The sequence below is a fragment of the Lampris incognitus genome, chromosome 9, assembly GCF_029633865.1.
Source record: "Lampris incognitus isolate fLamInc1 chromosome 9, fLamInc1.hap2, whole genome shotgun sequence".
Classification (NCBI taxonomy): domain Eukaryota; kingdom Metazoa; phylum Chordata; class Actinopteri; order Lampriformes; family Lampridae; genus Lampris; species Lampris incognitus.
The window spans coordinates 57,366,454-57,437,723 of NC_079219.1; the positions used below are offsets into that span (position 1 = coordinate 57,366,454).

General features: G+C 46.2%; 2 protein-coding genes and 2 long non-coding RNA genes across 7 annotated transcripts; 2 read left to right on the plus strand and 2 right to left on the minus strand.

Moving 5' to 3' along the window:
* Positions 1-3,124: 3,124 nt before the first annotated feature.
* On the minus strand, positions 3,125-11,340 carry LOC130118111 (neuronal acetylcholine receptor subunit alpha-7-like). The gene is made up of 10 exons (XM_056286460.1): positions 11,289-11,340; positions 9,533-9,672; positions 8,822-8,866; positions 8,539-8,648; positions 6,939-7,018; positions 6,513-6,680; positions 4,936-5,130; positions 4,356-4,442; positions 4,146-4,255; positions 3,125-4,032 (listed from the first exon to the last, which is right to left on the minus strand). Exons 1-10 carry the CDS (start codon positions 11,338-11,340, stop codon positions 3,172-3,174), a joined length of 1,848 nt encoding a protein of 615 aa, XP_056142435.1. The 3' UTR covers positions 3,125-3,171.
* Positions 11,341-21,136: 9,796 nt separating this feature from the next.
* LOC130118177 (uncharacterized) lies at positions 21,137-25,488 on the plus strand. 2 transcript variants are annotated; one of them, XR_008810740.1, is made up of 3 exons: positions 21,137-21,234; positions 23,204-23,416; positions 25,241-25,488. It is a non-coding gene; the product is annotated as an uncharacterized LOC130118177 (long non-coding RNA). The 2 variants fall into 2 exon arrangements; XR_008810739.1 differs by lacking the exon at positions 21,137-21,234 and adding an exon at positions 22,742-23,013.
* A 1,669-nt stretch (positions 25,489-27,157) lies between these two features.
* LOC130118179 (uncharacterized) lies at positions 27,158-31,361 on the minus strand. Its single transcript, XR_008810743.1, has 3 exons — positions 31,263-31,361; positions 27,450-27,883; positions 27,158-27,339 (listed from the first exon to the last, which is right to left on the minus strand). It is a non-coding gene; the product is annotated as an uncharacterized LOC130118179 (long non-coding RNA).
* On the plus strand, positions 30,347-57,912 carry adar (adenosine deaminase RNA specific). 3 transcript variants are annotated; one of them, XM_056286413.1, is made up of 17 exons: positions 30,347-30,442; positions 40,064-40,210; positions 41,351-41,850; positions 42,100-42,371; positions 43,501-43,696; positions 44,123-44,325; positions 47,183-47,318; positions 47,560-47,798; positions 47,935-48,091; positions 48,831-48,999; positions 49,386-49,479; positions 49,611-49,727; positions 49,918-50,045; positions 51,229-51,411; positions 51,561-51,673; positions 56,867-56,994; positions 57,542-57,912. In XM_056286413.1, the coding sequence occupies exons 2-17, from the start codon at positions 40,201-40,203 to the stop codon at positions 57,870-57,872; spliced, it is 2,976 nt and encodes a 991-aa protein (XP_056142388.1). In that variant the 5' UTR covers positions 30,347-30,442; positions 40,064-40,200; the 3' UTR covers positions 57,873-57,912. The 3 variants fall into 3 exon arrangements, with proteins under 3 accessions (XP_056142388.1, XP_056142386.1, XP_056142387.1); XM_056286411.1 differs by having other exon boundaries at positions 40,064-41,850; XM_056286412.1 differs by lacking the exon at positions 30,347-30,442 and adding an exon at positions 31,751-32,187 and having other exon boundaries at positions 40,064-41,850.
* Positions 57,913-71,270: the final 13,358 nt, after the last annotated feature.

Genomic DNA, 71,270 nt, shown 5'->3' on the forward strand with positions numbered 1-71,270 from the left:
GGGAGAAAAGGGGGGGGAAATCCCCCTCCCAGAAAAAAAAACACAATCTGAACCTCATTCGCTAGCAGCATGCGTAGGGCTGCAAGCACACAGCACTCAGAATTATTAATGAGCAACTGGACTCTAGAGTTTCAGCTTTGGAATCTGTGCTCTTGCAGAAATTGTTTTGTTCAACGACTGTTTCAAATTAGAAATGTACCCATAACCAGGAGCCGTTGTGAAGGCAGTTTGTGTGCTATTTAATCATATATGTTTGCTTGCTTTTTAATCTTTGACCATGTATGACCTGTACCAGTGTTTCTCAACCCAGTCCTCAAGGAACCCCTATCCTGCATATTTTCTTTGCAACCCTGAATAGGTACCTGTTTGTAGTTATTCAACCAATCCGCAATGAATTTTGTCAGACGTTGCACACCTTGCATAATGAAGTGCTGCGAGATGATTGGTCGAGTAAGTACAAGCGGGGCTACCTATGCAGGGTTACAATGAAAATCTGCAGGATAGGGGGGTCCTCGAGGACTGGGCTGAGAAAGACTGACCTGTACCGTGTTTAGCTTGAGTCTCTATTGCTTGGATAGATGCTTAAAAGTTAATATGTAAAAGGACAAAGGTAGTGTTATAAAGTGTCTTCTCCGCGTGAACAAATAAAGGCCTGTTGTTAACTGTTAGCTGATAGGCGAATGTGTGAGAAACTCAGCGGGCGTCGCAAAGTTTGTACAAAGTAATTGGAGAAACGGCCTTGGTGGGATGTGAGCTGGAAAACCAGATAAGGAGGAGAAGAACAGAAAATTGCCCTTATTATAGAGACTGCACTGTACTGATCGGCATGCACTCTGGTATCTGCGCTTTGTGTGCAGAGCTTGCAAGCATTTAATAAAGCGTGATAGTACTGCGTGATAGTACTGCGTGATAGTACTGCATGATAGTACTGCATGATAGTACCGCAAAGAACTATCTCTGAATCCTCTGTGTTTAGACGAATAAGTAATCTGGTGTGGTATTGCCACAACACCCACCCTCTTTGTGAAACTACACGCTTTGTCAAAAATGATTGACCGGCAAAGCGGTCTGTTCTGTTGCCTGCCAACACAGGGATCGCCGGTTCGAATCCCAGTGTTACCTCCGGCTTGGTCGGGCGTCCCCACAGACACAATTGGCCGTGCGGGTGGGAAACCGGATGTGGGTATGTGTCCTGGTCGCTGCACTAACGCCTCCCTCTGGTTGGTCGGGGCGCCTGTTCGGGGGGGGGGAGGGGGAACTGGGGGGGAATAGCGGGATCCTCCCACGCGCTACGTCCCCCTGGTGAAACTCCTCACTGTCTGGTGAAAGGAGGCAGCTGGCGACTCCACATGTATCAGAGGAGGCATGTGGTGGTCTGCAGAGGGGATGGAGCAGCGACCGGGACGGCTCGGGAAATAGGGTAATTGGCCGTGTACAATTGGGGAGGAAAAGGGGTGGGGGGGGGAATAGATAAATAAACAAAATTAATAACTTACAATATGACACGATACGATGAAACTTGTGATGCAAGAGATGAGCATGGGGCCTTACCCTGATTGTTTTTCTTGGGTATTAGTACATTCGTGCTTCATAACCTGTAGCACTAATGCAGTAGCATAAAGGTAACTCGAATGCAAAACGGTCCCAACAGCTTTCTAAGACCCCGGCGTCGTCTCCCCGTTCCCTGTATGGAATGAAGGAGGGCCAGGCTGTGTCGCACTCCCAAGCTGAAATCACAGATGAGACTGTCAGGCAGAAAACACTGATGAGACTCGGGGATGTGAACACCGCGGGAAGCCGAGGCGTACGCGGAAGTCCAGCCCAGAGCAAATGTAAGACAAATTTTAATTTCGATTTAAATTTATTCACATTGTGGAATTCAAGTAACTCTTCCTTGTCTACAAACAAGAGAAGATCCGAGAAACTGTAGCCTGCGGTAGGCGGGGCTGACAGACCCCGGAGGGCCTCCACCGACAGCCAGCCGAAGGCAGGCTTTAATAACTACACGCTGTAACAGCTCGGATATCTTCTTGCCCCGAAATGAGAAATAAAATGTGTTTCAGATTAAAATCTCCACCCACGGCCATTTTAAGTACACAGCGTCGGTGTCAAATTCGTTGCCCGTGGTGCGTCCTCACAGGTTACAGGCGTTTAGCAAACCAATCGTTAAAGGAGTGACAGCCAGATGTAACATCTGTTGGAGGCTGGTCACTTCTCAGCTTCTCACATTAAGCAAAATGACACCGGAACAAAAACAAAGCTTTTTTTTGTAGATTTCCCCCCCCCCCCTTTTTCTCCCCCAGTTGTATCCAGCCAATTACCCCACTCCTCCGAGCCGTCCCGGTCGCCTCTCCACTCCCTCTGCCGATCCGGGGAGGACTTCATGCCTCCCCCCATACATGTGGAGTCGCCAGCCGCTTCGTTTCACCTGACAGTGAGGAGTTTCACCAGGGGGACGTAGCGCGTGGGAGGATCACGCTATTCCCCCCCCCCAACCAACCGACCAGAGGAGGCGCTAGTGCAGCGGCCAAGATGCATACCCACATCCGGCTTCCCACCCGCACAAACGGCCAATTGTGTCAGTAGGGACGCCCGACCAAGCCGGAGGTAACACGGGGATTCGAACCCACACTCCCCGTGTTGGTAGGCAACGGAATAGACCGCCACGCCACCCGGACACCCGAGAAAGCATTTTATTCTAAGCTTGGTAGGTTTCGGAAATACGAAAACCTTGAAACAGTCACTCGTTGTTTTGGTAATTACGAGCTGTGGGAGACAAAAGCCAATCGTGATAAATCACCCACAGAGAGCACAGCAAGGAAACCGCAGAACAAAATCTACATGACTCAATAGTCCCGAAATTTTCAAGGATGTTTCATTATTGTGAATGTAAGCTTCTTTTGCACCCCGTGGAGATTTGGAATAGAACATTTCCCTCTTATCTGTCTCACATCCTCGGTTCACACAAATGTCTCGCAGGGCTGCAGTCCATCTTAAACTCGGGGAGCAGTGGATATGCAACCGTTATGTATCCGGTAACACTAAACAGCAACTGTGCTTCAGGCCAATCCTGCAGAGGGATGATTCTCAGCACCTCTTATCTCTCACGCCCATCTCTCTAGCCTCATCGATCTACGTCTCTCTATTCTCTCCCACACGTCTCCTCCCCCTTTAGAGGAAGTCCTTTGACAGGGCTATTCCAAAGTTCGGTGCAGCCATGAGGATGGCGATGGTACAGATGATGTTGAAAACACTGAAGCCGACCAGACACAGACGGTCGATGACGGCGGCGGCAAACTGCCATTGCTCAGCCGTGCTCAGCTGCCGGTCCTGCTCGCGAACCCGCTCCACCAAGAACCGCACCTCTGCCAGGAGGGCCTGCAGCTGGGTGTCCACGGCCCCGGACTGGATCACAATGCCGTGGGCATTTATTTCACCCACCCTCCCCACTCCGGCCCCGATCTCCAGGCTCCCGAGAGCGGCTGAGGCTGGGGCATCAAGGTCCAGGGATGCAGGACCTTGGTAGTGGGGGCTCCCAATCCTTGTGGGTAGTAAGTGGTGATGGGTCGGTGTGTCTTCACCTCCTCCTCCTCCTCCTATGCCTCCTCCCTCTTCTCCCGATCCTCCGCCAGCGCCCCTCCCACGACAAGAGACTCTGTTCCTTTGAGCTGCCTCTGCTTCCGCGGGGGTGTGAACGCTCCGGAAGCCCATGTAAGGTAGGTGGCCATTTGGCTGCAGATGTGAGTTGGGGCCGGGGTTGAGGAAAATGGGGTTGGGCTGGGAGTTGACCAGGTTAGAAGGGGGGTGCGGCAGTGAGTGGCTCAGTTGGGTGAGGCTCGCCTGCAGGGAGGCGAGGCTGTGTGGGAGGATGGAGGGGGCCGGAGTCGGGGTGGCGGCGGTGGTTGTGGTAGGGGAGGACAGCGTCTTGCTCTGAGGGTCTGTCTGACTGCGGGGGCAGATAGGGTGCACGGCCTCTCCGGGACGCTTCATCCTCAGGAACCAGGGAACCCACTGGAGCAGAACCAACTGCACCTGACAACATTCAAACAGAGGCGTAAACACCAGAAACTAAAAGAAAAGATGCATCTACACACACACACAAGGACAAGGTAAGGGCAGAAGGACCTAAAAAGGGTCTGACTCACCCACTGTGGCATGTGTCCACTGCTGGGGTCATGGTGATGAAACTGAAGGACAATGACTGTGGCAACCACTGACATGCCCACAATCACCATGGTGCTGGCAAAGTACTGACCTGAGGAGGACGGCGGACAGAAGAGAGCCGCATGAAATGAGGACTTTCAGCCACACAGACACAGAAAGACAGAGAGAGAGAGACCGAGAGACTGACCTACCTATGAGTGGCACAGAATCTGAAGTGGCTGGCATGATCTCTGCTACCATCAGCATGAAGACGGTCAGAGAAAGCAGCACCGTTATACCTGTGGGGGCGCAGAAAGACAGAGAAACTTTAGAGGAAGGAAAAAAACCGAGTCCAACTATTGTGAAGTCGTATTTGGTATGCTGCACCCGACCTCTCTGCACAATCATATCTCCGTCTCACCGACACACCCAGAAATGCGTATTCTGGTTTACCCTTCCCTTATTTTCTCCTTTCCCGCTCCATCCTCCTCTCCTTCCCTCCACCACAGCCCCCCCCCCCCACCAAGCACTCTATTCTACTGTCTGAAATCTAAGCTTTCTTGTAATTCTACGGTCAGAGGAAACAAGGAAAGGAAACAAAGGAGGCAGTAAGGAAACAAAGGAGGCGGTATGAATCGTTTCTCCAATAACCTCACTCTGCTCAGCGGTCCTGAATTCTTCATAAAGGATTTTTTTTCCTACTCTTTCAGCTTATATCGGATGCTCCAAGAGGGAAAAGGCAACGTCCATCTTTCCTCCTCTCGGTCTTCCCTCCCTCCCTTATATCCTCACCCAAGCTGATCTTCTCCCCCGAGCTGGCGGGGAGCAGGAAGACCAGGAGGGTCATGGAGGAGAGGAGGACACAAGGGATGAGGAGGTTGAGGGCATAGAACAGCGTCCTCCTTCTCAGAGTAACCACGAAGGTAACGTCAGGGTAGGGCTCAGCGCAGCAGTCGTAGAAAACCTCATTACGTCCTCCGGGCACCTCTGAGGAGAGAGAAGGAGGAGAGACGATGGAGAGAAGAAAACGCCACCAGGAGCAACTTTAAAAGTCAAAAAGAGGAAGGAAAACTCGTGAGAAACTCCCAAGAAAAACAAAGAGAGCGCCAAGCATAACTGATGGAGTGCATTTAATTCCAACCATCCATCCATTTTCCAAGCCGCTTATCCCGATTAGGGTCTTGGGGATGCTGGAGCCTATCCCAGCAGTCATTGGGCAGCAGGTGGGGAGACACCCTGGACAGGCCGCCAGGCCATCACACAGGGCCGACACATTCATACCAAGGGGCAATTTAGTACGGCCGATTCACCTGACCTACATGTCTTTGGACTGTGGGGGGAAACCGGAGCACCCGGAGGAAACCCACGCAGACACGGGGAGAACATGCAAACTCCACACAGAGGACGACCCGGGACGACCCCCAAGATTGGACTACTCCGGGGCTCGAACCCAGGACCTTCTTGCTGTGAGGTAACCGCGCTAACCGCTGCGCCACCGTGCCACCCGCATTTAATTCCAACCATTGGCAAATCCTCGTGGATGGTCGTTCTAGTGTCAAGCGAGCTGGAGACAGGGGAATTGAAAGGGGACAGCTGGAGATGGAGGGAAAGGGCTAAGGCAGGACTGTGTGGATGAAAGTGGAGTGACAGAAAGAAGATCAAATGTGTAGTGAATTCGGGGGGCAGCTGGGAACCGCCACAGCTGGGCCGCGAACCCAGATCTCCCACACCACGGGCGACTACGTTAACCAGTTGACTAAATGGTCCAACCAGTTGACTAAATGGTCCAACCCGTTAGCCAAGGGCTAGCGAGTCTATTTATCCGGGCACGGCACACTACCCCCCCCCCCTCCTTCTGGAAGCGCGTCCCCATGCTTCAGCATACCAGCTCCCTCACGCCTCTGGGCACACGCGCCTCCAATGGCCTCACGGTCTCACCATCCCACTTCTGACACCAGTGTAGCGAATTCAGGGGGGGCAGCCAAAAACCGCCACAGCTGGGACGCGAACCCGTGTCACCTGCACCACGGGTGACTACGTTAACCGGTCGACTAAAGGGTCCGGCCCGTTAGCCGAGGGCTAACGAGTCTATTTTTCCCTGCACGTTGCAAATGGATTGCAGAAGAGCAGGGAATAATTGTATACTTATTGAACGAAAAAGTCCTGTTCTGTCACCTCTGGGGACGGGGAGCAAGGATGTGTGATTGTAATCCCATACAGAAGCTGTAATCCAATAAAACACCCGTAATGTGTATCCCAAGCCCATAACAGGAACTGCATTTTTGTAATCGGATTGTATGAGGCAATGATCACATGCAACTTAGCAACTAACAGTGTTAGACGTCCGTAGCCTGGGCCAACCATCTTACCCAGCAGGTCCCACTCCCCATTGGGCATGTATCCGGACACATCGGCCTCCTTCATCTGGATATCAAGCAGCCAGCCATCAAACGTCCAGGAGCCAAACTTCAGCTCACAGCGCTGAATGTCAAAAGGAAACCATCGCACGTCCACATTGCAGGTGCTGATGAATATCCCTTTGAAGGTCGGAGCAAGACGAAGAGACGGTTTTAAAAGGAAAAATACACGGCAGAGCCAAGGGAACGTGGCCCACGACAGGAATGTCTCAAAAGTTCAACTTTAAACCAAATGGCTTTTGAGGACGAGCCATCTGGAGGCAAGTTCTGATGAGAAGATGCTATTTGTTCTGCAGCAGCCTTTGAAGTAACGTGCATACAGTATGACACATGCTTAGGTGGGCTTTGAATAAAATATACGTGATTGCTGGGTCTTACCTGGAGGCAGGTACTCACAAAAGCCACTGGAGTTGACGAGCACGTTGGTTTTAAAGGTGGCGTCGAACTTGTCATGAGCACTGGAGGGTAATGACAGGGGGGTGGATTAGGGTTCTGCATCAACTCTTGTGCGTTTGTTCAAGTCGTGTATTGTGTATCAGAATATAATGATACAGTGAGATTCTTGTGCTCTGGCTGTCTTGCCTTAACACAAGGACACAAGGACACACCATTCCACCCCTGCTGCTGGTCCGGGGAGGGCTGCAGACGAACACATGCCTCCTCCAATATATATGTGGAGTCGCCAGCTGCTTCTTTTCACCTGACAGTGAGGAGTTTCACCAGGGGGACGTAGCGCGGGGGAGGATCATGCTATCCCCCCCCCAACAGGCGCCCCGACCTACCAGAGGAGGCACTAGTGCATACACACCCACACCCGGCTTCCTACCTGCAGACACGGCCAATTGTGTCTGTCGAGACGCCCGACCAAGCCGGAGGTAACATGGGGATTTGAACCGGTGAGCCCTGTGTTGGTAGGCAACGGAATAGACCGCCACGCTACCTGGATGCCTTCCAGTAATGTTTTTTAGATGGAAAGCGCCAGAACAAGACATCAGCGGGGTGGCTGGTGTCCTTAATGACGCTTTGAGCTGTACTTTTGCAGTGAGTGGTGCAAATATTATGAAGTAGTAGTTCCATGCCAATGATTTTTATTGCTGCCTTAACGGTCCTTTGCAGCAGTCTGCAGTCCTGAGCAGTCAGGTTGCCAAACCATACTGTGATGCAGCCCGTCAGCACACTCTACATGGTACTGAGATAACAGTTCATAAGTAATATGTCAGGAGTTCATAAGCGTTTTGGTGCTCATGCCAAAACTCTTGAGACGCCTCAGAAAATACAGTCTCTGCTGTGCCTTCTTGAGGATGGAATTGGTGTTGAGAGACCACGTGAGGGTGGTCTGTGGTGCGTAAACAGATAAATCTAAAACTGTCCACAATTTCAACAGACGACTCATTGATGGGAATGGGAACGTGATTTTCTCTGACCTTTGTAAAGTCAACAATGATTTCTTTTGTCTTACTGACATTTAGAGAGAGGTTGTCATCATGGCACCATATGGTTAAATCTTCCACTTCCCTCCTACAGGCCCTCTCATCACTGTCGCTTATTAGTCCAATCAGTGTGGTGTCATCCGCAGATTTAATGATGCTGTTGTTTTCATATTTGGCAACACAGTCGTGTGTAAGCAGACTGTACAATAGGGGACTGAGACAGCAGCCCTGAGGTGCACCGTTCTTAAGAACTAACGTGGATGAGGATGTTTTACCTGTTCTCACAGTCTGGGGCCTGCCTGTCAGGAAATCAAATAGCCAACTACAGGTAAAGTTGCTCAGACCAAGACCTCTTGAGTTCAACACCAGTTTGGATGGTACTGTTGTATTAAAAGCAGAGTTGTAATCAATAATACAATTGTACCATCCAAACGTGTGTGTGTGTGTGTGTGTGTGTGTGTGTGTGTGTGTGTGTGTGTGTGTGTGTGTGTGTGTGTGTGTGTGTGTGTGTGTGTATATGTATATGTATGTGAGACAGGGAGAGATACCTGTTATACAGCAGTATGTCAGGAGTCCACACCTGGTCAGGCGTGAAGCGCAGATTCTTTACTCCTGGGTACTCTGACTGGTTCCACTGGAGGTAGTGGTCATACCACTGCTGGGAGACACAAGCGTTGCACTGGTTTTACGTCGCAGTAGTGACAGACTGAACACGCTCACCGGTCACACGTGCAAAATTGCCCAGCAGCAAACACAGAAACGAGTTTGCACACGTATGCGACACATCATCCACACAGACACAAACACACACATGATAACACATATACTCACCATTTGCAGCCATGCATTTGTGGTAAGAATCTGGTTCTTCTCATCCTTAGTGCAAAACATCAAGAGACAGAGTGGACAGATGAGTCTTTGTGATTTGGTTTTTGAATCTTCTCTTCTCTGTACATGTGTGTGTTTGTGAGTGTGTGTGTGTGTGTGTGTGTGTGTGCGCGCGCATGTGTGTCCCAGATAGCAAAATTGCTGTGGTCCAGACCCGTCCCACACCCGACTTTCATCTTTCTTTCATCCGGCCCACATACCGCGTGGAATGATGGCCCTTCCGCTCCTGTTTGCCAGATCTGGACCAGAACCAAGCCATAGCAACGCCGCATGTGCTACATATTTGCCAAAGGTGGGCCATATTTGTTTTGTGATATTTGGGCCATATTCACCATTTACCACACGGGCCACTTCAGGGTCACATCCACATTACATGTTGCCGAGAGCACCGCATCTTTGCCAAAAAAGGCCCACATGTGATTTGGCATATTTGGGCCATATTTGCTATTTTACACGTTGGCCACTTCAGGCTCAAATCCATTTTGTCAGGGCCAGAAGAAGACCATCGGTGCTGCATCATTGCCTGAAGTGGCCCACATCCGGATGCTGTCTGGGGGGGGTGTTTACCGGGTAGACGTGACTTGTAGCAGGTTTTAGTTCTTAGTGTCGTTGTGTGTGTGTGTGTGTGTGTGTTTGTGCTTATGGGAGCCATACCACGTCCATGACCTGCATCAGAGTGAAGGAGAATCTGACAGTGAGCGGTAGAGAGTCGTTGGCAACTGGTCTCTCCATGGGATTGTAGTCTCTCAGCAACTCCCTCAACAGATAGCGCTGGTGAGGACCCTGCTCTGATACTAGGGTGTGATGGTGGCATTGGGGTGGGGTGGGGTGGGGGGGTACGAGGAGCAGGGAAAAGGACAGAAAGTGACAGCAGAGAAACATGAGCAATGTGAGAGAAGGGGACAGTTACAAGCGAAGATGCACTCAGGCAGAGAGAGAAGAGTGGATTGAGGGACAGCTACGGCAGGGGACGAGAGGGATGCGGCTATAGTTATGCCGTGAAAGGTGTCAAAGTCGCTCAGATCGTTACGCTTGGCCATTTTTTCCTGCCTCCAACACACCAACTCCAAGAACTGACTGTTCCACTTGCAGCCCCAATATGTCCCACCCCTTGAGTGGTGCCGTTGTAACGAGATAATCAATGTTTTTCGCTTCACCTATCAGCAGTTTTAATGTTTTGGCTGATCGGTGTACAGTTGAGTGGACCAGACAGGGGAGGGGATGGAGGCAAGAGAGGGAGAGAGTGTCAAAGAGGGGAACAAGAGAAGAAAGAAGAGGTAGGGAAAAAAAACTGCAGAAAGAGTGCAGGCAAAGAATCCAGCCAGCCCCTAATCAATCACATCTCTGATCGAACACCAACAGACAGTCAGTCTTTCTGGAGCCGTTAAAATGCCACTTTCATTTCATGCAGGATGTAGTGAGGCCATTAAACACAGACACACTCCAGACACACACACACACACAGCACTCACAACAATGAGGGCAAGGAACTTTAACCGTCCACCTTAACTCCTCTACGGCTGCTTGATTCATTCTCCATAAAGCAGTAATTTTGATATTGGAGGCACGAATGCGCTGTGCTTCACCGCTGTAAGAATGTTTTAATGCAAGTATGCATTGTCGGTGCCACACCTTTCCATAAGTACACACACACATCGATGACGGTGCCTGAAACCCGGCTACAGCAACCACATGAAACCGCATACAGTGAGCATTCTTCATGTACTTAATAGTGGTGAATCAATGCACACGGAGCGGAGTCAAATCTATATCCACTAACTAGATTGAAACTGGGCTGGCATGGCCATCATCACGTGTTGACAGAGTACCATGATGTCGATAGAGGAGCTTCACATGGCAAGTTATTAACATGGATTTACTAGCATTGAATGCCCAACTATAACAGATCAACCATGAGTACTGTTTGCCCCAGTCCTCCATCTCCCTCTCTCTTGCAACCTATGTATGCATGTATACATGCATATATGTATATATGCATGTATGCATGTATACATGCACATATGTATATATGCATGTATGCATGTATGTATCAATCACTCAATCAAGTTGCATTTTATGCATGTATGTATGTATATGCATGTATGTATGTTATCTGTCTGTCTGTGGTATGAAGGACTGTCTTATGACCAATTAAAATGTACCGCATAGCCATGTACATTTTAATCAAGGTTATTGCATATTTTTTTTTTGCTTATCAAAAAAAAAATCTGTTTTGTCTGGCTAGGTACGGACATGAAAATTCAGTCTGCTGTTTGTGTCCAAGTTAAGTTGCTAATATGCGCAGTGATGACAAATGTCATTTTCACTTGCAAAAGCGCACATGCAAGAACGCACAACAAACACTTGTTCGAGCACACTGCTTCTAGAAGTGTCAATGAAAGCCACTCACCACGGAGCACAGCCGCCAGCGTCAACAGCCACAGAGCCAGGACCTGCCACATGCTGCACTCCTCAGCACTGACAGAGAATGACAGGGGTAGGAAGGAAAGAGGGCAAGAGAAGGAGGGAATCGGGGGGGATAAGGGGTGGAGAGAAGGAGACAGTGTGATGGAGCAAGAGAGGTGGGGGGGGGTACAAGCAAATGGTGAGCAGAGTGAGGAAGGGAAGGGAAGAGGAGAAGAGAGTGAGAGAAATGCAGCGAGTAGGTGTTGGTAAGGACGGGGCAGAGAGAATCTTATTCTCAAGGAGGCGGCGCGCAACACGTTAAGAGTCGATCAATACTGGGCACGAGCAGGACCCTGGCCTAAACCAAATTTAACTTAACTCCTATGTCATCTTAAACCATCCGTCCTCTCCGCAGTCATTGTTTGTGTAGGAAATCTCCTCTCTTGATGGCATCTGGGGGACAAATACACCACTGACTGTGAGATGAAGGAATGAATCAACCACCACCATCCGGGCACTAGTTTACATGTCCAAACTATCCATGACTGAATGTGTAGAATATGTTATGTCCCCTGCTGGACTTGTAGCGACATAAGAACATTTGCAGAGTGCTGCTGACACCAGCTGGACGCGTGGGTAAAGTGCATACCCTCACTTCCCCAGTATGTTGGTATGGGAACAGATGACTTATTCGTAATAAGGACTATTCATGAAAACTCTCTGACGTGATTGATGAGAATGACCACAGGATCCTGGTTTTATATTTGAATGGAGCCACTTATTTTTAATTGCTGCCCTTTTTTCTTTTTTTTACTTCACTGATATATAAACACACAACATGGATCCTTCATATCCAGCTGATATTTCATATCCCTGGATTTTCATGTAATTACAGACTGTGTTGAGGGGCATCCCCTGTTCTTCAGGAATCAGGAACACGTTATTTGTCGTTTCACTTCATGTACTTGCGCACGTGAAGTGAAACGAAATGGCGTTTCCCTCAGCCCGCAGCAGTGCAACATACAGACAAAACCACATTTAAGGACGACAAGAACACACATATATCCAAACCCCCAAAAAAATCACTGTCCAAGGGAACAAATGCCAGCCAGGGTGACTGTCGGAACCGCCGGTCTGCATGGGCTAGCAGTGAGCTTAGCCTTCCTGATTACGCGTCCTGCCAGACCGCCCTCCGTGTTTCCCCCTCGGGCGCAGCTCCAGGCATGGGCCGTGGTCCCTGCGGCAACTGGACGAAGCAGACCAAGCCCTCCCAGCCGATCCAACGCCAGCTCTCCCAGCCAGACACCCTTGACCCAACGACACCAAAAACACAGTCAATGCCAGGTGAGGCCGCCGCCAGACCGCCCTCGGTGTTATCAGAACTGCCGGTCTGCATGGGCTAGCAGTTAGCTTAGCCTGCCCCGCTTCCGCATCCTGTCAGACCGCACCTCGGTGTTACCTCCTCGGGTGCAGCTCCGGGCAAGGCCGCAGTCCCTGGGTCCACAGCGCAGCAGACCAAGCTCTCGCAACCGATCCAGCGCCAGCTCTCCCAGCCAACAAACGAAGACTTAGACGTGGACAAAGACACTGCATCGACGGTACTGGGTGAGGCCGCCACAAACGTGAATTCGCACCGCCATCTTCCCACATCGGTACTAGGCGAGGCCTCTGCGAACGTGGATTCGCGCCGCCATCTTCCCACACCGGAAGCGGAAACATCGGTAGAAACATGGAGGTCGCTTACTTTTAATAACGTCACACAAATCAAGTCTGAGACTAAATTGCGTTAATGTTTTTGTTGTAATATTCAAGACTCGACGTAAGCTGAGGATGCACTCCAAAATATCAAGTTTGACCAGAGACCTTTGAGAGGGCTGGGAAAGTACTTTGAATGGGCGAGACAACTCTGTCAATCCATCTATCCATCCATTATCCTAACCGCTTATCCTTGGCCAGGGAGGATGCTGAAGCCTATCCCAGCAGTCATTGGGCGGCAGATGGGGAGACACCCTGGACAGGCCGCCAGGCCATCATTTTTTTAATTTGGCCAGTCAGAGGTTTACAGTCCTCTGTCAAGTAAAAACCTACACCGCTTGAACCAGTTGTCAATCAGTTTTTAATACGGCTTGTCATTTTGCAGTATTATAAGGGGGCGGTACACAAACAACTCATGTTCCACCCATTTCTTTTGTACGATTTAGGCCTTTGTACGGTTTATAATTTACGTGTATGACTTACCGCCAACCCAGAAGTTAATAATAAATTATGGAAACGAACTCCAGGCCCTGTGACCGACACTAGTCACTCTCCGGTACTATAATAAGACTCTCCTGTATTTTTAGATTGTATTAATTGGATTTTATATACTTCCAATTCAAAGAACATTTGAAATTAATAGACAGCTATGGTCCAACCAGCCATTAGCTCAAATCGGCGAAGAATTATATCTATATTGATTGGACACAATAGTACATTGTTGGGCGTAATTTCCTCACCAATTACCAAAATTATGATAATTAAAAAATTGGACTTTATAATTTGATTGATTCGATAATATAATAATTTTGTGTGTCTGTGTGTGTGTGTGTGTGTGTGTGTGTGTGTGTGTGTGTGTGTGTGTCAGCCCTGTGATGGCCTGGCGACCTGTCCAGGGTGTCTCCCTGCCTGTCGCCTAATGACTGCCGGGATAGGCTCCAGCAAGAGGTTCGGATAATAGATGGATGGTTTAGGCTTGTATTGCAGGGATTTCCATTGCGTTCATTGTGTCTAGCAGGGTCAAAGACCAGTATCTCAGTTTTATCCAAATTTAAAAGCAGAAAAGTTAGTGTCATCCATTTTTTCACAGCAGCCAAGCAGGCCTCTTAATTAGTCATTTAAGTATGATCTCCAGCCCTTATAGGCACATACAGCTGAATATCATCAGCATAGCAATGGAAATTTATTCCATGACTGTGTATAATTTGGCCAAGAGTTGAAATATAAAGAGAAGAAAGTAGAGGGCCAAGAACTGAGCCCTGAGGTACGTCATATTTAATGTCAGATAATTTTGATGTAATATTATTGTAACAGACACAATGTGTTCTTCTGGTTAAGTAAGCCTTAAGCCAAGAGAGAGCGAAGCCAGAGACTCCAAAATTACAGTTTATTCTGTTTAATAGTGTACAGTGATCAGTGGTGTCAAAGGCTTCACTGAGGTCCAGTAGCAGAAGTACAGAAGTGGAATCTGAGTCCATAGCTAGTAGGAGATTTTTCACCACTCTGGTCAGAGCAGTTTCAGTGGAGTGACATGCCCTGAAAGCCAACTGAAAAGGTTCATATAGATAACATTGTATCCAGATGAACGGATTCAACCCTCTTTGATTTTCTTACCTGGATTATTGAGCAAAAAAAGACGTTCATATAGATGGTTTTCTTCTATATGGGTGAAAAGTGGTTGATACACAACTCTCTCTAGTACTTTAGAAAAAGAATGGAAGATTAGAGGCTGGTCGATGATTATTCAGAGACCCTGGATTGAGGTGTGGTTATTTAAGTAGAGGCTTAACCACAGCTGTCTTAAAACTGCTGGGAACAGTGCCAGTAGTAAGGGATAAATTTACAATGTCTAGCATTGTAGGTCCCAGGAAAGGCCAGAGGTCTTTAAAAAGTTTTGCTGGTAAAAGGGTCAAGTAGGCAAGTTGTTGGTTTAGAAGCTGACACGAGCTTAGTCAAAGTACCAAGCGAGATAGTCTCAAAAGCTTGAATAACAGGGACTATCAGTGACTCATTGTATAGATATGAATTTAATAAGACAGGTTCTGCAGGAGTAGCTGGAGTTGAACTAATTTTGTTTGTGATCTCATCAACCTTATTGCAGAAAAAGTCTAGAAACTCCTGGGCCATGAATGGTGAGCAGCTGATAGACGGCTGCTTTTTAGTAAGTTTAGATACAGTGTGTGGGCCCTGTGATGGACTGGCGGCCTGTCCAGGGTGTCCCCCCGCCTGCCTCCCAATGGCTGCTAGGATAGGCTCCAGCATCCCCGCGACCCTGACAGCAGGATAAGTGGTTTGGATAAAGGATGGCTGGATAGATACAGTGTCAAACAGAAATATGGGGTTATCTTTATTCATATGAATAAGCGAGGGAGATATGCTGCTTTTGCAGCTGATAAAGCACTCTTGCATTTCAATAAACATTCATGCCAAGATAGATTAAAAAAAACCTTCCAATTTTGATTTTCGCCATTTACATTCCAATCTCCTGCAGGCCCGCTTGATAGTGCGTGTCTCGTCGTTAAACCAGGGTTTGGGCCTCTTTAGTTGCCTAGCTCTGGTAATGAGAGGTGCAACTGAATCGAGGAGACTAGAGAGGGCCACATTTAAGTCACTAGGGAAATTTTCAACAGAGTCAGTCACTACAGTGTAAGGAGCCAAGACTTCAGGCAGCTGCTGGCCAAATGCAGCTACAGTGGAGGGACCAATGTGGCGAGTGGCAATTGCAATCTGTGCTGACATTAACTGGACAGGCCAATAATGCTTCAAATTTAATGAACAAATGATGTTGACACAGCAGATGTGGTTGGCAAGGCATTCAGATCAGAAACAGCTATCCCTTTAGATAAAACCAAATCATGGGTGTTACCACTGCAATGAGTCGACCCTTGAACAAGCTGAGCGAACCCAAAAGTGCCAGAAAGGCTTTACTTAGAGGCTCAGCCGCCTTATTCGGACGAATATTGAAATCACCGAGAATTAAAATCTCATCAGAATGAGTAACGAGACCTGAGACAAATGCTCCCAGTTATTCAAGAAATAGTGAGTAAGAGCCAGGAGGCCGATAGAGTACCACAATCTGGACTGAGTCGAGTCTATTCGTGGCTGAGGGAGATGGAGTTAGAATAAGGGCCTCAAAAGACTGGAACTTACACTCAAGTCTAGAAGTCAGGGGGGAAAAAAACAGTGGGTTGGTAAACAAATAGCATTGTAGATATTGCAATGTATTTCTTTATAACATTATCAATCCTGTACGCCCTCGTCTTGCCACATTCACGTTGTAGTCCGTGTTTGTGCCTTTCTCTGGCAGTCTGAATTGACAGGGAGTGCACTTCTTGCAAGGCCGAGGACGGCGGTCTGCAGCAGAATGATTGACATTACCGGTTAGAGAACAGTCACAATTACATTTTGCCTTCAATAAAGTTGTGCAATGTGCACATCACACCCAAGTTCACATATTCAAAGGTTATTACTTTCTGTATAAGAATGGACTAAGGATAAGGCAATATACTTTTTTTTCTACAAGTATTGAGCTGAATGATCCAAATGGGTTTGGTAAACGGGCTGCATTTGTACTGCGCTTTTCTGGTCTACCGACCACTCAAAGCACTTAACAGTGTATGCCTCACGTTCACCCATTCACACACACATTCATACACTGATGGCTGCCACGCAAGGTGCCAACCTGCTCATCAGGAGCAGTTAGGGGTTCAGTGTCTTGCTCAAGGACACTTCAATATGCTCTCTGGAGGAACCGGGGATCGAACCAGCGACCTTTTGATTACTGGATGAGCCACTCTACCTCCTGAGCCATGCCGCCCCAGTCCCCCCCCCCCCATTTCTCCCCAGTTGTATCCAGCCAAATACCCCACTTTTCCGAGCCGTCCCGGTCTCTGCTCCACCTCCTCTGCCGATCCAGGGAGGGCTGCAGACTACCACATGCCGGGGATTCGAACTGCCGATCCCCGTGTTGGTAGGCAATGGAATAGACTACCACGCCATCCGGATGCCCCGCCCCAGTTTCAGTCCATTTTTTCATGACCTGAAAAGAGTAGATAATTGAGATCCAAATATCCGGTGATTGAGATTTGCAGACGTGTATTGTCCTCTGTTACTAGATTATTTATGGCTACAAACTTGAGATATGTGATCTGAAATCATTCACAATATTCAGTAGTGACGAAACGCCGACATATTTTGCTTCAGGCAAAAGTGCATCGAGAACAAAGGCGCCGTCATCCGACAGCTGTCTAGAATTTGGTGTCGTCTTCATGAGCCCAACAGAAATGACATATAACATGTTGGGCTGCTCTTCGTCATCAAAATAGATGGTTGCCGTCTCCTTTTTCATCACCCGTGAAGAACGAAGATGGCCTGCAAATAGTTGGCGTTAACTTGAGAGGACAGTCCACATTCATACCACTACCAAAATGACTTGGAATTCGTCTTTTTTTTTTAATGAAAGCTTTCAGATGCAAATACCACAGATGTCATTTAAAATCACCGTAGACATCCTGTTCCCGCCTTTAGTGTGTTAATGCATTCAGTTCAAGTGTTGACGCTTCACAATGCCGGCCACAGCTGCAAGATATTGTTACTCGCCCACAAAATCCATTGCACATGTATCTTCTATTACATAAAAGGACACAAAATTGTAGCTCCCAAACTGTGCTGCCTTTGAAAAAATAAATATAAACACTCACAACAAGCTAGAAGAAAGTGAATTTGCCTATTGTCGCTCTTCCTCGCTGGTCATAGGAAACGTGTTGGCCTGATCCTTTCTGCATTTTGTCAACCCGCGGTTGATTTATTCTCCCTCCACGTTGGATTATAGATCAAATGAGAAGCATTTGTGTACTTGGGGACATCGTGTTTAAAAAAATAATCGTTTCTCTCCATCTTTGCAAAGAACTGCTCTGCTAGCCGGCTGTTGAGACGGCCCGCAAGCTCTGGCAGCAGATGGATTCTGCGTCGCAGGTCTCTCGGCATCTTTTGTGTTTGCCTCATGCAATCCATCCTGCACGGCATAATGCTCAGCTGAGCCTGTGACCGGATGGCCGTCAAAGTCAGGCTCCCTTTTCTTTTCCTGAAGCCACGGAAGATTGATCAAAATCTTTTTTTCCCCCCCTTTGCAAGCCTTATATTTTCATCAGCTGGCTGTAGCAGTCTTCCTCCATGAAGGGGGAAAAGGGCAAATCTTCTGGGTCTCTTAAGTTCCCATGTGTTACCACCACAACATTGAGCATGTGTTTCCAATGAGAAGAGTAGATCCATAAAATCTCTGGGGCTCTCCACATGCAAATTGACTTTTATGCTGTAAACAATGCCACATGCACTGCAAAAAGGGCAATGTTAGTAAGATATTACTGCGATAAATACTTGTTTTTTACTTTGATGAGAAGTTTTCTTACTAGGCACCAAGCATGTAATAATGTTTGGTTTGTTTCAAGCAAATTGGTCCTTAATAATCTCACAAAGATTTTGCGGCTAGTTACCAAGCTGTCCCCCCCCTCCCCTCCCCTTTCTCCCCCAGTTGTATCCGGCCAATTGCCCCACTCTTCCAAGCCGTCCCGGTCGCTGCTTCACCCCCTTTGCCGATCCGGGGAGGGCTGCAGACTACCACATGCCTCCTCCGATACATGTGGAGTCGCCAGCCGCTTCTTTTCACCTGACAGTGAGGAGTTTCACTAGCACGTGGAAGGATCACACTATTCCCCCCAGCCCCCCCCCCGAACAGGTGCCCAATCACAGCAATTACAATAAGAGGAATTAATGTAACAAACAGAAATGCCTTTGGCCGTCTTTATACTAAACCAAATGGAGCTTATCCCCCCCCAAACAAAGCTTTCCCAGTGCATAGACGCCTCATTTAGTGGCCAACTACTGAGGGCACACACAACTCCACATGTCAAGTTTTCACATGTCATAACTCGTACCACAAACAGGCTTTAGTCACTTGAACATTTGTAAAATCTCATGACAGCCTCAAGATAGTATTTGACGAGTATGTAAGTCTTGGCTCTGGTGTGCAATATGAGGTGAAATCAGCTAGCTTTTCTGCATCCACTAATTCATTGGCCCGAGCAAGGTGTGGGACTTCAACTTAGTAGGACATAAACTCTGTCAAAGCATATAGTCTCAAGTGCTTGATATTCAAAGCAATACAGCATAGAATTGACAAGAAATGAGTTCTAAACCAGTCCACATTATGGCATATCACCATTCATACTTTGGTAATGATCATGGACTTTTGAATTCTGTATTTATTACCATTTAGCACAAGCCATTTGACTGCTACAGCATGGTTTACTTTGATTCCTAGGAGGTCCGTCAATTTTGCACGCAGTTTTAATTACAATTTTGCACGCAAATACTGCAGATATGAAAAAGAAATTGGGTGCAGTGAACTTCTGACATTTTGACAACTTTCATATATTTGAGTGTGTTTAACCAAAGATCTGCAGATATATATATCTGCAATTTTAATTAAAATTCAAGCTTTGAGGCCCATTGTTTAAAAAAAAAAAACAATGTTTAGACTGAAATCGCAAACAAATATGTCTGACCATTGGACCCAATGATTTGATCTGTGTGGGAAGATAGATCATATAATGTTGCTTTACATGATGCTAGAAAGATTTGTAAACGCTATATTCTTCCGTGCAGCCGTCAGTACCAAAAAAGCAACCGGAAATCTGAGGTACAACTGTGTAATCTATGTAGCTCAGCAATATAAATGAAAAAGTAATAAAAATGCTGCAAACGAGGCACAGCCAAAGCCTCTGTATAGCTACAGGCAAGCGAACAAGATATGGGAAGGAGAAGTACTAATTACGTCTGTGTGTGCAGAAAGACTGAACTTCCATCTCGCTAGAGTTTCATAGATGTGGGGGGTTCATCACATTATCTATATCAGTAGGGTATCCAGTAAATAATTGGGCCTTTTCAATGACCGTGACCATGAGGAATATCTGCCCAGATCGCTTAAGTTAAGAAAATTTTTTTTAATCAAGAGTGCTTAATGCATGCTCAATAATCCAAGTAAGGAAATCACAGAAAGTTGAGTCAGTTCATCTGGACACAGCGTTTATTGAGAGAAATGTTTCGTCACTCATCTACTAAGTGGCTTCTCCAGTCTCATTAATCAATAGTGTTTTTTGTATTATTAGTTAATAATATTTAGTACAATGTTGTTGACCCAGCTCATGAAATGGTAGCTATCCACAAACTTTAATAAATACCTGACTGTTTAATAGAATATAGTTGTTTTGTTGTTGTTGTTTTTTTTTTTTTTCCTCAAGTAAACTAGATCAGTGGTTCTCAACCTTTTTGGGGTCCTGGACCCCCTGCGTATTTTTGATCTACCCTGAGGACCCCTCCACCTGATCTTGGGGGAGGGGGGTTGCAATTTGATAGAAACAGTAGAAACTGCATTTTAAATTGCATTATAGCATTTATTCACTCTTTGGGGCAAAAATAAGAGCTTTCAGTTGTAACTTGGATATAGTTAACAAAACAGAATTCTTATGCGGGTAACTTTCAGATATATGTAACAAAACAGAATATGTATCCAGTAACTTTCAGATATATGTAACAAAACAGAATATGTATTCAGTAACTTTCAGATATATGTAACAAAACAGAATATGTATTCAGTAACTTTCAGATATATGTAACAACAGAATTTTTATGCAGTAACTTTTAACAATGCAAACGGGAGCGAGATCTCTTATTAAAATACAATAAATTACACTTGTGAAACAGATGTAATTAGAGAAAAAAAGTCCTGTTACCATTTATAGTTTAGGTAGATAAAGGTCTCAGTCACATTTGAGTAAAATAATCCTATTTCTATAAATGTCATAGGATCTTTTTTTAAAGATATTTTATTTTCACGGACCCCTTGCAATTATACCACGGACCACTAGGGGTCCGCGGACCCCCGGTTGAGAAACACTGCGCTAGATCCTGTTCCACACACTCCGATACGGTAGACAGCAGTACGCACCTAACAGTTGCTGCAATCCGCCAAAACAAAAACAACGCGAAGAAGAAAAAGAAGACGAACGAAGAAGAAGAAGAAGAAGAACTCTGTCCAAAAAAAAACAACACCCAGGCGTGAAGTCGGGGTCAAGTCGACAGGTTGCCCTCCCGTCTCCGTACCTAACGAGCAGACCGCCGGTCATTACCCGCAGTAGGTAATTTGCTTTTACGTTTTTAATGTGACTTTTTACACTGGTCTAAATCGCACCTAGCTAACGGTTTTCTTCCTCCTCATAATCGCTAAGCTAGCTGTCTGGTATTCAGATTAGCTGACACGCTGCTAGAACTGTCGTTCAGGCTCAGATTCAGATCTTTTGTCCCTGTACACTTGCACCCTAATGCTTCGCAGCCTGTAATGTTGTTCTTTCAACGTACGATGGTGTGCGACGTCATCAGCCATGTTAGCTTAGTTGCTGCGCCTTTCTAGCCACGTTGACTTTAATATAGCTCAGATAGCTTAGCCCAGTGTTTCTCAACACAGTCCTCAAGGAACCCCTATCCTGCAGATTTTCATTGTAACCCTGCATGGGTAGCCCCGCTTGTACTTACTCGACCAATCATCTTGCAGCACTTCATTATGCAAGGTGTGCAGAGTCTGACAAAATTCATTGCTGATTGGTTGAATAACTACAAACAGGTACCTATTCAGGGTTGCAAAGAAAATATGCAGGATAGGGGGTCCTTGAGGACTGGGTTGAGAAACACTGGTTTAGCCTAACTATCCATATAATAAGCAATCTCGTTCGTGCACGTTGAATTTCTGCTTTCAAGCCCTAGCCTTGAATCCTATCTAAAAGGGGAAAAAAAGTCACATTTAACGTTTGCTAGTTATGCATTTAACCTATGAATTGTGTTGCATACTTGAACAGTAGTTGTTAAAGGCTTCATACAGAGACCCGTAACAATTTATTAGCTTTTGTCAACTCAATCAGCTGCATTGTTTTTTTTAAAATTAATTTCGTGTTGTTAGTTTGGCTGTTACCGTGTAGTCAAATGTGTTTTTCAGCTGCTAATGTAAGCAAGGGAATGTTCCCCGGCCTCTCTAGGGAGGATATACGTGATCTTGGACCAGAGCACTTTTTGAGAAGGAGAGCTATTTGGAAACTGGCTCATGGTGCAAATGAGGTAATAGCCATCCATCTATTATCCAAACCGCTTATCCTGCTCTCAGGGTCGCGGGGATGCTGGAGCCTATCCCAGCAGTCATTGGGCGGCAGGTGGGAAGACACACTGGACAGGCCGCCAGGCCATCACAGGGCCATTTCTTCCTTTTTCTGTGGCTACAAAATGAGGTAATAATAGCTTTTGAAATGTGGGAACTCCGTGATAATTCACTTTTATTGAGCTCTGCACGTCTCATTATTTGAATACATGTTTATCTGGACCAGTTGAGAGTTTATGAATTAGTTTAACCTAGGAGTGTCTTGCTACAAATGAGGCATGATCAATGAAAATGGCTAAAAATCTCAAAAGAAAATTGTTTTTTTGCAGGAGCAAGAATCGGATTCATGTGCTCAAGGCATCTCCAGGCCCTGTGACTTAAACCCACCACCTACTGGCCCAGTGACTTGAAGTGCACCCCCTCTAAGACCAGTGACCAAAATGCTACCTCACCCTGCAGGCCCAGTAACCAACATGCTGTCTCCAGACCTGTAAAGCTAACTAGGCCAGAGTATGTCATATACTCTGACAGCGAATTGGAACAGTCAAGAAGCACCTTTTTTGAGAAACTGAGTCAGACAAGAAGGAGATTACATCCTTCCCAAAGACCTTTTAATTTCAACTAATCAGAAACACAATAACAAGCATGGTCTCCATGAAGACAACAATTGGTGATGGCTTCCAGTGTCTTAGTAGTCGTGAAATCACCTAAGCATCTGGTGGAGTGCTATCCAATGCCATGTGACAGATCTCAGACTGGTAAAGATGACTGGGTGAGTCACTGCTATCAGCTATTTGAAATAAGTTTCAAAAGCACCATTGTTTGATGGCTGATGGCCAATGCGCAAACTCCTGGTATTAATGGAGCTGTGCTTCCTCAAGTGAATGTATCTGCCAGGATGGAGTCACATGTTTTATTTAATTTGTTGTAACAGGCAATTTATTGTGTGTGTTTCTTGATAGGAATCCATCAGTAAGCAGCTCCAGAAGAGAATCCATAATGCGAGCACCCCAAAAAAGAAGCAGGGGCTGACACCCTCAAGAAAGAGGCCAGGACAAGGCAGGGGATGGACAGGGGCTATCCACTGATGACACTGACGAGTCCACTTCCTCAACTGTGATCTTGGACCCATCACCACGATCCAGATCCAGCACACGAGAGTGAACAATTGGACAGTGAGTACATAAATTGTACATAATTATTTTAATAATTATAACTAAATATAGTCCTTTATGGTGCAGATGGTCTATTACTGATGCATTGTTAATGGAGCATTCTGACTTGATCAACTCCACAGTAAAAATGTTATGTTGTGCAGTTGACCGGAGGGGGTCTGCATGTCCTTAAAAAGTTTTAAAGTTGTCTAAATCAATTATAAAAATATGAGGCTTTATACATCATTAAAACTTATTTTATGAGACTTTAATTTCAAATGTTTTTTTATGAGTTTATTTGTGCATCTGGTTGTTTTTGTCAAACTTGGAATTTTGGGGAAAAAAGGTCTTGTACTTAACTGTCCCATGTTGTACAGGGGAAAAAAAGCATGTTCAAATTTATTTGTTGTTGCTTGCTGTCTAACTTAAAGGAAACTGTTATAATAACAGCTGATTTCATCATCTAGCTAATAAGTAACCATATTGCTACCTAAAACTGACCTCTCACCTGGACCAAATATAGAGTATTGTTTTTTTTATGCTTATTAGGATAAGCTTAGTTTCGCCTAGTTAGTTAAGCCTAGTTAGTTAAGCCTAGTTACTTCCTTGCCCTTCTAAATCATGTCATTTTGATGCATGTAGGTTGATTATTATTTGCCTGTTTCCAGACATTTAAAATCGCTGTCTCCCATTTTCATTTGCTTCTCTCCCACTTTGTCAAGCGATTCACAGTGTTGCACTAATGCCTCATTCCTGACTGGAAAATCTCTTTGAACTGATATAAACTTGAACGTTGCTTGACTGCAATTCAGTAGTAAATAGGAATTCATACATACAGAAAACAGCCAACATGAAGGCAGTTTGAGATTAAGGAAAACGAAGTGACCGTTGAGTCTGCATATGTAGGTGGTTAAATTTGTTGGTTGGGTTTGTTTTGTGTTCTAGTTCCACAAACAGAGCTAACAAAACCAGGTAAGACACTATAAAACTCTCCAGGAAACATACAAGGCCAAGCCCAACAAGGCTTATGTGTCCTAGCTCTTGGACCTCGAATTCCAAGACGTAAGAATAGCCTGCATGGATTCTGACACAGTTAGGGAACAGTACCGGGCTGTGAAGATCCTTGCCACATACCCTTGTTTCAAGGAAGCTGACCATGTAAGGAAAATCATTGGCGTACACAAGATTACCGTCTTGCTGATCAGAGATGTGATACCATTTTCTCTTAATGTCTTATTAAAGGTGATGGACAAATTGCAAAGAATCATCCAGCCAACCTTACAGTGTTATTCAACGTGATAAACATTTTGACAGTTTATTTCCCCCAAAATGTGTTCAAATTGTAAAAGCATTAAAAACGGTACTGTATCTTGCAGTGGAAGTTAGTGTGTACACTTTGTTTCTCAAAGCTTTGACGGATTAAAAACAACAAAAAGACATTTAGGGTGACCATTAACTCTGTTTACATATGAAGGCGGTAATGGAAAACGAAAAAAGGGTGAGTCGAGCTGAGCCGGTACCATGTAGTGGAAAAGGGGCACTAGATGAGTGATGAAACGTTTCTCACAATGAACGTTGTGTCCAGATGAACTGATTCAACTGTCTGTGATTCAGCAGGAACCTTTCTAATGAACTAGTAGGAGTAGCTAATGTAGTACAGAGATGGGCATACTCTCCCCAAGCAACAAGTTTACCCTCTGTCCCACCTGCAGTTCTAGTCCTTAGTATAATGCACCCTTGTGGATAGTGCATGTAACAGCTACTCTTTGTTGTTCCATCAGGTGTGGTTTGTATTGTGTTACTTATGTTCATCCCAACACAACTTTCTCACTATTTATTTTTCAGCTCACAGGAGACCCTAGCAAATGTCAGCAAACGCCCCCCTCAACTCTGGCCCCGTTCTACTGTTTGACCAAGAGAAATACACGTTCATCATTACGACAACGCCAGTGACGTCCTTCCTTAAGGTGGCGCTCTATGAAAGTCTGCTGTACCTCATGGCACATCATGCATTACACCTCATATATCCAGCGTGCATTGCCACACTCCTGTCTGTCTTGCAGACTGAAGTGCTCGGTGATGCCATACACGAGCAGGGTGCAACTGCTTCCTACAAGAAGGCCTTGTCTGAATGGAAAACGTTCTTTGACTAGTGGCCGAACGGGGTGTGTGAGAGGGGGGTGATATAAGGCCGAACGGGGTGTGTGAGAGGGGGGTGATATAATTCTGGCGCCCAGGTTCACTCCAGTAGCCGTTGCAGTTTAATGGCTTCTTTGGATATGTACATGCAGCTATAATTAGAAAAATAAGTTCATGAGTATATCTTCTGGCCAGTGGGCTGAGTAGCGGAGGGCCACGGGAGTCGACCTGACAAATGTGGTGGCTCTCCAACCTCCACTTTGTGAGCTGCAGAAACTCGCATGTTCAAGTTTTCGGTGTAATGGCTTATTTGGATATGTACATGCTACATAGACTGCCGTGCTGTGTTGTAAGCGCCCCTGGGCCACTCCAGTTGCAGTTTGTGTTTAATGGCCAGTTTGGAAACGTGTAAACATGCTACATGGACAATGGGGGCAGTGTTGCTGTAATTGCCCTCAGACCAAATGTCTATCGCGTTCACATGTTTATAGCTGTGGGGAGCGTTCCAGCTGTGGGACGCCATCGCAGCTGAATCTGAACTAATGTAGGGCAAACACACGAGGGGTTGTCAAGGGCGTGCCGAATAATGTCGATTTTATGTTAATAAAGGGCAAGAAATTCTTTATTTTTTAAGCAAGTAAAACTAATTTCTCGTGGTTTATTATATTTCTGACAGCTTATTGTAAGTACTAATATACCATTTTTGTCGTAAGCTTCTTTCCATATTGTCTTATTTCAAGAACTTGTCACTCACATAGGTACCGGTTTTAAGCATATTTGTCTTATTTTGAGCAACTGAACAAAAAAAAAAAGTGTCAGTCATGTGAAATTGGCTTGTTTTGCCTTACTCCATACTAGTTTTTTGGAAACTAGATTTACTTGTGTTAAGAAATCTTGCCAAGGCAAATTTTACTGCTCTGTTGGCAGATAATTTAACTTAATCCAAGTAATAGTTTCCTTATTTCATTTTTTTCCCTCGTATTTGAGGACTGACCTTTTGCAGTGGGGGGCACGTAATGACTGCCCGGCCACCTAAAAAAGGAAAAACCAAATATCGACTGTAACTTATTTACAAATGGAGTAAAATTCCCTTGCAGAATATCTTATAACTTAATAATCTGCCCCTTTTCCTCCATTTTAAAGAGAAGACATTGACAAAGCAGGCTTTGTTCCTTCGCCAGAACTAGTAAGGGAGCAGCAAACCTCTTCAGTACTCTGCTCAGGGGCACATTTAAAATAGAAAGACATTTTGATACCAGGGGCCCGCGGGTGTTTTCCAATGTTAGTGTCTAGAAAAGTACACGTAGTATAATTAAATAAGATTATACCCGAAGCTTTATCAAAACTCTTATCACAAGTCTGTTTGTGATTTCCTTCCTCAGACAGAGAACGAGGTCCATTTTTGAACCTTTGTGGTCCAATCCACTCTGCTTGCACAACGTTCGTACTGCATCAAGCTGAAATAATACAGAAAACGCACAATACGGGACATGTACTCAAGACAGTTTCCACTCGTGACGACTTGGAAATGTTGAATCCTCATGACCTCATTCAAAAGCCGGTCTTCTGTGAGCCACACAGCAGCCATTCCTGCAGCTCTGTGGGACGATGCTCATCCTCCCATTCAGTGTTAAGAACATCTGATCTCCAGGTAGTAAAACGCTGGATAAAGAATGCAACTACTCACTACAAAAAATTGAAAAGGCACAATTTAATTCTTCCTCGGGGGCAAAGGCATGCGTGGTCATCTTGTACATTGACTTGGCCCGTGTATCCCTCAGGGCAGAGGGGTCACATGTCACTCACTGCAAATACAAATAACATTTCCTTTTCAAATGTAGAATTCTTTCAGTGCAACAAAAGGTTAGGTTTACAACTTAAAACTAGAGGAGAGCGCATGTAAGAGTGCACTTACCTGGCATGTTGAAAACGCCCCGTTTTGTGGAGGTCCATCACTGCCGCAGGTGGATTATGCCCACATTTAACACAGAAAAATGTGTACTCGTATGCAGTAAGGGCTTGGAAGTGTGATACCAGACGACTGCTCTTTCTTCAGAAGCCCTGTTTAGAGCATCGCTGACAGAGGGAAGATTAAAACACGGCACCATCAACGTAATTATTTTTGCCGTTTTCGGCGATGAGAACCGGTCCGCCCAGTGGAATTACACCCTTGGCATTCCGGGCGAAAATTCTCTTCGGGAATAAGAACTTTTCCCGAAATCTTTCTCCTCTGCAACACGTTTCAGCATCTAAGTGACCTCTTCAGTCTCCGCTGACGGCAGGTATCAGAATCAGAACACTTTATTCATCCCCGAGGGGCAATTGGGTTCTGTTACAGACAATCGAGCTCTAGTAAGAACAGAAACAAATAGAAACAAAAGATCAAATAAGAAAGAGAAATGAGAACAAACTATATCAACAAGCATGGTGCACATAACACCCCATCTATACTGCACTACCACAGCACAAAACAACAGCACAAACAAAACCCGACAGGGTAAAACCAGTGGAAGGGCCAGTCCAGTGACCATTAACTCCGAGTATCTGTCAGTCTGAGGGAGGAGTTGTAAAGTGTGATGGCCACAGGCAGGAATGACCTCCTGTGGCGCTCAGTAGTGCATTTTGGCAGAATGAGTCTAGTACTCCTGTGCCCGACCAGCACATCATGGAGCGGGTGGGAGACATTGTCCACGATGGCACATAACTTCAACAGCGTCCTCCTCTCAGAAACCGCCGCCAGAGAATCCAGCTCCACCCCCCACAACGTCACCGGCCTTGCAGATCAGTTTATTGAGACTGTTTGCATTCGCTACCCTCCACCTGCTGCCCCAACACACAACAGCAAGCAGGAGAGCACTGCCACCACAGACTCACACCACACCCTCAGCATCGTCTGGCAGGTTTTGAAGGACCTCAGCCTCCTCGGAAAGTAGAGACGGCTCTGTCCCTCCTTGTAGAGGGCGTCAGTGTTCTTTGCCCAGTCCAGTTTATTGTCTATATACGTCCCCAGCTACTTCTAGTATTCCACAGTGTCCACACTGACCCCCCTGGATGGAGACAGGGGTCACTGGTGTCATGTCCCTCCTCAGATCAACAACCAGCTCCTTTGTCTTAGTCACGTTGAGCTGCAGATAGTTCTGCTCACACCATGTGACGAAGTTTCCCCACCACAGCCCCGTACTCAGCCTCCTCGCCCTTACTGCTGCACCCAACTATAGCAGCGTCGTCAGACAACTTCTGAAGATATCCCCACCCTTATAAACAATACAGTGGCATAACGACTGAAACCAACTCTAGTTATAGTCACGGTAATTTGCATATGAAACTTGTTTTTGGTTGTTACGCCGCTGGATCGTTTATAGGGTGGGGATACCTGTAGTCAGTTGAGACTGAAGGGGGTCACTTGGATGAGCGATGAAACGTTTCTCTCAATAAACGTTGTGTCCAGATGAACTGATTCACCTCCAGGTAATTTCCTTACCTGGATTATTGAGCATGCATAAAGACGTTATTCGTTAATGTTAATAGTGATGTGGACATGCTACAAAGCTTAATTTAAATGTGCCAATTATTTTCCTCGTGGCAGCTCAACTCCGGATCTAAAACAAGGCAAGTTTGCTTCTTCTCCTATGAGAAACATAATTAGCCGAATTTAAAAAAAAGGGGGGGGGTTGAAAACTGGTTCAGGTGGGTTCAAGCTGTGTGCTTTTGATCGGCAGGGGATTTTAAGCCTCTGATTGGCCGAAGCAAAAAAACGATTGCCAGTTATCCCGCCCATTGTAAGTAGTTGGCCCGCCCTCTCCAAGCCTCCGGTCTGCAGAGAATAGTCAAACCAGAGAAGCTGATCAGAAAGATGCGGCCCGTGTCTCGGCGACTGCACCACCCATTTTGCGCCCTTGTCGCCATTCATGGTCGGGTCTGGCGCTAAAAGTACAAAGGGCTGGTTTACCAAGAGATATAGGGATGACGAAGAGTTGTGTGAACTGTTTTAAGTTTCATTTATCTCTAAACATTTCTTATTGTTTTCTTCATTTTTCTTTCTATCACACCGAGCGGATAGTTGGGTTGTACGTAGCACTGAGATCTGTTTATTCTTGGTGCATGACACGATATGGTTTTCTTTTTCCTCTTTCTCTCGTGTGTTTTTGGTGCGTTATCTTGTTTCTGCTATTGTTCACTGTAGTTGAGTTTGTATTGTGCAACGCGACTTGCATTGAATTTAAAGTACACAGTACAGCGGGGGTTGAGTTTGAAATGTATAGTCGCTGAATTAATTTAAGAATAGGCGAGAGGGGCTAGGAAAGTATACTTCCTCCTCTTTCGAACTGTAACAAATCATGCATGCATCATGCATGCATGCATCATGCACGCGTCGCATCATCGTGCATGCATCGTGCATGCATCATGATCTGTTCGCTGAGTGATGTGTGGATCTGTTGATCACTTCAAATTATTGGCAATGGTTTATTTGTGTGTTACATCCTGCTTATTGATATGTTGGAAATAAATCATTCATTCGTCCTAAATTTTAACCTCACGCTTACTTTATTCGAACCTTTACCTGCCAGTGTTTGTTCAACATCATTATTATTGCTGCCAACAATAAAGTTCATTGTCTTTATTTACTTTTGTTGTGACCATCGAATGTGAAGGTGTGAGGTTATTTACGGTTGGCTGGTCCGATGATGTATGTGTACAACGTGCCTGCATCGTTTGTATTTTGTCAACAAAAAAAAATAATCTGCCATTGTCAAGCCGGGCGCGCATGCGCAAGAGCAGTGGCCGCCATTTTGCACGCGTCTGTCGCGGACGTTAAACGTCACCGATTCAGACCTTTCTTTGATTGTTTGTAGCGCCGCAATCTCGAGAAAACCCGCACCGGGAGGGACGCCAGCGCCGCAGCCGAAGGTAATTGAAACGCACATGCGCGACATTTTACTGCTGCCGCTTTTTAACGTTTCGCTCGGGCCAGAGAAGGCGCTCATCGCGACGTTTGCGGCGGCCAACTCGCGTGATACGGAGAGCGGGTGGAAATGGTGCAGTGCCAGTGCGGTGCGCACCGGCGCGGAAGGCAAGGGTCGCTAACTAAAGCTAGCATCCGCGCCACGGCCGCCGGCCGCCTCGGGTTCGAGTTGCGGCTATGGGCGCCACGAAGCGGAGGCGTCCACGGTTCACGACGCGTTACGGGTGGATCCGCTAAACCCGACGGAACCGTTGCGGGCGACAGCGGGAGCTCGCTAGCTGTACGTTTCGATGCCCACGTCTGTGGTTGGTAGTGTTGAGTCTCAATAGCTTCTTCTTCTCTTCTCGATTAAGGTTTGATGAATACGGTGGCCGAACCTTAAAGGGGACTATACCCCCCCTCCTCCTCCCCAAGTTGTAGATAAAGTGCGAATTGGTTGCAACGTTCATTAGTTCATCAGTTTTACCTGCGTTCCCCCCCCCCTCCGGTGCTGTTGCCTGGTTAATTTTGTGCCCTCTCTCTCTCTCTCTCTCTCTCTCTCTCTCAAAGTTGCCGGTGAAACTTCAATGCGGGCGTTGCAAGTTTGAAATTGCTATTTGCGATCCCTGAAGTTGAAAGGATGCCCTCTTTGCAGCGTGTGAGCCTGTTTGAACGGATAGCGGATGTAGAGCCCCCCCCCCCCCATTGAAAGAAAAATTGAACAAAATAAATGAATAAATTGCCCCCCCCTCCCCTCAATTTGGCCCAACCCCTGACCAAGTTTACCTGTTTCCCCCCAGAAGTTAAAGTCGCCTGGCCCGTTGTTCCCTCGGACACGGCTGCTCGGTTCAGATGAGCGTGCGTGACTGAAGCACGTGTGTTGAGGCACGCGACAAGGGCATCCGGATTTCTCCCCTTTGTCCGCGTTGTCTTCCCCCCCCCCCAAATGTTCCCTTTAGCCCGCTTAAATCGTACACTCCCCGTTATTCGTATCGTCGATTTTTAACTGTCTCTGCAGAGTTTACCGTGGCTTGCTCTTGAAAAGGTCGCGTTCCAGCCGTCCGCCTGTCGCAGGGGTACGCTGCATAGAGCAACCCCCCGACGGCTGACTCTCGTAAGTGGGGTAAAAGGCCAGATGCGCGCCGGTGTTTTCGTGCTTAACTTGTATATAACTATGACATCCCCTTCGGTGCCTCCTCGTCGTCCCCCCCCCCCCCCGGAGCGCGTCTGCGGAGGGTCACGTGACACGGCGCGTTACGCCGGCTTTCGGAGGAAAGGAAAACGAAACTTAGGTTGTCGCCATCGGGCCCTGCTGAACTTTCTTCGCGTAAAACGCGCCGACGGGATATGTGAACTGACTCTACCGCCGCGGCTCTTCTCTATAGCAGTGCATGTTTCCTTTTACCGCGGAGTGTAAAAGCAAGCGACATATTTGGCGTTTTGCAGAGAGAGTAAAGGTGGGATCCTGTAAACAATCCGGAAGACTGGAGGGGGGGAAAACTTGGCGTTGTACAGCTGTAACTTGGTATGTTTGCACAAAGAAAAAAATCCGGTCTGATCCTCTCCGTCGACTTGTTGCATTGCTCTTTGTGAGAGGCACCCCCCGGGTCTGTTTGCGCAAATCTGGGTTTCCCTTTATCGCGTCCTTGCGGAGACAACGGGAGCAACGTCCTCCCCTCTTCTCACCGTCGCCGCCTTCAGTTTGCCCCAGGTGAGAACCAGCGTGCTCCGTTAGGCCCTGTGCTTTGTACGTCACACTAGTACGTTGGGTTGTCTGTGCGACACGCAAAATATGAAATAACTTCTCATATTTGTTTTTTTAAAAAAAACAAACAACCCCTGCCCTGATTGTCTCTGTCGGTTTGGGATATTTTTTTTTGTTATTTGTGAGACCGCCCATCTGTTACCACCATCTTTTTTTTTTTTGCGCGTATATGAAGCGAGACAAGGTTGGATCGCGTGGGGATAGTGAACCAGGAAGTGCGGTGGATTAGCAAGGAGGAAGTGAGGGCCGCTATGAGGAGGATGGGGAGTGGAAAGGCGGCTGGGCCGGATGACATACCTGTGGAGGCACGGAGGTTTTTTAGGAGAGGTGGCAGTGGAGTTTTTAACTAGATTGTTTGACACAGTCTGGGAAGGTGAGAGGATGCCTGAGAAGTGTACATGTACCGATTTTCTTGAGTAAGGGTGATGCGCAGAGCTGTGGTAATTGCAGAGTTATAAAGTTGATCAGCCACAGCATGAAGATATGGGAAAGAGTAGTGGAGGCTAGGTTAAGGCGAAAGGTGATGATCAGCAGCAGCAGTATGGTTTCATGCTGTGAAAGAGCACCACAGATGTGATGTTTGCTTTGAGAGTGTTGATGGTAGAAGTATAGAGAAGGCCAGAAGGAGTCACATTGTGTCTTTGTGGATTTAGAGAAAGCACATGACAGGGTGCCGTGAGAGGAGGTTTGGTATTTTATGAGAAAGTCGGGAGTGGCAGAGAAGTATGCAAATGTTGCAGGATATGTATGAGGGCAGTGTGACAGTGGTGAGGTGTGTGGTAGGAGTGACGGATGGGTTCAAGGTGGAGGTGGGATTACATCAAGGATCAGGTCTGAACCCGTTTCTTGTTTGCAATGGTGATGAACAGGTTGACGGATGAGATCAGGCAGGTGTCTCTGTGAACAATGATGTTCGTGGATGAAAATGTGATCTGTAGTGAGAGTATGGAGCAGGTGGAGGAGAGCCTGGAGAGGTGGAGGTATGCACTGGAGAGAAAAGGAATGAAAGTCAGTAGGAGCAAGACTGAATACATGTGCGTGAATGAGATGGAGGACAGCAGAATGGTGGGGATGCAGGGAGTAGAAGTGACGAAGGTGTATGAGTTTAAATACTTGGGGTCAACTGTTCAAAGTAATGTGGAGTGTGGAAGAGAGGTGAAGAAGAGAGTGCAGGCAGGGTGGAGTGGGTGGAGAAGAGTGTCAGGAGTGATTTGCGACAGAATGGTATCAGCAAGAGTTAAAGGGAAGGTTTACAAGATGGTTGTGAGACCAGCTATGTTATATGGTTTGGAGACGGTGGCAATGACGCAAAGACAGCAGATGAGGCTGGAGGTGGCGAGTTGAAGATGGTAAGATTTTCACTGGGAGTGACGAAGAATGACAGGATTAGGAGCAAGTCTATTAGAGGGACGGTTCAGGTTGGACGGTTTGGAGACAAAGCAAGAGAGGCGAGATTGAGATGGTTTGGATGTGTGGAGAGAGATTTATTTCTATATATATATATATATATATATATATATTTTTTAATCCCCGTAGGGAAATTCATGCTCAGTATTTAACCCATCCTAGCTGTGTAGCTAGGAGCAGTGGGCAGCCACCATGCAGCGCCCGGGGATCGACTCCAGTTTGTCTTGCCATGCCTCGGTCAGGGGCACAGACAGGAGTATTAACCCTAACATGCATGTCTTTTTGATTGTGGGGGAAACCGGAGCACCCGGAGAAAACCCATCGCAGACGTGGGGAGAACATGCAAACTCCACACAGAGGACAACCTGGCATGACCCCCAAGGTTGGACAACCCCAGGGTTCGAACCCAAGGACCTTCTTGCTGTTAGGCGACAGCGCTAAGCATCGTGCCACCTGGGCATATGCTGGATAGATATACGTATATCTATACAGAGCGAGAGAGAGAGATTAGATGGATGCTGGGTATATTAGGAGAAGTATGCTGAATAAGGAGCTGCACAGGAAGAGGAAAAGAGGAAGGCCAAAGACGAGGTTTGCGGATGTTGTGAGGGAGGACATGCATGCAAGTGGTTGGCATGACAGGGGAAGATGCAGAGGACAGGAAGAAATGGAAACGGGTGATCTGTGGTGGGAGCGGCTGGAAGAAGAAGAATACGCAAAATATGAAATCCACCTTCAGCAAATTTAAATCATGAATAGATTTCTGCACAATTGACAAGGGTCATGTGTGTGTTTGTGTGTATATGTATGTACAGGTGGTGGTGGGGTTGTCTAGAAACCAACACCAATGGGTAAAAAAATATTTGAAGTCTTGGAAATAATCCAAAGTAGTCAAAAGTTCACCACATTTGATTGTTTGGCTGCCCATATGATCGACTCGTCCTGTTGTTGCCGTGGTGGTGTTTACGGGCCCAGAGCAGAGAGGGACATGACGAATGTGAATACTGAAATACACAGGATTGTTATTTTGGCTGTCAACTGTTGCCTTGTATTAAGGTCAAGATGAATCAGCCCCAGCCCAGCTTGCCCTCAGGTCTGTGGGTGCTGTCTGGCCCTGTTATGTTGTTGTTGTTTTTTCAAACCAACAGGATGGTGTTTTCTATGTTAATGCGGTGGTATTCACACTTACTCTGTCATGTGACAGAAAAGTCTGTGCTGGAGCTTCACTTGGTATTAGGTGTCCTCTTGTTGTCAGTCTCGGTGAAAGAGACATAATTGAGTGTTAAGAGTGTCAGCTTGTACAGTACAGTGTTATGGGATATGACACCCAAGGCTGAATCAATGCTGTCATTCCAGAGGAGGGTTTAGTTGGGATTTTGGATTGTATTTAGTTCTACAGTAACAACAGTTTAATTGGATCTGTTGATAATAAGAGTTTGTCGGTGTTTTTGTGTGCATCTCATTTAAACTTATGAAGGAAAGTGGCAGCCAGCTACTTTATTTTCTTATAAGGGTGGGATGATAGGAAAATGTCATGTCATGATTATCCTGGCCAGAATATTTGCAATTGACGATTAGGGCTGTCACAATTATTACATAATCACCTGACTGCGATCATTTTGCATAATCGTTAGACTGGTTTCCATTCATTTGTATAAAAACAGCTGGATGAAACTAACAGAAATGTCGTATTTCCACGTCGTTTTTCCACCATCTGTTGTTTGACTGGCGCTCTTTTAATGACGTCATCTTGTTGCGCCCCTGGCACATGAGTGGTGAAGTAGTGCTAACAAACTGTTTATCTTGAGACGCTTATGCATTTCGACGAGCATGTGTTGACATTAACACCATGGACGTAGTTGCAAAGCCAAACACCTCGGCAGCGTTGTGGGCACATTTTAGTTTTAAGCCAAATGAAAAAGGAGAGCCCGGTAATTTGGAGGAGGCGATTTGTCAGATTTGCAAAAAAAAGGTGGCGGTCAAAAGCGCTAATACCACAAATAAAAAAAAAACATCTACGGATCCACCACCCCACCCCCACCTAATTCGCTGAACTTGGAAAGACGGACGGCTCAGAAAATAGGGTAATTTGCCAAACTTGTACAATTGGGGAGAAAGGGGGGGGGCAATTGTTGCTTACGATTATTTGCATGACCAATTAATCGTCAACTAAAATGTCATGATCGTGACAGCCTTATTCCAACACCCAGCGGGTAATCCCAATGACAACCTGCTCTCCTGCGGCCAACAAAACCTCCTCCACTTTCACACTGGGCTCCAGCGGGACTATCCAGATCCCATGACAGATGGACAGAGGTGGTGGATGACGCCGTTCCTCCACAAAACAACCAGCAAATAACGGCAGGACAGTCACTAATCGGCCAACAAAAAGAATGACGAGATCATGCAGAAAAGACGGGGGGGGGGGGATATCTCCAATGTTAGAAACAGAGTACAGTCCAAAATCCACACCAAACACTCACTCACCGCTATCACTACCAACCGCTGTCACTACCAAATCTGAGTCAGTGGTAGATGTGAGTTGTGCATGGATGTGAGCATAAACGGTTTATGGCACGTAACTCCCAGCATGCAGTGCAGAGAGAGCGCGAGCAAGCTAGACAGCTTTTTCAAGTCACTCGCATGAGGGTATTCACGGTTATCCCCATTTTCGATTATCCCGATAATGGAAATTCACCATGATCAACTTTACGTGAGTGTTTTTAGCGCGATTTGTGATTAAAATCCTACCTCATCCCGTCCCTAGTTGTAGACAACACTTTTGTCCCGGGTTGCGTCCTTGGATCTGTCCTCTCTATCTGCATCCGTGTCTCACTTTCCTTTCAGTTATGGATCCAGATCCAGCGATTATTTTTAAGGCCAAAAATAAAACGGAATACTCTGTGAAGGTCTGAATTATTTATCACCAGCCTTTTACCCTGGGATTATGTTTCAGAGTGGAAGGGAGAATCAGTATGTCACCCCATGACATTCTCTGTGGACTAACCAGTGTACAAAAAACTTATTACCAAGCAGTCGTACTTCAGGGTTTATCAACCTCAATTCTGGCCTTTGTTTTATTTGACAGTATTGTGACACTGTTTATTGCTTCATAAGGACATTTTTATTTCCAATCGCCTCCTTCCTGGGAGGTCAAAGGGCAGGGTCTCCAGCAGAGATGCACCCCTGAAGCTGACAAGGATCCACTGACTTGACCAAACACTTCAGCAGGTTGGGATGCTTTCAGTCACGAGGCTTGAGCCCTTGTCTGTTTGAAGGACAAGAAAAGTACCTTTCAGCTTGACCACACATGATTTTCGAAGGACTGTGTTTTGGAGGGATTGAACTTTTCTTTTTACAGTTCGAGTTAAAAATATGGTATGGGCCAAGGATGGTAGAACAGATTGCCGTCATGATTAACCATGCAAAAAACGAGGTGCACCACGGAATTCAGTTATGTGTCACTGTCATGGAGGTCCGTGTCTATGCGGGTTTTATTTCCAGCCCAATGCTACACTAGCTGATTTCACTGATTTAAAAACCAGACAGGTGGACTATTCAGTGAAATCAGCTGTTGTAGTGTTGGGTTGGAAAGAACCTGTGTACATATGAACCTCCATGGCACATAACTGAACACTACCAATCTATGCTTTTTTTCTTGCATCTGGAGAGGGTTGATCTCAATGTGTATTTACCCCCGAACTGCCTACTTTAATATGGGTAAAATAGAAAAACATTCTGTATACTCCAAATCAAAAGGCTAAGGCAAACAACTCTAAGTTAGACTAGTGATAAGTTGATTATTGAACTAAAGGTGCAGGTTAAAAATTATATACAAAAAGAACTGGAGAGCCAACATTTCAGTTACATGCTTTTCCTCAGTCATTGATAGGTTTGCAGCTAGATCAGCCTGTAGACCTTTTTCACAGCAGCCATTTTGACATGAAATAGTAGGTAACACAGATGTTACTAATGACATTAATGAAGGTTCTATTTGGGTACTGAGCCTTAATTAATGTGAATAGTAACACCTGTGTTACCTACTATTTCACATCAAAATGGCTGCTGTGAAAAAGGTCTATTGGTTGCAGCTGTGTTCACACACGGTGCTGATATAAGTTTTTAAGTACCTAATAATGTGAGGTCAGTTTAGTCTGTGACTAGAGATACAGAGCATATTGAGCAACCCATAATGTGTCAGCCGTAATTAGAGGTCAACCGATATGGGTTTTTTTTTCTTTTCTCAGAGCCGATACCGATTATTAGTAATCAATGAGATCAATAACTGATATTTGGAACCAGTATTAATTTGATCTAGAAATGAAAATGTTGATGTCAAAGTTTAGAATTACACAAACTCCAACACCAAACTTTGTTGAAGTGCATTCAAGCATATTTTTAATTGAGAGAACTTTTCATTATCTTAAAAGAAAAAATGCAGGGAGCTCCCAGCAACAAGAAATAACTTTGTAGCCCATCATTTATTTATTTATTTAGCTAGCTAGTCGGCTGACCAAATGATGGATCAACAAACGCACTTGTTGCCGTTTGCTATCGCATTCAAGTTAGCTCTGAGACTCAACATTACATTATTATGACCATTGGCTACCTATTTAACTAAAATGGAGGGAGTCTCTGTCTGTGTCTGTCCTAGGGTTGCCACCTTCTATGTGGAGAAATAAAGGGTGCCCCCCAAGCACTGCCCACCCCCGTTCATCCGATCAACTTCAAACGTGGCGGGTGTATTGCCGAGGACCCAAAGAAGTGCAGTCGAGTGTGAAGTTTTTTGAATGACCGGTTCTCAAGAAAGCTGCAAGCAGTAAAGTTTTCAGCGAAGTTAGTCATAGTAAATTCTGCTTCTTCACTTCCCGTGGAGTCAACGAGCGGAAACACAAATAGCGCCACTCTGCGGTTGCAACCCACGTTGTGGTCAGGGGGGATTACACCCATATTTCTTCAAGTGTCGAGTGCGTAGTTTGGCTGAACGGGCTCTGCACTAGTAACATGTAAAAACATCAACTCATACGGGCAAGTAATGTTAGGCTCGTGATTCTTCTTCCTCTTCTTTTGGCTTGTTCCCTGTTTCCCAGGGGTCGCCACAACAGATTTGATAGTTTCTATCGGTACCTTGTGAGAGCAAAGCACCAATGGCGGTCTTGTCAATCCACATAATGATTTGGCAAAATTTTATGTCAGATGCCCTTCCTGACACAACCACTAACCCTATGGATGGGGGCACAGGTAAAGCGCTGGATGCCATCTCAGTATTCATGGGCTTGCGCCCATGCCTGTCGCCGCTGAGAATATCACCAGAAATATCAGCTTAAGCAATACATTCGACTACGTCTCAACTTAAGCAAAACGTTCGCAATATGGTAGCTAATATAAGTTCCAGTTGCACTTGTACCAGCGTTACTCAAAGTTAGAGCTATTGCTACATAAATTAAATCTATTATAGATTGTGCATTATTCAGGCATTTTCAGAGGTGTAACGGGGAAACTGGGCATGCTTGTCATCATAGAAATTGATCATAAGTTTGTGCAGTTTTTGCAACTTTGGCGTAGATGACTGTGATATTTATTGCAAATTCGGCAATATCTGCTGCCTTACGTTTGAAACACAGCTCCGCTTGCTCACTGGAACCGCTCCAGTCTACAAAAGCGTGTTGATAGGCTATTACTCATGATGTGTAACCAATCAGATAGTGCTGTGGGCGGGACATTGCTTGAGACCACAGAGTGGTGACTACAGACAGGGAGAGGTGGCTGCGTCAAAGCCAAAGTAGCACATTTTTAAATTAATTTATGGGCAGTCGGGTAAAAAATATGATTCCCGCAACTGTGAAAATGCTGCATATCGGATCTGATCGGTCAGGCTGATCAGTCGACCCCAAGTTGTAATGTACATGAACGAAAAGTGGGATCCAGCATGTTAAACCAGTAAAATATGAAGTGAGTAGAAAGGCTACATGCTGGCATTGGCCAACTGAACTCTTCAGTAGATTTGTCAGAAGTTGGGGTGATGTATTCTCCTACAACACCGCCACCTTCAGTCTAACGCACACCACCAACACTGTCCTCTACATCTACACTGCTTTTTTCAAAATTTGAGTGAGCAGAAATGGACCATAAACAAGTGCTTACTTACTTTGTAAGACTTGTTTGTATTTTCTGCTTTATTTAGACAGGACAGTAGAGTGTGACAGGGCTAAAATTTAAATGGTGAGATGGAATGCAACACAAGTCCTTGGCTGGATTTGAACCCAGTGCAGTGATGTTAGGCCAGAGACTAAATGGTTTATGTGCCTATCTGTTAAGTCTCAAAGACATCTTGTGTTTTGAGATTGATGTCTTTTTTTTTTTTTGCAGATTGTCTTATATGTTTAATCACCATGTCCTTTTGTTTTTGCTTCAGCTGTTGTCAGCAGGAGATCAGAGCCTGCTCTGCCATCCCACCAGGGTCTGCTGTCCTTGCTACACTGCAGAACACACTGCCATTAAGAAGCTGCAAAGCCAGCTCCAACGGGCCCCTTCCATCCCGCCCTCTACGCTATGAGCAGAGGTAGAGGAGGGCCTTCTAAAGAACACTACCACAGACCTCCACTGCCCCAGCTCCAGGCCAAAAATTATTACTACAGGCCCCACCCAGACAACCCCCATCCAAGAACTCCTCCACAGCAAGCTCCATATACAAGTGACGGCTCCTGCCCCAAACCCCCTGCTGTGCTCTCCCAATCCACAGCTAGTCCTTTCCCACCCTCTGCTCCCCCCCTATTGGGCCACATACCAGTAAAACATCCTACAGCCAAACTCCCCAACGGATCAGATAGTTGCGACCCCAGCACAGCACCCGGTTCCTTTCAGTATCTGCAGGTCAGCTTTTTGCGGGGACAGAGTCGTGAGGCCCCACAATTTAGAAGCAGTCTCCAAGGAGGTGGGGGGGAAGCAGCACCCAGCAGGGGCTCACTGCACCAGCACCAGATAGGGTACGGTAGGCACTCTTACCCAAATTGTAACTCTTGGGGTAGAGGGGGCTACAACCGGGACCAGAGTCTGCTGCACCCATCCAACGGTGGAGCTTCAAGAGGCACTGTAGGCCCTCAGTACTGGAATCATAACCAAGCACAAGCTAAAAACCACAACCAGTACTCCAATAGACAGCTGTGCAGCCAAGAAGACTTGATATCTGAAAGTTTTCAGAATTTGTCCCTTCATAGAGACAGGTCCTACAGAGGAAAGGGAGACTGTTTTGATAGAGCATTTGTGTCGAACAGCTCAATCAGTCAGACATTTAATAAAGTGCATCTCACTCTCACCCCCAACATTGAGGAGCTTGTGTATAGGTCCTTGGATGCATTGAGGTCAAGTGAGAGTATCTCGGCAAAATTGCTTGCAAAAAAGCTGCGCCTGCCCAAAAAAGTTGTCAACCAGGCTCTCTATTCTCTGGAACGTTCACAGAAGGCCTCCAAACAAGGTGTTCACCCTCCGGAGTGGACTCTGTATAGACAGCCTTCCCAAGACTGGGAAAATCCAAACCCAAAACCAGGAAGCCCACATTCTCAGCAGTGGGTCTGTTCACAGCACTCTGGGAATCAAAACCCTGAGCTTACGTTAGAAGCAGAAACAGAAAAAACCCAGACACACATTGAAGAAAAAGATTCTGATGGTGAATTCAGTTCCTCTTTGTCCTCCTCCTCCTTAGAATCATCTGACTTCTACCAGAAAGAATCCCAATCACCAGCTAAACTCAAGCATCGGGTGAAACAACAACCTTTTACTTCCAGTTCCACTAGCCAGGACCTCAAGACAATCACCATGACAGAACAAAAAGAGAAAATTCTGCAGTATCTCCTTCAGTCAGGGAAGGCCACTTCTCTTGTCATAGCGAAGAACCTGGGCTTTAAAAATGCCAAGCAGGTCAGTCCCACCCTCTATTTCCTGGAGAAGCAAGGCGAGGTCACCAAGAATAGTGAGGTCAACCCTCCCACTTGGGAACTGTCCAATCATCGCAGAGAGAAGATGGAAAGGAGCGTCAAAGCCTTGCAAGGGCTTGCAGCAGCCGCAAGCAGTCAGATGGAAGTGGGAGCCGTTGGTGAAGAGACAGGAGCTGAGTCCGTGTTACTGCCATCAATACTACCATCACCAGGGCTTAAGCCTCATCCACCCCAGGAAAGCTGGCAGCCGCAAGAAAGCCCCAGCGAAGTAAGTGGCCTTTTAAACTTTGAGGCAGGGAGCAGTAGTTATGTACATAAAGATGTCCCAGCATGGGCAGCAGGAGAGGTCAACACCACAGACCAGTGCTTTGGAGAATCCCTCCCAGCTCTGGAGCCCCTTCCACAGCCAGACCTTTACCTTACTCACCCTAGCTCCTTCATCATCAACTCCTCCATTCCTGACTGCTTTTCTCCATCTTCTTTCTCCCCTACTCAACTCCCTCAACCCCTCTGTCAGGAGAAAGAGGCCAATGGAGGGCAGTGGACCACCGACGACATCCCTGAATTCCTCAATGCCATTCGCCGAAAGACAGATGCTGAGAAACTGGCTGAAGACGGAGGGACTGTTGCTGTGTCACTGGCGGCCCCCCCACCTCAGAACCTGTGGGCTAAGTTACAGGAGGTGAGGCTGAAGAATCCCGTCAGTGGCCTCATGGAGTATGCACAGTACTTAGGCCAGAACTGTGAGTTCCTGCTCCTCGACCAATCCGGGCCCTCCCATGACCCCAGGTCAGTCACATGGTACATTTGCCACAACCCCTTTTTCCATCATTTCTGAGGATAGCTCATTCATTCTTTCTCATGAGCATTAAGTAATAACAATAATAAATAAATTAAACTTTTCTAACACTCAAAGTCACTTTACAATAAACGGCGGTGAAACAAGACAACAGATAAACATAACACAGACATACAGGGGTGAATGGGAAGGAGGGGCTACGAGAGGGAGAAGCGGCAGCCACACACGATGCCAGCAGTACTCTCCGACTTAGACGGATACAAAAGGGGAAGAAAAACAAACACCAAATAAGTGCACCTGTTATGCCTTCACTGCTTCCCCGATGCAGATCGCTAAACTCTTCCATCGTCCACACATGAGAGTAGTTCTGCTTCATTAACTTTATTCAGCGTGACCATCAACAGAGTGAAAACGGAAACAAAAGAACAAACCCACATCAATCATGCACAAAAATATATCCCCGTAAGCTGACGCTAGCTAGCGAGCTAAAGTGCCAACGCCAGCAAGCTAACATGCTAGTGCTTGCGCCATTGTGCCAACAGCAACCAAAATAGACTTTAGCGTTCTATAAAACAAATGTTAAAACAAGTCACAAAAATGGCGTAGGCGCTCTCAGCATTGGCAAACAGAGCTTCAGGCTTCTGCGTGACTGAGAGAAGACGACAGCAGGACGAACTTTCTATTTCCTGTTACACCGCAGGTCAAAGTTCAACATAGCAAAACGAACGTAAATTTAAAGTGACAAGCCTGAACTTCCTTGAATAAACATATAAGAAGGCCCTGAAAACCTGCAGGAGCCAGACTAGCACCCGCGCACCAGAATAAATATTCACATAAACATGGATAATCTGTTTTTTAGAGTTTGTGATGTTTTTGTCTAACTCCCTTGTTCTTGTTATTTACCTATCGTCTGTTTGTTCCTAGTTGTTGAAAATACTTTCAAAAAGAAATCTCAGTGGACCTCACCTAACAGCAGTGTCATTTGATGTTGTTAAATGTTAGATCAAGTTGGCATGTGATCAGTTCACTCCTTTACAACCATAGTCTTGTCACGGTAAATAGTGGTTGAATGGATTGTTTTTGAAAATGTACCTCTTCCCCTTTGTATCCCTCTGTTAGATTCCGTATGCAGGTGATGCTTGATGGGAGGTTGTTTCCTGCAGCTGAGGCCTCTAGTAAGAAGGTGGCAAAGAAGGATGCTGCTGCAGCCACCTTGCGCGCCCTCATAGGAGAGACGCAGGGTGGTGGAAGCCTCGGGGAGGAGGGAAACACTGCCGTTGTGAATGAGGACATGGAACCTATCCCTGAAACAACGGTGAAGGCTTGTGTGTGTGTGTGTGCGTGCGTGCGTGCCTTATCACTAATATCAGTTACTCCCTTAGTGCTTTGTTTACTTGCTTTTTTAGATATTGTTAGGTTTGCAAATACTCATATTAAAGACAATCTTAGGTTGTCGTTCAGAGATTCTCGTAGACTTTTTTACTGAAGTGGGTTTATGTTGCTGCTGGTGTTCTTTATGCTGATTATTCCAATTAGTCAAGTTTCTTTTAAGTTAGTCAAACTTGCTTGGCGAACCATAAAAACCTTCAATGAATTTAAAAACTTCAGCTATTCCACTTAGATTTGAGACTCATCAGCCAAAAAGAATGAAATCTATGAATTTATTGACAATTTTGAGGGATCTGCTAGAAGACAAGCTTTGTGTAGTAGTCACTTACTCTTCTCTGCTCTTGTCATCCAGGACCCCATTGAAGGAATAGAGGGAGTCTTTGGGGCAGGTGCTATGGAGGCAACTGGAATTGTGGAGGGGCGTCGGCAGCCCCTGTCCCGCTCGCTGCCGGGTGGAAAGAACCCGGTCTCTGTTTTGATGGAGTACAGTCAGCGCACTGGGAACCCCATTGAGTTCATGCTCACTGGGCAAGAAGGCCCACCGCATGACCCACGGTACTGACCGCCACATTTCCCTCTGAATCTGTCCATGTGGGACATCTTTACTTTTCGAGAGAAAGTAAAGACTTATTGATCATTGTTTTTTGTTAAACTTTTTTTTTTGGGAAGACAGACCCATAAATAAGATCTGCTACTACTACTACTACTACTACTACTACTACTACTACTACTACTACTATTGGCTATTGGCTGCTCCCATTAGGGGTCGCCACAGCAGCTCATCCGTTTCCATCTCTTCCTGTCCTCTGCATCTTCCTCTGTCACACCAGCCACCTGCATGTCCTCCCTCACCACATCCATAAACCTCCTCTTTGGCCTTCCTCTTTTCCTCTTCCCTGACACATCCATATTCAGCATCCTTCTCCCAATATACCCAGCGTCTCTCCTCTGCACATGTTCAAACCATCTCAGTCTTGCCTCTCTTGCTTTGTCTCCAAACCGTCCAACCTGAGCTGTCCCTCTAATATACTCGTTCCTAATCCTGTCCTTCTTTGTCACTCCCAATGAAAATCTTATCATCTTCAACTCTGCCACCTCCAGCTCCACCTCCTTTTCATCAGTGCCACTGCCTCCAAACCATACATCATAGCTGGTCTCACGACAATCTTGTAAACCTTCCCTTTCACTCTTGCTGGTACCATTCTGTCGCAAATCCCCTCTGACGCTCTTCTCCACCCACTCCATCCTACACAGCATGTACAATCGTCCATTATTGTGAATTATCATTATTAATAATATTATTATGAATTATCCATCCATCCATTATTCGAACCGCTTATCCTGCTCTCAGGGTCGTGGAGCTGCTGGAGCCTATCCCAGCAGTCATTGGGCGGCAGGCGGGGAGACACCATGTACAGGCTGCTAGGTCATCACAGGACAGAATGAATGATTATAATTGTACAGCAGTCTTCCTTCTTCAACTTTCACCATTTGATCCTTTGCTCTGCCTTCACTCTTCTTCTTCTTGGTCTCAAAAGTCATCCTACAGACCACTATCTGATGCTGCCTAGCTACGTTCTCCCCTGTCACCACCTTGCAGTCTCCAATCCCTTTCAGATCGTTCCTCTTACATAAGATATAGTCCACCTGTGTATACTTTTCCTCCACTCTTATACGTCACCCTGTGGTCCTCCCTCTTCTTGAAATATGTATTCACCACAGCCATTTCAATCCTTTTCACAAAATCCACAACCGTCTGTCCTTACACAGTCCTCTCCTTGACACCTGCCCATCACCTCCTCATCACCTCTGTTCCCTTCACTATCATGCCCATTGAAGTTCGCTCCCATCACCACTCTCTCCTCCTTCATCCAACTCACAGAGCCACACATAAATTGTACCATCAAAATGTTTAGTCCGCGGTGGTGTAGCGGTTTAAGCGTCGGCTTTGTGTTGATGCAGTTGCCCATTGGGGACCGGGGTTCGCGCCTCGGTCTTGTCAGATCCGACTATGGCCGGACTCAATGAAGCAGCAATAATTGGCAATGCTGTCTTCGGGAGGGGGGCGGAGTCGGCTTGTGTTCGTCACATGAATGCATCTCTGTATGTGTCGGAAAAAGCAGTGGTTCGGCCTGGATTCGCCTTGTCACGAAAGTGGCGAGGCGTCTCCTTCGAGACGCATGCAGTACGAGGGTGGGTGTTTGAATTAAAATAGGGATCGATTGGCCGCTAAATTGGGAGAAATCAGAAATAAATTTAAAAAAATGCAATGTAGACACCCGATGTAAAAACAAAATACAAACCCTTTTCAGAGTGAAGACTGAGACAGTTGATTGAGAATGGCAATAGAATGGCAGTCATCACCCGTCTCTCAAAGATTTAGTTTGTGATTTCTTTTTCACATCAGTAACCCTGCTGGCAATTTTTACAAAGTTCAGCAATCTGTCTCCAACATCAGTGGTCATACACTGCCTGAGGTATTTCTGGCCACGTTGGCCTCGATACCGCAGTCTGCTGACAAAGACACAATCCTGTCTCTGTCCATCCTGCTGTGTCTCTACTGGAACTCTTTCCCTGTCCTCGGGCTTTCTTTTAACACTGCTTCCATCGTCTTGGTAAAGTCCTGTAACAGTAATCAAATTTCCATGCAAATGCGCAAATTTAGGATTTTTTTTTTTTAATTCGACAAAGAACACAAATGACTGTTTCAATCAAGCCGGTGGTATGCAAATAAACAGCCTCCCTGTGTGTAGTGTTAAAGTTCTCTTGAAATCAAAATAGAGTGTTTTAATTGATTTTTTTTTTTTTATATATCACATATGTCTTGCACTGATCGTCACCTATACACCAGTATGTGGCCCAAAGATGACAGAAAAGTCATTTTGTAGGTATTCTTTTTTTAATCAATGTCTTTATTTTCAAGTTAGATCACAAGTCCAACAGAACGAGAAACTTAACTAATCCCCCCACCACCCCCCAATTACCAGGCATAAACATACATAGCCAGACGTCCATAAAAAAATGAATAACACAAATAGAACGAAATGACAAAAAATTGTTACGTTGTCATGCTGGCAGCTTCCATATCCTCAACAAAGGTTAAAAAATGCTGTAAAATAGTATGAAATTTCCTAGTAGACCCTCTGACGGTATTTTTAATCTCCCATTTAAAATGGCACATGACTTCCCTGATCTACTGACTATATGTCGGTAGATTTGGGTCTTTCCATTTAAACAACATCAGTCTCGTGGCCAAGAATGAGCAGAATGCCAACATGCCAGTTTCCATTCTACTACAATGGGTGTCCACTGGGGCCACACCAAATACTGCGATGAATGCAGATGGCGCTACTGCTTTGTCAGATATCTAAGAGAAGGTCTCAAAGATGGTTTTTCTTTCTTGTCTTGCAAGGTTCATGTACAGGGTGAAGGTTGGGGAGAGCTTGTGTGCAGAGGCCTCAGCCCCCAGCAAGAAGGCAGGCCGTCAGCTGGCTGCCGAGGAGGCAGTCAAGGAGTTGATGGCCGATGGAAAACTCCAGCTGAACAAGGTGAGAAGAGAGGGGACATACATTTTTATAAATACATTAGGACGGAGAATGATTTAGTATCCCCTGACGAGAAGAAAAGGTAGTTAGAAATCTGTTGAGTCCCCAAGCACTCTTGTAGTTTTTCATTTTGAAAACTCTATTCAGCATGTCCTCGCTGGCAGAATTCAGCATTTCTTCTCCACTGATTTTTTTTTTTAAGCTGTTTATCATTCACAACTTCCATTCCTTTCCTTTTGTGCAGCCCCAGTTGCCACTTGGTCCATCATCTGATAGTGAGGGAGGCAACTCTGGGCCTACCTGCCCCTCCTTACCCCCTCTGACAGCAGATGAGTTGCGTGCAGCCCATGAGGCCGGAGTAGGGGATCTTATTAACCACCTGAACAATAATGCTGTGTCTGGTCTGCTGGAGTACGCTAGGGCCCGGGGCTTTGCTGCCGAGATCCGGCTGGTGAGCCAAGCCGGGCCGCCGCATGAGCCCAAGTATGTTGGCGTGTGAATGCAATTAAAGCACAAAGTGTGAGACCATGTGTCTGCATTTATACACTGGCTATAAAAGTCACCCATTCTGTCATCTAGTCTGCTTCTCATCCTATTTCTTTCTGCCATTCCTGCTCAGGTTCACCTACCAGGCCAAGCTGGGTGGGCGCTGGTTCCCTCCAGTGTGTGCATCCAATAAGAAGCAGGGGAAACAGGAAGCAGCAGATGCTGCTCTGAGGGTTCTGATCGGTGAGGCTGAGAAGGCAGCTCGCACTGGGGAGCTTATCCCAGCAGAGGTACTGCTTTTTGCCTTTCTTCTTTTTTTTTTTTGATTACTTGATTTTTAGTCTTAATTTTTCAGCATTTCAAATGAACATGCATCATTAGAATATGTACAGATTGACTAATGAGCCCTGCGCAACATGATTATCAGGGTTGGGTTACAATGGAATACAACTAACAGCGTTATGTATTCAGAATACAAAAATTAAGTATCTATATTTAGCCCACGTTATGTTTAGAGACACCGGGGTGTCTGCCCGCCTGCCGCCCAGTGACTGCTGGGATAGGCTCCAGCATCCCTGCCACCCTGAGAGCAGGATAAGCAATTTGGATAATGGATGGATGGATGGGCGTTTAGAGACACTGTTATTTAGATTAAAGTTACTTTATAAAATATATATTTTTAAATGCTTTTAGAATACTTCCCTCCTAAATCGGCGTCGGTGTTGTAGGTGAGACAATTTGTTCAAGTTGTGTTGGCGGGCGATCACGAGCTCATGTACAATTTGAAAACCAAATGGAAGGAAATTCTCTTAAAGGGCTGATTTAGGCTGCAGTCTGCTATTCAGCATTAATAAAACACATGGAAAACATTTAATGTATTGCAACAGATTTCCTCTCTGCATCACAGGTCATGTAATACGTTTGAGTGTGGTGTTCACCAGGGTTCCTATTCCAACCCTAGTGATTGGCAACATCTCATTTTGTCTCATTTTTGCCTTTCACTTCATCTGTTCCTCATCCTTGCTCTAGCTTCCAGTGAGCGGCAGCACTTTGCACGACCAGATAGCAATGTTGAGTCACCAGCGTTTCAACGCCCTGACCACACGTATCCAGCACAGCCTTCTGGGACGCAAGATCCTGGCCACTATCATCATGAGGAGAGGGGAGGGCCTGGGGACTGTCGTCAGCCTGGGAACTGGTATATCATTGACACACCTACGAGCGTACTCCATGAAGCACAGTAAACAGGATATAGCAACAGGGAGTGAATAATGTAGTGTAAGGAGTAGACGGGGAGGAATGAATACATTACGTTACAGTCATTTAGCCGACGCTTTATCCAAAGCGACTTACAATAAGTGCATTTGACGTAGGAAATCAGGAGAACTACTAGTCATCAGAGGTCATAGAGAATGATGGACTAGAGAATGATCGTGTATAGGCCTCCTAGTGTGAGACAGTTTTATGTTCTTCTGTGTTCAAAATAAAATGGAGCATCAGAAAGACACAAAACAAGGTTGTTGTCACTTAGCCGAGAGGTGTTAGTGTTTTGTTCTTTGACTGTTTATTGTTTTTTGCCATTAGGGAATCGCTGCGTTAAAGGAGAGGAGCTGAGCCTTAAAGGGGACACTGTTAACGACTGCCATGCAGAAATCATCTCCAGAAGAGGATTTGTCCGGTAGAAATAGATCTTGCCCTCATCAATTTTTCTCCCGAAGTTCTAAAAATACTCCCCTTCTTGCTCTCAGACCTCAATCTCCAGGACATTATTTATAAATCTAGCTCTCCCTCATCTCCTTCCCTCCTCAGATTTCTGTACAGTGAGCTGCTGAAGCACTTCAACGATGCAGAGAACAGTATATTTGAGCTAGCTTCGGAAAACAAGCTCCAAATCAAATCTGACATCACCTTTCACCTCTACATCAGGTGGGAATATCAAATGCCACCCCCATCAACCACCACCCTCTCCTCTATCCTGTCCTTTTTCACCTGGTTAGGTGCACCAGTGTTGTGGGCTTGGAACATGATTTCTACATACTAGGTGGTTTTAGTACATGTGGCAGCACAAACCAATATTAATCTTCTTTCATACTATTGTCTTTGTATTTGTCCCAAGCACGGCACCATGTGGTGATGGAGCACTGTTTGATAAGTCGTGCAGTGAGACAGGTGATGAGGTGGAGGGTCACCAGCCTCTCTTTGAGAATGCCAAGCAGGGCAAACTCCGCACCAAGGTGGAGAATGGTGAGAGAAAACACCCAACACCTTCCACTTTCACTTACAAACACAATCGCATGTCAATGTCACTGCCACTAGGTGTATACCGATACCAGTATCGGGTATCGGTCTGATACTGTCCTCATGTAGTCATACTCCTAAAACCAATCCGATACAACCGCATCCGATACCCAACTAGACAATTCCTGCTGAAATTGTGAAAAGTGAGCGGGGCCTTTTTTTCGCCATTCGTACGGGAAGAGGAGGAGGTGGAGCCAGGTAGACGAGGTGGAGCCAGATAGACAACATGGAGTGGCGGCCGAGAAACAGACGAACACGTCCATGTGTCATTTGTCCAAACGGAGCGAGAAATGAAAACATTACAAGCGTGTGTAACTTGGATGAGTGCAGACAGCCTAGGCATGGACGGAGTGCGTCACGTAGGGAGGGCGGAGCGGGGGTGTTTTTAACCTGCTACACCAACTGCGACTGTGTTGTGCGTGTGTGTGTGTGTGTGTGTGGTTGCATGCCAGCTGTGTATTCTGCTTCAACTTGTAAAAACTACATAGAACTGTAAAAAAAGTAGTCTGTTTAAAAATGGTTAAAATACATGCCTCGTTGTACCAGAGGCAATGCAATGCACCAACGCAACGTTGTGGGTTGATTTTTTTTTTTTAATTGCACATTAAAATAAATCAATCAAATCAACGTGTATCTGTGATCCCGTAGTTAAAACAACCTAGTTAAGTCAGTACCAGTTATTATAGCATAAACTTCAAAACCCTGCATAACCACTGCAGTATCATTTGGCAAAACTCAGTAGGCACGCAGCAAACTCAGAAAACACAGCTGGCATGCAACACAGACATCAGTGCCATGTTTGTTCAGGAAAACACAAAGTTGAATGTTAAAATGTCAGCAACAACATCCTGTTGTTTATTCAGTTTGTTATAGTCAGAAAGTGAGGAATATCTAATGAAAATAAAACATGTTTTAAAGTCATTGTTGGAACTGTAATGTTATTAAGTACTCATATCGGTACTCGGTATCTGCAAGTACTCAAATGTACTTGCTCTGGAAAAAAAAGTGGTATCGGTGCATCCCCAACTACCACACATGGATACCAGTATGCAATGTAAATGTCACCACAACCTTGGTCTGCACTTGTGTGCCTGTGCTTGATATTATCCTGTCTGTGGTGCTGTTCCAGGTGAGGGAACTATCCCGGTGGAGTCGAGTGCCATCGTGCCCACCTGGGATGGCATTCAGCACGGCGAGAGACTCCGTACCATGAGCTGCAGCGATAAGATTATGCGCTGGAACGTACTTGGCCTGCAGGGGGCGCTGCTTAGCCACTTTATGCATCCCATCTACCTGAGGTCCATCACTCTAGGTTAGACCCAACATTACGACCTACTGTGTGGTATTTTTGTGTCTGCTTGTGACTGAAATAACTTCAATGCCTGGCTTTTACCTTCAGAGGTTTTGCATCTGATCTTTCTCTTGGACTTTGTCTTGGTCTTTACTGTTTTTGTCTGGTAGGTTATCTGTACAGCCACGGGCACCTGACACGGGCCGTCTGCTGTCGGCTCGCCAGAGATAACGAGAACTTTGCCCAGAGTCTGCCTCCTCCCTTCACGCTCAACCATCCAGAGGTATCGTCATGAGTTGTGGATAGTTACTACGTGTTTACACTGGTTGGGGAAAATAGAAGTGACTCAATCTAAATTCATAACTTTTGCGACGCTGTTGTCAACAGTGTTTTTTGCTTTGGAGACCTTTTTCAAATTGGGCATTAAAAGACTGAACTTGTACAGATTTTCACATAAATGTAACCTAAAATACTCTCAGTGGCTTGGAGAACAGGGTTGGCATTATGATCTTTGAACCCGCTGTTTTTAAAATCATGCAGGCTTGACTACACATCACCCGAGATGGACATGTATTGCAAAAGATGGCAGAAAAACCTGTCTTTGTACAGATAAATCTGGCAACACACTAGATTTATTTATTTTTTTTAATTTATTTCTGATTTTTCCCTTTTTTCTCCCAATTTAGTGGCCAATTGATCCCTATTTTAATTCAAACACCCACCCTCATATTGCATGCGTTCGCCAACTGCATCTCTCCGGCCGGCAGTCTCGAAGGAGACGCCTCCCCACTTTCGTGACAAGGCGAATCCAAGCCGAACCACTGTTTTTCCGACACACACAGAGACGCATTCACATGACGAACACAAGCCGACTCCGCCCCCCTCCCGAAGACAGCGTTGCCAATGATTGCTGCTTCATCGAGTCCGGCCATAGTCGGATCTGACGAGCACGGGGCGCGAACCCCAGTCCCCAGTGGGCAACTGCATCGACACCAAGCCGATGCTTAGACCGCTACGCCACCGCGGACCCAACACACTAGATTTTTGAAGTCCTAACCAACTAGGAAAATACATATTTAATGAAATGACTTTCATGAATCACACTGGAAGACAAGCACACTTGTTGAATACAGTCATGGAGGTGCACATACTTGCAGACAAGTTGGGACTTGTCCAGATTCCAGTCGTAAAAAGGAACTGTTTGATATTATCGTGACGTCTCCAGCTGGTCAAAAGCTGATGGGTTTTGAATCTGAAGCCCCACACAACAAGAGGAAATGTGCTGACTGTTCATGGTGACCTGCCCTATTTTGTACAGACTGGTGCAGGCTCTCCATGATCTTAAAACTCAGTCATAATGGCTAAATAGGGGTTATTATCAGCCCTAAAATCTTCTATTCTCTTCCTGGCCTAAGTAGCACAACTGCGTCGATAAATTCTTTAAAATCTGTCATCCTAAACACAGTTAGATGACTGTATGTCTGTGGATGGAAGTGACTAATGTAATGGAAAAATATTATAAACTAGAAAGTTTCTGGAGAAACTGGGTGTGCCTGCTGCTTGGTGCCCTCGTAGCTTGAAAAGTACAAGATGTACCAACAAAATGTTTTCATAACGAGCATCACAAGACTTCAGTGAAGATGCTGATGTACCTTTAGTGTATAAGAGCTGTCGCAGTTTAAAAACTGCCATCATATCTTTTTTGCGGAGAGGGGGGATTTTTCTCCCCAATTGTACTTGGCCAATTACCCCACTTTTCCGAGCCGTCCCGGTCGATGCTCCACCCCCTCTGCCGACAGTGAGGAGTTTCACCAGGGGGACGTAGCGTGTGGGAGAATCACGCTATTCCCCCCAGTTCCCCCTCCCCCCTGTACAGGCGCCCCGACTGACCAGGACACATACCCACATCCGGCTTCCCACCCGCAGACATGGCCAATTGTGTCTGTAGGGATGCTCGACCAAGCGGGAGGTAACATGGGGATTTGAACCGCTGGTCCTCGTGTTGGTAAGCAACAGAATAGACCGCTATGCTACCCGGACGCCCCATTGTCTCTGTTTTTGACAACAACTTAAGAGCTCAGTTTAACATGGCAGTCTATGGGAGTTTTGGTCAGCACTCTCTGTGCGTGGAGGTGATTTATTCAAAAGCCATAAGTAATGTTACAATGAGCGTCACACTGGGTGAGAGAGGACAAATTTCTCTACGTTGTGATATAAAAATTGTCCCTGACGGTGGGATATTGTGGGAATTAAGAGGTAAAAAGCTGTTTTTTGGGAAATTTTTCAGGGATGGCAGAGTGTGGGTCATGTGATATACTCTGAACGGTCCACCCAGTACACACCCATTATAAACTCTGAAACTATCTAAAAAAAAAGCATAAAACTTAAACTACGATTTCGCAAAAACCGTACTAGATATCAAAATATCGATTTTAGCTCAACAAAGTCTGAAGTTTTGTGACCTGTTTAAAGTTCCTACGTTAAACTATGACAGAGTAATGTGTCTCCAAAGAAGGATGGGTTTGATTATTTTCACCACTCCATTGTTTTTCTATGAGAGATTTTTCAGTTTCTTTGCAATATTCGTCACCATGGTTACTCGACTCGCTGAGAAAAGTCATAGCAGACCATTCCCGATCGAACTGCGTGTTTTGGTTTTTCTCAAAGCTGCAGGATGAAGAAATCAGTATGACGAATAATGTCTTCATGCATGCTCAATGATCCAGGTAAGAAAATCATAGAAAGGTGAATCAGTTCATCTGGACACAACGTTTACTGAGAGAGACGTTTCATCATCATCTAAGTGACCCCTTCAGTCTCAACTGACTGCAGGTATCCCCAACCTTATAAACAATACAGTGGCTTAACAGCCAAACCAACCATCAGTTTCATATGCAAATTACCGTGACCATTAACTAGAGTTACAATGGCCATGTGTACTATTCACAGAGGGTTGGGGAATAGTTGGAATCACAGCATTGTAAGATGTACACTTAGGCCCCCCCCTCCCCTTAGTTCAGGGATGGTCCTTCCCTCTTCACATAGGTGGCCTCTTTGACTCCCCGTTCAAACCAGCGTTCCTCCCTATCAAGGATGTGCACATCCTCATCCCTGAAAGAGTGGCCACTGACCTGTAGATGGTGCAGACTGTGGAGTCCTGGCCTGACGTGTTAGCTCTCCTGTGTTGTGCCATCCTCTTGGCCAGCATCTGTTTGGTTTCCCCAACGTACAACTCACGGCAATCATCCTGGCACTTAACAGTGTACACTATATTGCTTTGTTTGTGTCGGGGGACCTGATCCTTTGGGTGGACCAACTTCTGGCGCAGCATGTTTTGGGGTTTGAAAGTAACTGAGACGTGGTGTTTGGAAAATCCGCATCTCAACTGTTCTGAAACTCCCGCCACATGTGGTCGGTGAAATGTACATCCTGAGATTTAATTTAACCCAGGTGTCGTCCACAAATCTGAACCAATGGCTAGGTGGTGTCCCTGGATAGGAAGGACATCAGAGCCTCTTTGCTACTTCCTCCATATACAAGTTGGCCACTGCAGGTGAGACTGGGGAACTCACAGCACACCCATGTTTCTGGCTATAGTGCTGCCCCCTGTACGTGAAGTACGTGGACTGAAGACACAAGCTTCAGGAGCAGACACACTTGGTCAGTGTTAAGGATGGTGCTATTGCTAAGGGTGGGGTTGTCCTGTAATTTCATACGGACTACCTCCACTGCTTCATCAACAGGAACACATGATGAGACCTAACATCATAAGAGCCCATTGTTTTATCCGCCTCCATAATGATGTCCCTCGCCTTATCCACAAAATCCATAGTGTTCTGAATGTGATGTTCATTGCTGTCTACCAACGGGGTAAGAACAGATGCCAGAAACTTAGAGATGTTATAGGTCACTGAGTTAATCATACTAACAATAGGCTGTGATGGCACATCCTGTTTATGTATCTTAGGTAACCCATACAGACTAGGTGTAGCTTCCCCTGAGTATAATCTGTAGTACAAAATTCTGTCAATAGCGTTGTTCTGACTGTTCTAACAGCTTCAGACAATCTTATCGCCTTTTTCTTGTGACAACTGCCTGGATCTCCTTTCGGGGGCTCATAAGTATTCATGTCGCTAAGTAACGTCATGACTTTTTCATGATAGTCTGTCTGGTTTAACACAACAGTGCATCTTCCTATGTCTGCTGGAAGGATGATGATGTTATTGTCCTTGTCGTGAGAGCTTTCATCTCGTCCCTGCTGATGTTATACGGCGGCGCCTTCGCGTTGCTGAGGCAGGCCGAAACTTTCATCCACAGTTGCTCCGAATTGTACGTCGGGGAAACCAAACAGACGCTGGCCAAGAGGATGGCACAACACAGGAGAGCTAACACGTCAGGCCAGGGCTCCACAGTCTACACCTCTACAGGCCAGTAGCTACTCTTTCAAGGATGAGGATGTGCACATCCTTGATAGGGAGGAACGCTGGTGTGAACAGGGAGTCAAAGAGGCCATCTATGTGAAGAGGGAACAACCATCCCTGAACCAAGGGGGGGGGGGGGCACGCGTGCGCTAAGAGTACATCTTAGGGCCCTGACACACCAGGCCAATGGTCGGCCATCGGCCAATATCAGGCCGTCAGTGAGCATCTGTGACCCTAGTTTTTGCGGTGTGTCCCGCACCGTGGGCACTAGTCGGACCCCTGTCAGCAGCTTTTTGGCTGATTCAGCATGTTGAATCGGGGGAGCCCGTCGATGAGAGAGATCACTCTGATTGGCTGTTCAGTTTGGCAAATCAGTGCTGCGCTAGCGGATCAGGGCCGCCGGCTGTAGTCCTTGCAGTGTGTTCGAGTGCTACTTTTTGGCCCAGATGGCAGGCGATGCGAGGCGACGCAACAGTCGGCCTTCGTCGCCGCTAGTCGGTTTGGTGTGTCTGGGCCCTTCCAGTTTGCGTACGAAAGCGATCGCTGGTTTGGGTCGTTATGCCACTGTGTTGTTTATAAGGGTGGGGGTGCCTGCAGTCAGTTGAGACTGAAGGGGTCACTTAGATGATGATGAAATGTTTCTCTCAATAAACGTGTCCACATGAACTGATTCAACTTTCTGTGATAGGACGAATAATAACGTGTCCTCCTGTGCTGCTTTGCACCGCCGGCACATAATTATTGAAATAAACGGTAAGAACCGTGGTGGCTACAACTGCAGTGACAGCTCATGCCTGAGGAACAGCTGGCAATTACATATTCAGCATGTCTGGTTTCAGTCTCCATGTAAACCCCAGCGAAGTTGTTTGAAACCCCAAATCCCACATTGCCCAGCAGTGTGATGCAGCCCTCACACTGACCTACACACTTTACACAAACCTGCTTCATCCGCTACGTCCCTGTGCTCCGCTGGCTCACTTCGCTGGGCGAAACTGTCCTGAACACAACATGCCCCCCCCAAACCTCTCCCATGCTTATCTGGTTTTGCGCTGCAGGTGGGAAGAGTGAGCGTGTACGACTCGACGCGCCACACAGGCAAGACCAAGGAATCCAGTGTGAACTGGAGCTATCCAGACCAACTCAGCGTGGAGGTGCTGGATGGTACCAAAGGCAAACTGGACGGGTGCGTAGTGTACAATGTGACTTGGCTGTGTCAACCCTTTTGAGGTGATAGTTTGGAATGTGTTATTAGAAAAATAATTTGGATCCACTCCTAAAAAGATGAACCGGAGCCAGATTTGCAGTTACTGGGTAAGCAGTTTGTCCCACAACTGCTGGTAAATCTGTTTCCTTTTGTAAGATGTTGCAGAATGTAATGGTCAGATCTTTTGCTGTAATGACTTCATATTGTTATTCTAAACTAATGACTCTTGACAGCATTTTGGATGGATGTCAGACATTTGGAGCTTTAATGTTTTGTTTTCAGTGGACGCTGTCGGCTAAGCACAACCTGCCACCACAAGTAACCAGTAAAATAACTGAAAGAGTGAACTTCAGTTTAAGCTAATGGACAAACAGGATGGAGTGAGGAGGACGTTTTTACAGAGCCTGGAATGCTTGTTAAACTATGATGCCATTCACGAGCCTTATTCTTGTTTATTTCTAAAAAAAAAAATGTTTTTGTTAACACGGAACTGACAAAACCACCCGTCTCCCTTTATCTTCCTCAGGCCCAAGCTGGACGTGTCCCGCGTGTCCAAGTCCAACCTGTTCCGTCTGTTTCGGATGTTGTGTCAGATGGGTGGCCGCCATGACCTCCTCTCTCTGCCTTCCTATGCCCAGGCCAAGTTGTCGGCTACGTCATTCCAGCTGGCCAAGCAGCACTTTTTCAAGGCCCTTAACATCCACGGGTATGGGGCCTGGATCGGCAAACCGCTGGAAGAGAAGAGCTTTGAGGTGGGGGAGGGGACCAGCAGCAGAGGGGGAGGTTTCGCCCAGGGATGCAGCAGCAACAACAACGGAGGCATGACTGCGATCGAGAAAGAGGAGGCAGCCATGTAGAGGCGGAGGGAAGAGGCTAGGCAAAGCCGTCGGGGCAGGAAAGAACAAGGGCCAGGGGTAGATGGGGGGGGGGGGCAGAAGGAGAATGAGGGTAGAACAAGTAGCCAGCAGCCTGCACAGTATCTTCTTGTGGAACAGGGCTAGAGGCTACACGGAAGGATGGATAGGAAAGGACATATTAACCGGTGGGGGGGTGTAAAGCCGGAGGATGAGTGGGTTCACAGTGATGCGATGCAGAAACGGCGGGTTGGTGCGATGCAGAAACAGCGGGTTGGGTGGGCGGGAAAAACAGATCAACGGTAATCTCTGTTTGAAATTGCACTACGGAACTGGCTTACCCCAGTTGGATGTCACCAGTAAGCATAGAAATCAGTTGTAGCACAACAGGGAGATCGCAGCTTTCAAGTTACATCGCAAACACATCGATGCTAATTTTACCCATGATCAGTCACCAAGCCAACAATTTACTGTCCACTTTTTCAACCATTAACCCTTGTACATGTTCATAGCCTTCGGTCCAACTTTGGCTCCTGTCCAGATTCAACCAGCAATGTAAAGTATGTACCCCCCCTTTAGCTGTCCATCAGTCCTCATACTGTAAGAATAGTCCCCATCAGAACGACTCCCATCGGTTGCTGTGCCTCTCCGAGTCATCCCATACTTTCTCTTTACCGTTGAATAGAATTGCTGATGTCAGTAACTTAAAAGTACAATATTTCTGTTTTTGTTTGTTTTGCAAACATTTCCTCTATATTTTTGTGTTCTCTGGTTAAGGTCTTCACTAGCTGGCCATGTTAGAGAGGACTGGAAGATACTGTGAACTGTTCAGAGCCTCAAAGAAGGTGGAATCGGTTCATCTGGACACAGCGTTTATTGACATACGTTTCATCACTCATCTAAGTGACCTCTTCAGTCTAAGCTGACTGCAGGTATCCCCACCCTTATATACAGTACAGTACAATACAGTTGCATCACAACTGAATCAACGACCACTTTCATATGCAAATATGTGTGTGACCGTTGACTAGAGCTTCGATGGCCATGTGTACTGTTCACAGAGGATTTGGGAGTGTTTGTAGTCACAGCCTGGTAAGATGGTGACAGATGTACTTTTTACTCTTAGCCCCCCCCCCCCCCCCCCCCCCCGGGTTCAGGGATGATCGTTCCCTCTTCACATAGATGTACATTCACATAAACATACACACACACACATATATATATATATATATAAGATGTAGGGAAAAAACTAATTCATAGCCGTACAAGCCTGTTTCGTGTGTCGCGCACTCATCAGCGCGACGCACGAAACAGGCTTGTACTGCTATATATATATATATATATACTTTTTTGTGTTTAGTTTGGATACGTGTGTTAGTTTTGATATATGTTTTAGTATGTGTGTTCTTGAAGTTCTTGTACATAGAGTATTGGCTACTCTGTTTCATGGGCAAAGAGCAGTGCTTATTCAGTTAGCAGTGTGGTGGCCAACAGTCAGTGAGACGAGGATCCTTCACAATAAGCCTTTTACTGACGTATCAACAAAGTCTGAGTCGGTCTGCAGAGCAACTGACATTCAAACGAAAGCCTCGCTGTCTTTATACCATTATGTTTAGATCTCTTCATGGGTTTCCCCCCGCCCCTTGCCGCTCCCGCTGGCAGTGATGATCAGAACACATAAGGAGCATACCTTGCAGCATCCTTGCATGTCTACGCAAGGATGTCTCAGTCTAGCTACGCAAGGATGGCTGACACTCTAGTTGTCGATTTGGAGTCTCACTTAACCTGCCTTTGAGCATAAACAAGTCCATCTTCTAATAACTTTCTGTGCTGGTTATATGGCCATGTGCTTCTTGCCACAGTTGCTTGCCACTGTAATCGCATGAAATGACAGATACACACATGAGCCCTTACACGTGATGCCATAGCGGCAAAAGATGACCTGATACCTCTACCTTAAATAGTAGAAACAAATTGGCCACCAGCTGTAGACACCAAAAAAAATATATAACACATAATAATAATATATAATTATAATAATATAAAAATGTGTGTGTGTGTGTGTGTAGATATGTATGTATATATAGATTCACATAGATGTAGATGGGTGCAGACTTAGACTCCTGACACAACACAGGAGAGCTAACACGTCAAGCCAGGACTGCACAGTCTACACCATCTACAGGCCAGTGGCCACTCTTTCAGGGATGAGAATGTGCACATCCTTGATAGGGAGGAACACTGGTTTGAACTTGGGGCAGGGGTCAAAGAGACGATTTATTTTAAGAGGGATTGACCATCCCTGAACTGAGGGGGGGGGGGGGGGGGGCTAAGAGTACATCTGTCACCACCTTACAATTTTGTGATTGCAAACATTCTCAAATCTCCTGACTAGTACACATGACGAGTACACATGACTAGTATACATGACTTGTACACATGACTAGTATACATGTGAATAGTACACATGACTAGCACACATGTGAATGGCACACATGGCCATTGGGACTCTAGTTAACGGTCACACCCATATTTTCATATGAAATTGGTCGTTGGTTTCAGTCAGACAGTCATCCTGGCTGGCGTTCTCTTGGACAGTGATTTTTTTTGTTTAGTTTGGATATGTGTGTTAGTTAGGATATGTGTGTTCTTGTAGTTTTTGCATGTGTTTTTGTCTTTGTGTTGTACTGCTGTGGGCTGGGGGAAACGGTGTTTCGCTTCATTTCATGTACTTGCGTACATCAAATGAAACGACAGTGTTCCTGATTCCTCGGTGGTTGTGCAGCTGTATTGTACTGTGTTGTTTATGAGGGTGGGGTACCTGCAGTCAGACTGGACTGAAGCGGTCACTTAGATGAGCGATGACACGTGTGTGTTGATAAACGCTGGGTCCAGATGAACCGAGTCGACCTTCTTGGATCTTCTACCAGGATTCTGGAGCTAGCGCAGAGGTGTTCAGATCCTCGTGTGTTCTTCACGACGGGCGTTGGGTCATGTTTTGTAACTGCGTTTGCGGTGAAGGGGCTCGCTCCCTGCCTCTCATGTGTGGCCAGGTCTTGAGGACGACTAAGGACGGCGGTTTGGAACGATGCAATATATACATCATGTACATACAAATACATGAACACACAGATGTATATGCCATAACGCGTGTTTGTATGAGCTGCATATATGTCTGTGTGTGTATGTATATGTATATATTTCATGTATATATTTTTTAATTCGTACCTTTTAAATGGATTTTTTTGTTCTCCCAAAATGTTTTCAGTTGTAATGGGATATACTGGGTTTTTTTTCTTTTTGTTTTTTTTTTACAGATGATGTCTGGCAACTTTAAAATAAAATTTCGAAAGATTAAACGGACCGGCTGTGTTCTTCTGAGTGATGCCCGCGGGGCAGTTTCTGCTCATCAGAGTTTCATCGGAATGTATGGGCAGAAACAAAATGTCCAAAATCGAGGTGCAGGAATAAGCAAATTCAAAACGTTTAATGAGAATATTTACTATGCACCATCTGTTTTAACCTCATGCAGGGTTCGACTAGACGTAGCTGTCTTACTGCAAACATGGTGTTTTGTGTGCGTGTGCATGTGTGTGTGTGTGTGTGTGAGAGCATACACATGGAGGCACAAGTGTAAAGGGGGGCCCCAACCCTTCACTGTGGATATAATAATTCACAATAAATCTCTGCTGATGGTCTACACCGAAACAGTGACCAGAACAATATTTTTGTACCGGAAGTGACTTGTGAAGTTGTGACACCTGCTTTTACGGCACAAGTCCCCCTGTAGGTCTGGGGCTGCTGTGCTGGCGGCTCCTGACTGAATACATCTGTAACCCTTCTGTTGTTCTACGGGTCAGAAAGGCCCATAACAGTGTTGAACAGCAGAGAAAAGACTGAATCATATTTTTTCAACCTGAAATGTGATGACTTTTCCTAGAGGGACCCCAACACTAGAAACCGTGAGATTGTTTTTGTTCATATTTTCTAGAAAGCTGTCACCACTAGGGTACTAAGATTGTCTTGGGCTCATGTTTGACCCTATAAAAACGAATGGTGTCCTATGATTAAATGCAGTCTTTCTGCACTGTGAAGAGGGAAAACCCAGATAGTTTGTGATGAATGACAGCTTGTTTCTGCGTGCATAATAGATTTGGGGTTTAAAATTAAATTAAGTTGCTTTAATTTGGAGGTTTATTGAAGGCGGGTCATAAATGACCCTTAAAACCAGGGCAGTATACAGAAGGTGTGGACAACACAAGTTAAATAGAGGCCACTGCAATACACCCAATTGACCAGCAGGTGGTGGTGATGTCAACGCTTGAGGCTGTGTGTGTGTGTGTGTGTGTGTGGCGAGGCAGGCAGCATTTATTCAGCCCCAGGTGACCTGTTAGTCATGGCTAAGGCTAGACGCAATCCTATGGGGAGATTAGATCAGGTTGTGTGTGGCTCTCCCCATCTCTCTCTTTAATACAACAGGGAATTATGGCACTACTGTGTTTACCGCCAGTTATTTACAAAGCTATTTGCCAATTCTGGAAAAGATTCCATTAAGAATTTGATAATTTGCTCATCACGTTTTGTTTTTTAACTCAGAGGCTGCGCGTTCCCGTGCTTGTATAAACGTGTACTAGGGTGGGCCCACTTCAATCAAGATTGCTTGACCTGTCAGCTGGATTCATTCTGTCAATCAATCACTTCGGTCCAATCGGGCACCTTCGGAGGGTGGGACTAATGAGTAAGGGTGAGAGAGAGAGGCAAAGAGAGAAGAGGTAAAGAGTGATGGGAGAAAAATCTTGGAGGAGTCGCATAAAGAGGGGAGAGAGGAGAGCTGGTGGATAGAGTGAAATATTAGTCCGGGCCGAAGGGCTTAAACGAGCCAATCGATGCTCTCCGATGAAAATAAATGAGAGAGGGGAAGGAGGGAATACATGAGGGGGGGAGGCATGGCTCGGATGAATAGCTAAACAAACAGAAGAGGATGAGAAGCTCTGGGAGAAGTCCAGGGCGAGTTTATAATAGCCACCCGTGGTGGGAGAAGAGAGGGGGGGGGATCGGTGAGGCCCAAGAGAGAAAGGGGGAGAAGCATGTGAAAGTAACATGCAAACAGTGAATGGGTGAAAATCCAGTATAGTGTCACTGTCACTTGGCTCGAAAGCAGCAGAAAACTGGACTTATGGAAGAACCGTGCAACCATCTCAAGACACACCACAATCCAAGTGCACGCTCCGTCTCACGCCGACATCGAAACTCCTCAAACAACTCTGCTACGTTTACACGGCGACGGTCTTGCTAAAAACGGCAGAGTATTTCCTCTGCGTTTTAAAAACGTTCCGCGTTCAGACGACGCCGTTTTGAATGCGGTCCGCATGCACACAGATCCGCAAGAAACGGCTGAAAACGCTGTAGTGTGCACGCCAGGCCACTAGTTGGCGGTGGAACTGCGTGGTAGAGAGCCCTTCCGGCGGACGCCAATTCTCAGAGCTGCGAGTAAGCGAACGGACCACGGCGAGAGTGCGCTCTTAATTGGGAATCACGCCAGTCAAAATACTCAGACGTTTTGGAGGCGGTATCCGTCCCGCATCTTCGCTGGTCACGGCAATGACGCAGCGGAGCTACGCTGTGCTTGGAGGAGCGTTACCAAACTTAGCACAAACACAGCTCGGCGGTCCGCCATTGTTTACGTTGTCGTCTTCTCCTTGTCGGTGATTCGCACATGGCAATTTGGCCGAAAACGTAATACGCATGTGCGAAGTGGAGCCGTGACGTCACCGTTTTCACAGGAGCCGTTGTTTTTTTTTGCTAGTTTACGCGGCGGCATTTGGCCGAAAACGTAATACGCATGTGCGAAGTGGAGCCGTGACGTCACCGTTTTCACAGGAGCCGTTTTTTTTGCTAGTTTACGCGGCGGCAATTTGGCAGAAAAAGTAATATGCATGTGCGAAGTGGAGCCGTGACGTCACCGTTTTCACAGGAGCCGTTGTGGTTTTTTTTGCTAGTTTACGCGGCGGCATTTGGCCGAAAACGTAATACGCATGTGCGAAGTGGAGACGTGACGTCACCGTTTTCCCAGGAGCCGGTTCGGGTTTTTTTGCTAGTTTACGCGGCGGCGCTGGACTTGCGTTCTCTAAAGACTTCGCCCCGGAACTCGGTTTCAGAAGTTCGCGCTTTCCGGCCCCCAAAACGCCGCCGTCGTGTGAACGGACGACCAAAACGCAACAGTACTTAGCCGTTTCATGGTGAAAACGTTGCCGTGGAAACGGCCCTTCGAAGTGACGCTAAACGGCGACGGCCGCTGGCACGTGCGTCGACAGTTTTGAACCACGCGCCTCCTCGACCAGGAAGTGACGCGGCCTCCGCAAAGAACGGGATTTAAGGGTGAGTTTATCTCGCCCCCCCCCCTTGTTATTCGCCTGACCCGTTTCAATAATTTCCACGGTTCTGACAGAGTGGACTGGCTTCTAACGTGACGCGGTAGGCCGCACGTTGAGAGAGCATATTTCACGACTACATTCGTGACAGCATGTTGTATACTAAAAGAAACCCGCTACAATGTAGCGGTATACAGGTCCTGACCTTTACCAATGATCAATGTGTGACCCATGACCACAGTTCAGGAGCTGAATTTACTACTTAGTGCAGTTTATTACAACGAGACTGCCCAACCCTTAGTGCAGTTTACTACAGCGAGACTGCCCAACCCTTAGTGCAGTTTACTACAACGAGACTGCCCAACCCTTAGTGCAGTTTACTACAACGAGACTGCCCAACCCTTAGTGCAGTTTATTACAACGAGACTGCCCAACCCTTAGTGCAGTTTATTACAATGAGACTGCCCAACCCTTAGTGCAGTTTACTACAGCGAGACTGCCCAACCCTTAGTGCAGTTTATTACAATGAGACTGCCCAACCCTTAGTGCAGTTTATTACAACGAGACTGCCCAACCCTTAGTGCAGTTTATTACAATGCGACTGCCCAACCCTTAGTGCAGTTTATTACAACGAGACTGCCCAACCCTTAGTGCAGTTTATTACGAGACTGCCCAGCCCTTAGTGCAGTTTATTACAGCGAGACTGCCCAACCCTTAGTGCAGTTTGTTACAACGAGACTGCCCAACCCTTAGTGCAGTTTACTACAGCGAGACTGCCCAACCCTTGGTGCAGTTTATTACAACGAGACTGCCCAACCCTTAGTGCAGTTTATTACAACGAGACTGCCCAACCCTTAGTGCAGTTTACTACAGCGAGACTGCCCAACCCTTGGTGCAGTTTATTACAACGAGACTGCCCAACCCTTAGTGCAGTGTATTACAACGAGACTGCCCAACCCTTAGTGCAGTTTATTACAACGAGACTGCCCAACCCTTAGTGCAGTTTATTACAACGAGACTGCCCAACCCTTAGTGCAGTTTATTACGAGACTGCCCAGCCCTTAGTGCAGTTTATTACAGCGAGACTGCCCAACCCTTAGTGCAGTTTGTTACAACGAGACTGCCCAACCCTTAGTGCAGTTTATTACAACGAGATTGCCCAACCCTTAGTGCAGTTTATTACCACGAGACTGCCCAACCCTTAGTGCAGTTTATTACAACCATACTGCCCAACCCTTAGTGCAGTTTATTACAACGAGACTGCCCAACCCTTAGTGCAGTTTATTACAACGAGACTGCCCAACCCTTAGTGCAGTTTACAACGAGACTGCCCAGCCCTTAGTGCAGTTTATTACAACGAGACTGCCCAGCCCTTAGTGCAGTTTATTACAGCGAGACTGCCCAGCCCTTAGTGCAGTTTATTACAAGGAGACTGCCCAACCCTTAGTGCAGTTTATTACGAGACTGCCCAACCCTTAGTGCAGTTTATTACAAGGAGACTGCCCAACCCTTAGTGTAGTTTATTACAACAAGACTGCCCAACCCTTAGTGCAGTTTATTACGAGACTGCCCAACCCTTAGTGCAGTTTATTACAACCAGACTGCCCAACCCTTCGTGCAGTTTATTACAACCAGACTACCCAACCCTTAGTGCAGTTTATTACGAGACTGCCCAACCCTTAGTGCAGTTTATTACAACCAGACTGCCCAACCCTTAGTGCAGTTTATTACAACCAGACTGCCCAACCCTTAGTGCAGTTTATTACAACCAGACTGCCCAACCCTTAGTGCAGTTTATTACGAGACTGCCCAACCCTTAGTGCAGTTTATTACGAGACTGCCCAACCCTTAGTGCAGTTTATTACAACCAGACTGCCCAACCCTTAGTGCAGTTTATTACGACGAGACTGCACAACCCTTAGTGCAGTTTATTACAACGAGACTACCCAACCCTTAGTGCAGTTTATTACGAGACTGCCCAACCCTTAGTGCAGTTTATTACGAGACTGCCCAACCCTTAGTGCAGTTTATTACGACCAGACTGCCCAACCCTTAGTGCAGTTTATTACAACGAGACTGCCCAACCCTTAGTGCAGTTTACAACGAGACTGCCCAGCCCTTAGTGCAGTTTATTACAACGAGACTGCCCAACCCTTAGTGCAGTTTACTACAGCGAGACTGCCCAACCCTTGGTGCAGTTTATTACAACGAGACTGCCCAACCCTTAGTGCAGTTTATTACAACGAGACTGCCCAACCCATAGTGCAGTTTACTACAGCGAGACTGCCCAACCCTTGGTGCAGTTTATTACAACGAGACTGCCCAACCCTTAGTGCAGTGTATTACAACGAGACTGCCCAACCCTTAGTGCAGTTTATTACAACGAGACTGCCCAACCCTTAGTGCAGTTTATTACAAGGAGACTGCCCAACCCTTAGTGCAGTTTATTACAACGAGACTGCCCAACCCTTAGTGCAGTTTATTACAACGAGACTGCCCAACCCTTAGTGCAGTGTATTACAACGAGACTGCCCAACCCTTAGTGCAGTTTATTACAACCAGACTGCCCAACCCTTAGTGCAGTTTATTACAACGAGACTGCCCAACCCTTAGTGCAGTTTATTACGACGAGACTGCCCAACCCTCCTGCTGTTACTAGTGGGTGTGTGTGTCTGTGTGTGTGTGTGCGCACACGTGTGTCAGACAGCACAAATTCTTTTCTTCTGCTAATGGGTTAAACTGCTGGACAATGTTAATTGTAAAAGCGGCGTCAGTTTTAACTTTTAATTATTTATTTATTTTGTGATTGACACCGGAGGTCATCTACAATACCACTACATAAGCAAGTCCAGTTTGGCTGAGCTGAAGCTCTGACAATGTGGTTTTGTGCGCGTGTGTACACGTGTGTAAGTGCATGCACGTGTGTCTGTCCTTTCATTAAAAAGTGGCACAGTTGTTTGGAAGGTGAGATGTTCTGCACCGCTGGCTTGCCACTTAAATGGTAGAGTGGACGTATTAACTCCAGCTTTCTGCCTGCCTTCCTCTCCGCTCTTCCTCATCTCCCTCCCTCCCTCCCTCCCTCCGCCGTTATCCTCCATAGTCTCCCTTCCCCTCTATTTGATTAGTCCTTCTCAGACGGTTAGATCAGAGTGGTGTGTGGAGATCCATCTGCATGCAGTGGTCTGTATTTAGGTTGTGGGCTAGCCACACGTTCTCCCAGCCCCCCCACTCCCCGCCCCAGTGCAATCTGTGCCATTAGGGTATGATGGAGGCAGTATAGGGCAACAATTACAGAGTGTCTGATGGAGTGGGACCCAGACCAGCAGTCTATTAAGAAGAGCCGTGCAGCGCGGTGGTGTACTTACTCATCACATTCTCCTCTGACATATGTCATAGATCTGTGCAACACAAGGCACCGTTTATGTGCAATGGAGAGATTCGTCAGTTGCGCTCATTTCACACAGACACACGCACACACACACCCACCTATGTAAGAGCTCAGTTAATTTAAAGTGTGTGTGTGTGTCTCCATGTTGCACATTAAGGTTTGGAGGATGCAGATGAAAGACGGATGAGTGATAAAAAGAGACTGATGCCGACTGACCCATGGGATCTGAAACACTTGACATTGTATAATATAATTCTCCATAATGGAGTCACTCACAACCATCGGATAAAAGTGTGTGTGTGTGTGTGTGGGGAGGGGGGGTGCACTGGTCGCTATTGATGTGAGAATATAGAAGAAACCATGTTTTACTGCCATTCTGAGCCGAATCGGCCACTCCCTCTCCTCCACAAATCCCCCTCTCACTCCATGTTTTCTCTCTCTCCATATCACACACACACACACACACCCACATATATATATATATATAAATAATCCAGTGAGTCAAGTAAATTCTTTATAAGATAGTACATGCCTGTTTCATGCCAGTGCTTCTTTAAACAGTCATATATATATACATATATATATTTAAATATATATATATATACAGTCATAAATCTTTCCGCCCATTCCCTCTTCCACCCACCTGTTCATCGTGTCCTTTAGAAGTTTGATATGAAGTATACCACGTCCTGTCAGTCAGTTGTTTATGTGCCTTTGAACTCCGAGGGAGGGAGGTGATACAGAAGGAGAGAGAGAGAGCAAGAGGGAGAGAGAGAGCGAGAGAGAGAGAGATATCAGATGGAGGGAGAATTCCTCTGTATACGCCATGGTTGGCATAGCAACTGCCTTCCCGGTCATTATTCCTCTATGTATTCTATTATTCACTTTCTCGATCACATCTTCCAGCCCCCATACATTTGGCGTGCGCTCCAGGGCTGGACCGAGGCCTAACCTTTGCAGTACAATGGACCCATCATTTATTACCTCTGTTGCTGCTCCCCCACTCCCTCTTTTGTTGCTTCAATCTCTCCATCTTTCTTGCGGCCCTGTAAGCTTTGTGAATAATATTAATGTTCGGCAAAGATGGACCGCAGGGACTTGCCACAATTCCTGTTTTCTGTAAGGCCTCATGTCACTCTCGGGCCTAACAACCTGTTCCCGTTTTTCCTATTTCACTGTGTCATATTTGTCCAATCTCTCTTTCATCTCCTTCCTCACTTAATTTAATTTTCAGTCCAATGTGCCTTATTAGCCTGACTGTCGGTATGAAACCTTTTCCAAAGCATTCAATTCAAGGTGACTGTTCTCCCTTTTATTTTATAATCATTTTAATAGCTTACAAGTATAATCTAATACAGGAAACACAGCCCCGAGGTAAGATTAAAACGTGGCTCATCAAATTGTCTCACCAATCCCCCCACCCCCCACCCCATCCCATCACACCCTCACCCTCCTGTCCATGTGTCCACTTTTGGTTTTGCCTTCCTTACATCATGCTATTTTTTTTTTGACCCATGTCATGTTGGTTGGACAGCTGTGGTCTGTGACATTCTACCTCGCCCTGTCTCTGACCTTCGACCTTCCCCCAGGCCTTTAAGAGGAATGCAGAGCCTGTTGAACCAGCCGCTCTCCACCCTCTGACCAATCACAAATGAGCCCTGAGAGGCACCGTGGCATTACTGCGTTCCTCTCTTATCCTTGTCCGTCTTTCTTCTATGAATCTTCTCACGCTGTCTCCATCAGTAACCTCTCCTGGTACGCTTCATGTTACATTTGTTAAGTATAGGTAAGGTTGCATTACGTATACTGTTTTGACATTTTGATCTGTGAGATGATGGGGTGTCCAGGTAGCGTAGCGGTCTATTCTGTTACCTACCAACACGGGGCTGTCCAGTTCGAATCCCCGTGTTACCTCCGGCTTGGTCGGGCGTCCTACAGACACAATTGGCTGTGTCTGCAGGTGGGAAGCCAGATGTGGGTATATGTCCTGGTTGCTGCACTAGCGCCTCCCCTGGTTGGTTGGAGCGCCTGTTTAGGGGGGATGGGGTACTGGGGGGAATAGCATGATCCTCCCACGCAATACATCCCCCTGGAGAACCTCCTCACTGTCAGGTGAAAAGAAGTGGCTGGAAACTCCACAGGAGGCATGTGGTAGTCTGCAGCTCTCCTGGATCGGCAGAGGGGGTGGAGCAGCAAATGGGACAGCTCGGAAGAGTGGGGTAATTGGCCAAGTACAATTGGGGAGAAATCCTAAAAAAAATAAAAATAAAAAAAGATATAACAATTGGTGACGAGGATGGCTGAAAGTGTTCCAACATCTCCTTGCCACCTCTCAAACCATTCATTTTACATGCTGGTGAACCTGTTGTTCCCTGGGAGTGCTGAAGACTTTCGTTCCAAACTTAATGGCTAGCTATGGGATTGGATAATGTACCCGCCAAACGAAAGAAAGCCATATTCCTCCACTGCCTTGGCGCAGAAGGGGCCCAGATTTTTCAGACACTCGGGACGGTGCAGACATATGATGGAGAACATGATACTGCTTTTGGGTGGACATTTCACGAAAAAGCAAAGTGTGCTTCTAAAATGGCTGCTGTTTCATCAGAGAGCAAAGTGTGAAGGTGTCAGTTCGCCAATATGTGGCAGATCTTAAACGGCTAGCACAAAACTGCAAGTTCGGTGGCCTGCCAGAGGAAATGGTAAGGGACCAGTTGATAGAAAAAATGACTTGCGCACTGGTGTGTGATATGCTGCATCTCGAAAACGATTATCTCTCTGGAAAAAGCCATAACAATTGCTTCTCAGGTGGAATCTGCCGCCCCATGCACCAGCAAAATGGCTGAGACAAAAACCCAAGATGGTGTTCATGTCATCAACGAACTACAGTGTGCAGGCTGTAGCTGTCAGGCTCATTCAAAAACTAGTGCAACAGTAGAGCAAATCCGTCCTCAAACACATCAAAAATGTGGACCTTGTGGCTCTGGCAGACAACCATCACATGCCCCGGGGTGCCCAGCACACAGACAGGTCTGCAAACCTATCCACATTTCGAAATGCTGTAGGTCTGCTCCAATCCAGTCCCCTAAACGGCATAATTCCCATTGCTCCCATGTGCAACATTGGCTGCCATTCACATAGTATGCAAGAATCCCCCAAGGTTTTCTACATGCACCGTTTCCATAGGTAATTTGTGTATTTCCCTTTTACTGGACACTGGGGCTAAAGTCTTCAAGACAAATATGACCACGTATGAACGGTGCCTTTCCCATTTGTCCCTCCAAGCCCCCACACGCAATCTCTTTGGTTACAGAACTGCTATTGATGTTCTTGGCCTCATTCACAGCACGGTTCTGATACTCTGCACTCCCTCAAGGAACTGCTGACCAGTCCTCCTGTCTTGGCTCATTTTAGCCTTGACTGTCCTACTCTGGTTACCTGTGATGCCTCAGCTACAGCTCGTGGCTTACGCTTCTCACGCGTTGAGCCCCACTGAACAGAAATACTCAGCAGGGGAGAGGGAGCAGGCCCTCACAGCATTGATGCCCACCTCTGGGTCTGGCAACAAGACCCTCTGCATGTATCACTGAGCTGACATACTCCATCAGAGTTTACCCCTGGAAAGGACAATGTCGTGGCTGATAT

Excerpts from the sequence above, each read along its gene's own strand:
- LOC130118111 (XM_056286460.1), bottom strand. The coding sequence starts at position 11,340 with ATGTGGCAGGTCCTGGCTCTGTGGCTGTTGACGCTGGCGGCTGTGCTC. Across the intron at positions 4,256-4,355 it reads AGATTCTGTGCCACTCATAG|GTCAGTACTTTGCCAGCACC; the intron begins GTAGGTCAGTCT and ends CGTCCTCCTCAG. Across the intron at positions 4,033-4,145 it reads GTGGACACATGCCACAGTGG|GTGCAGTTGGTTCTGCTCCA; the intron begins GTGAGTCAGACC and ends GAATGTTGTCAG.
- adar (XM_056286411.1), top strand. The coding sequence starts at position 40,201 with ATGAGCAGAGGTAGAGGAGGGCCTTCTAAAGAACACTACCACAGACCT. Across the intron at positions 51,412-51,560 it reads CCTGAGGTCCATCACTCTAG|GTTATCTGTACAGCCACGGG; the intron begins GTTAGACCCAAC and ends TTTGTCTGGTAG. Across the intron at positions 51,674-56,866 it reads TCACGCTCAACCATCCAGAG|GTGGGAAGAGTGAGCGTGTA; the intron begins GTATCGTCATGA and ends TTTGCGCTGCAG.